Source organism: Euphorbia lathyris, chromosome 1 (assembly GCF_963576675.1).
Source record: "Euphorbia lathyris chromosome 1, ddEupLath1.1, whole genome shotgun sequence".
In the NCBI taxonomy this organism is placed as follows: domain Eukaryota; kingdom Viridiplantae; phylum Streptophyta; class Magnoliopsida; order Malpighiales; family Euphorbiaceae; genus Euphorbia; species Euphorbia lathyris.
Genome location: NC_088910.1, coordinates 126,117,409 through 126,189,497, shown reverse-complemented (window position 1 = coordinate 126,189,497; position 72,089 = coordinate 126,117,409). Strand labels below are relative to the sequence as shown.

General features: G+C 35.7%; 2 protein-coding genes, 1 non-coding gene and 1 pseudogene across 3 annotated transcripts; 2 read left to right on the top strand and 2 right to left on the bottom strand.

Moving 5' to 3' along the window:
- The first annotated feature begins 1,598 nt into the window (after positions 1-1,598).
- Positions 1,599-3,313, top strand: LOC136210930 (protein CANDIDATE G-PROTEIN COUPLED RECEPTOR 7). The gene has a single exon (XM_066002400.1). The coding sequence runs from the start codon at positions 1,732-1,734 to the stop codon at positions 3,034-3,036; it is 1,305 nt and encodes a 434-aa protein (XP_065858472.1). The 5' UTR covers positions 1,599-1,731; the 3' UTR covers positions 3,037-3,313.
- A 10,461-nt stretch (positions 3,314-13,774) lies between these two features.
- On the top strand, positions 13,775-15,002 carry LOC136210929 (protein BRANCHLESS TRICHOME). The gene is given in 2 exon segments (XM_066002399.1): positions 13,775-14,714; positions 14,716-15,002. Coding segments are annotated over 2 exon segments (813 nt in total). The 5' UTR covers positions 13,775-13,934; the 3' UTR covers positions 14,749-15,002.
- A 17,244-nt stretch (positions 15,003-32,246) lies between these two features.
- Positions 32,247-32,353, bottom strand: LOC136216040 (small nucleolar RNA R71). The gene has a single exon (XR_010683036.1). It is a non-coding gene; the product is annotated as a small nucleolar RNA R71 (small nucleolar RNA).
- Positions 32,354-62,468: 30,115 nt separating this feature from the next.
- LOC136214931 (exosome complex component RRP4 homolog) lies at positions 62,469-63,478 on the bottom strand (annotated as a pseudogene).
- Between the last annotated feature and the right edge of the window lie 8,611 nt (positions 63,479-72,089).

Here is a 72,089-nt window from a genome sequence, read left to right as displayed (position 1 = left end):
CAACCAACTAACTGGACCTCTTTAACCGGGGAGGGGTGAACCAGGGGCTCTCCTTCAAAACTCTTTGTAATAACAGAGAGTTTTTTCGAGAAGTAAAACTGGAGGTCAGGAATAAAGACAGTCTTCTCAGCAAATAACTCTTCATTCCTCCATTTCCACATTTGGTGACAAATAATAGCGAAGAGAATAGTCCCGTGCTCCATACTGGCCAACAAATTCCCATTAACGCCTTCAGAGAACCAGTCAATATCAGAGAACCCCATAAAGGAAGGAAGGATGTGGTGAGGAAGGACCCCTTCTCAAACCTTTCTACTATTCGGGCAATCCCTCAAAGCATGGCACAATGTTTCCACATGGCCGCTGCATCTGCTACAGGCATACTAATATTTAATTATCAATTTATAATTTATTGTAGTTTGTAAAAATATATATAAAAAACATTGATTTTCGTTATAATTGATTAGAAAAATAAAGAAAATAGTGTCATGTAAAGAAAGAGGAAAGAGGCAAACCCGCACCTTCTTCTCAATTTCCAATCCGGTCTTCGTTATCTCAGCCATATTTCAAGGGTAAATTACATCCATGGCCATTGAACTTTACTCATTTTCACATTATGGCCACTGAACTTCATTTCTTCCCGGTATGGCCATTGAACTTCACATTTTTTAACACCGGTGGCCACTTAACGTCTCAAAATGACCATTGACGGCTAAAAATAAAAAATTCAAAGCATTAATGATATTCTAAAGAACTTTAATTCTTGAAAAAATTCGTTTTGAGGTCATTTAGGTATTGTTTGGTTAGGAGAGATAAAGTGAATTTTTAGAGAGAGAAAGCTCCAAAAAATGTGATTTTCGAAAATAAAAAATATAGTTTCATAGTAAATGTCGTTCTGAACAACTTTAATTCTTGAATATTTTCATTTTGAGCTCGTTAACGATCGTTAAAGGTCATTTTGAGAAGTTAGTTAAAATTGAGTGGCCACTCATGTTAAAAAGTGTAAAGTTGAGTGGCCATACTGGGAAGAAATGAAGTTGAGTGGCTATAATGTGAAAATGGATAGTGTTTAGTGGCCATGGGTGTAATTTACCCCATATTTCAACAATAAATTTGTCTACATGCTTTCCTAGAAAACAAATAAGTAAAACAAAATTAAATCCAAAATCTATTTTCTAACCCATTCCCTACCTATTGTAGCCTGAAAATTTAATTTAAACTTTTATTTATAATTATAAAAGCTATTATTGGTAAATATTAAAAAAAATTAAGTAATAGTTATATTTTATCATTTATATATTTAACAAGATTATATATAATAATAGTAACAAACGAGTCAAATATATTATAATTATTTTTTAGATGAAAATATTATTGGATTTAGACTATATTTATTTTGTTTTTATAAAGTAATTATTGTATTAGAATTTTTTTTTATGGAATTATTGTATTAGAAATTTAAAGTGCGTAAAATAATATATTTTAGAAATTTCATTTATAATTTGACTAATTCATATTTAGTTTAGAAATTTCAAAATATGATTATAAAAAGAAAAAAAGAAATTTCAAAATATTGTTTTTTTTTTTCCTTCGTCGTCTCCAATATTGCTGAATAGTGAATTTGGTATGGTGTTAACATCTTATATTGTTTTAACCGACAAAACAAACAAGGCATAAGGAGAAAGGAAGGAACCTCTCAGATCTGAGAATTCTTTCTCTCCGTCCCTCACACCCATGGCTCGCTTCTTTCTCTTCCCCATCTTCGCCTCTCTTTTCTTCTCTATCTGTTTGGCTGAGATCCGATTCTCCGATATCCGTAACGATGACCGACCGATTATCCCCTTCGACGAGTTCGGTTTCACCCCTAAAGGTCTACTTGAACTCACCGTCTCTAAAATCCACCTCTCTAATAACAATCCGGATCTCGACCTCTCACGGATCGGATTCTTCCTCTGTACCCGAGACTCTTGGCTCCACGTACTCCAGCAGCTCGAGGATGGTGATATCTCCTGCGCTCTCCAGTCCGATCTCATCAAGCACGTTTACACCTTCAATAAGCTCCAAAAAGGTCAGTCCAACTTCTCCGTTGTCTACTCTGAAACCGACGCTGATCAGTTCACTCTTGTTTTCGCCAATTGTTTGAGCTCGGTGAAGGTATCTATGGATATTCATTCTGCGATGTATAATCTAGAGAAGGGAGGAAAGCGTGATTATCTTTCTGCAGGAAAGACTATTCTCCCTAGGGTTTATTTCTTGTTCTCGATCATTTATGTTATTCTCGTCGGGTTGTGGATTCATGTTTTGTACAAGAAACGCTTAACAGTTTACGGAATTCATTTCTTCATGTTGGCGGTGGTTGTTTTAAAGACTATGAATCTATTATGTGAAGCAGAGGATAAGTCTTATATTAAGAAGACTGGTACAGCTCATGGATGGGATGTGTTGTTTTATATATTTAGCTTTTTGAAAGGTATCACTTTGTTTACCTTGATTGTGTTGATTGGAACTGGATGGTCGTTTTTGAAGCCATACTTGCAGGATAAGGAGAAGAAGGTTTTGATCATTGTGATTCCACTTCAAGTTGTGGCAAATATAGCTCAGGTTGTCATAGATGAAACTGGACCATATGGCCAGGATTGGATCACCTGGAAGCAAATCTTTTTACTGGTTGATGTTATTTGCTGCTGTGCGGTTTTGTTCCCCATTGTTTGGTCGATTAAGAACTTGCGTGAGGCTGCTAGAACGGACGGGAAAGCAGCTGTGAATTTGATGAAATTGACTCTATTTAGGCAGTATTATGTCGTCGTGATATGCTATATCTATTTCACCAGAGTGGTCGTTTACGCATTGGAGACAATTACTTCATATAGATATTTGTGGACCAGTGTTGTGGCTGCAGAGCTGGCTACATTAGCGTTTTATGTGTTTACTGGTTATAAATTCAAACCAGAGGCACATAATCCTTATTTTGTAGTTGATGATGAGGAAGAAGAGGCTGCAGCAGAGCAATTGAAATTGGAAGATGAATTTGAACTATAAGCTGTTTAGATAGAGATTGAAGAATATTGCTTGCAAGGAAATTGTGACAATTGAGGTAGAAACCTGATCATTGCTTTGATTATCAGGTCTCTTTATCATTTTGAATGTCCAGAAGGGTGTATGTGACTGTTCATTGTAAGTTACCTTTATTTTCGTTTCTTGATACCAAATGTTTTTGAACTTAGTATAGGTTCATAAATTCCCTTTGTGTCTATGATACTTTTATATTGGGTAGAATACAAGTTTCCAAATTAAGTCTTTTTCGACTATTGCTTTAGCAATTGGCTTCTCTTTGTACTGGTTACTTAGTAATATTGTTTTGATTAGCAGAGTCTGTTAATCAACTAAGTTCTCTTATTTGCATCGGCTTTGAGTCGGACTGAATATTTAAAAATATCTGGTTTCCATGCAGAAAGTTTGTGTGACTATCAAGTTCTGTGATCATGAAATGGCTTTGATACATAAGATGATTCTATCTTTTGAAATTCCTTCTTTAATGGTTCATACTTCTATTAAAATTATGATGTCATTCATGGGTTAGTTTACTCCTGTCCGAATGTTTCATTATGCAACCGATGGTGCAACAACAACAACAACAACAACAAAGCCTTAGTCCCGAAATGATTCGGGGTCGGCTAACATGAACCATCATATAAAACCGTGAAATCAAGTCGTGTCAGCGACACAAATTCGCTCCCTCCACTCCGTCCTATCCACTACCATATTTTTCTCAATTCCCAGTAAACTCATATCACTCTCGATCACCCTCCTCCAAGTTTGCTTAGGTCTTCCCCTACCCCTCACCACTACATCCCTTTGCCACTCTTCGGTTCTCCTAACCGGCGCATCAAGCGCTCTACGTCTCACATGGCCAAACCACCTTAGTCGGTTTTCTCTCATTTTATTCTCAATAGATGTGACCCCTACTTTTGTCCTAATTATTTCATGACTCACCCGATCCTTTCTCAACCGATGGTGCAGATCATAATAAATTTCTTTCCGTAAGTTTTTTCTGCTTAGTTTTAGTTTGGTAGTTTGCTTTAAGGCCCTCTAGTTGTTAAGCTCACCGCGAAGAATTGAAATTCTTATTTCTTAACTTAGTATACATAAATTTTGATCCGTATTCTTGTATCATGGTCATGTTAAACATCGGTTATAGTTGAGATGAAATGCGCATTTTTGGATAGGAAAAATAATCACTAGGTAGAAGTAAGCTTAAATTACTTTGCATCATTGAGTTTCATGTGATTAGCTGTTTAATACATAAGTTTAGAGTTTAAATGAGTGCTGGTTGTGTTGCTTGGACTGTTGAGATGCTGGCTGAAGGCTATGAATTCTGAAATCTTTGTCATATGATGCATGTGCATATTGCAACGTATTCACACCTCTGATGTTTTGCCCAGATGTTTTTGGTAAATCACATATTGGGTTCTCTAATCTAACAGTTCCGAAAAGGATTAAAATTTCAACGAACCAGGAATCCAGTATGAAGTCGTGAAAGCATATTTATGGACTGTGCTTAACCTTTTTTGGCTCGATATATTAGTGTGTTTGTTTTTGCTTTTTGGAGTAGGTTTTAGCTGTTTTGCTCTAAACTGTAGAAGCATTGTGTTTGGTTAGGTTTATGAGGTATATAAACATTAGTCGTTTCCTGCTTTGAAGGAAACAACAATCAGTCTTGTGTGCTTTTATTTGGTGGCGTAAATTGATATTTAATTGGTTGTAGAACACATTTAAATATGTTTTCTGATTATGTTCTAACCCATGTTACTCTAGAGTACTTTTGATTTTGTACTGGGGTTTTTCTGGGTTGTTTGATGCAAGGCAACTTTGATAGGTTTGTAGTTTTGACTTAGAATTTCAAGAGAAAGAGATGTAGAGCACTAGGAAAGAAAAATTAGCACTTGGTCAATCTGTTTTTCTCTCGAGCAGCGGAGGGCCTCTTGGCTCGTCGGTGATAAACCTAAGGTTATGTTCAAGAAGGGGGCTACTATAACACCCTTAGAATGGATTTTTTTTTCGGTACCTTCGGAAATTTTCCCCCGCTTTTGTCGAGCAGATTGCGACCAACTGATCTAACAACTGTCGATTTTAGGCATTACCAAAATGGCTCTACGCATTAGTTTTTAGATTGTGCAACATGATGCGAAGTTTCATTCACAAAAACATGATTTCTTTTATCTTTACTCTTCCATATGCCAGCAGAATGTGCTGTAAATTAAGTATCAATAAGACATGAAACACGTATAGGGGATTCATAATACCCTCCTCCACACAAATTCGAGGAACTTAAAGTCTCTAAATCAAGAGTTATGAATGCCTCCATACATGTTTCATGTCTCATCGATGCTTAATTTACAGCACATTCTGCTGGCACATGCAAGAGTAAAGATAAAAGAAATCATCCTTTTTGTGAATGAAACTTCGCATCTCGTTGCATAATCTAAGAACCACTCATTTGAAATGAGTAGAGCTATTTTGGTAATGCCTAAAATCGATAGTTGGTCGCAATCGGATAGGCTTGCACCATTATTGCTCGGCAGAGTCGGGAAAAATTCCCGAAAAGGCTCCATGCTAAGGGTGTTATACTAGTCCCCTTCTTGAACATAACCCTAGGTTTATCACCGACCAGCCGAGAGGCCCTCTGCTACTTGAGAGAAAAACAGATTAACCAAATGCTAATTTTTCTTTCCTAGTGCTCTAAATCTCTCTCTTGAAATTCTAAGTCGAAACTCCAAACCTATCAAAGTTACATCAAACAACCCAGAAAAACACCAATACAAAATCAGAAGTACTCTAGGAAAACAAGTGTTAGAACATAATGAGAAAACATATTTAAATGTGTTCTACAACCAATTAAATATCAATTTATGCCACTAAATAAAAGCACAAAACTGATTGTTGTTTCCTCCAAAGCAGGAAACAACAAATGTTTATAAATAAAACCGTTTAAACCTACTTCAAAACACACTAATGTGAGTGCAAAAGGCAGTTTTTTGGATATCCTCTTGTTTCATCCTAATTTGAAAGTACCCAGCCCTTAGATCAATCTTAGAAAAGATTCTAGCTCCTTTTAACTCATCAATCAATTCGTATATAATTGGTATAGGAAATTTATTTTTGATAGTTGCCTTATTGAGTTCCCTGTGGTCTACACAAAACCGCCAGGTGCTCTCTTTTTTCTTCACTAACAAAACCGGTGAGGCATAAGGACTGTGGCTGGGTTGGATGACACCATTAGTTAGCATCTCCTTAACTAATCGCTCAATTTCGTTTTTTTGGTAATGGGAGTATCTGTAGGGTCTCACATTAACAGGGTCTCTGGAATTTTTGAGAGAAATGGCATGATCATGTGATCTTTTTGGTGGTAGGGTGGTTGGGGGTAAGAAAAGGTGTTTGTACTTGTGAATGGTATGCTTATAGTAAGTAGGAACAATGGGAATGTGGTCTATATTGAGTGAGGGCTTGGTAATTTCAGTAAGAGACATCAAGAACAGTCTAGAAGTGACACCCTTCCACCCTTTAGAGACTAAGTGATTGATGTTCTTGAGGGACATTATTTTGAGTCTTGACTCTTCTGCCATGCCCTGTAACTCTAAGGGTTTATGATCCTTATGGATTATAAGTTTGTTGAATTCAAAGTCGAATGTGACAGGGGTATGACTTCGCATCCAATCTGACCCTAAAATTAGATCATAGTCTCCTAATTCTAGTACCCTTACAGGAAATTGAAATTTAGAGTGGTTCATAGGCCAGTTAAAGTCTTCACACTTGGTGGTACTTACAATGAGTTGCCTTCCATCTGCCACTGCAACAGCTGCTGGTTTGACTTGTAACAATGGCAATTTGGCTTCCATGGCTATCTTTTGATCCACAAAACTGTGGGTACTACCACTGTCAATCAGGATCATGATGATCTTCTTGTTCAGGATGCCTTTCAAGAAGGAAATAGAATGAAGCTGGTCTGCTCGGAGTTGGTTTTGGTCTTGAATGGGATCTTCAATGCGTTGATTCTGTGCTGAGTGCACATCCTGGTAATGAGTCTTCAATGGATCAAAATGCATAGCTGTGGATTTTGCTTGCTCTTTAAGTTGAACTTGAAGAGCCTTAAGCTGGTTTTCAAGGTTTTCCATGATTTTCCTAGTGGCTGCTCTAGTTCGCTTTTCGGCGTTACTGACCATACACCTCAGCACTGGCCTCGGGAAGGATTATCTCTGATACCAATGTCAGAACCTAGAAGATTTTAAGAGAGAGAGAGAGAGAGAATATAGGAAGAAGATGATCATTTCATTCAAAATAGGATAACGATCCCAGAACAATGCAGACCCTCTAAATAGAATGAGGACAAAAACTGTTACAGGGATAATTAATTCACTAGAATCCAAAATAGTAAAACATACTAGCAATTAAGTACACTCACTTTTAGGGAATAAAACACAGGAATTCTAATAACAGAATAACAAATATCAGTAAAGGACTAAATCACACATTCAGTCCTCCTAGTTTCTTCCTTCTTTGATACGTGACAAAACAACAAATGTTTATAAATAAAACCGTTTAAACCTACTCCAAAACACACTAATGTATCGAGCCAAACAAGGCTAAGCACAGTCTATAAGGAGAAATTATACTATGTGCCAAGTATACATCGACAACCTCACTAGCACTGCCTTCACAATAGGATTGAATTTGGATTTAAATCGATGATTAATTATTGACTGAAAGAATTAAATAAATTATTGCAATGTGGGGAGTCATTAGCAAAATAACAAAGTATGATGCAATTAGGATCTTATTAACAAAGACAAATTTTTAAATCATGAAAACACAACAGAGCTTTATAATAGCAATTTCCAAATAACAATTTTGATTAATAGTTATCTAGGATGCTTCATTTTAGCATGGATTATTCTTTCTCATACAGTAAATAATGTGATGATAACAAAGTTTAAGATGACATTTGGTAAACAGCCGATTTAGAGGAATTAAGACTAATCATTAAGGCAAAGACCAACACAGTATGCACTGCAGAGGTAGATGGGGGAGGTGTATATAGTGACTGATCCGGAATTCACATCTCATATCGATGGTTTTTGGCGACCAATGGATGCTCAAATCCTATTGCCCAATTTTGGGGGTTTTCCGCGACAAGTGGATGCTCAAGCCCTATTATCCCCTTGAATCCATCCTTGGGTATAAGAAAAGTTTGTTCTTGTACCCCAGTCGTCAGAATCCTCTCCCTCTAGAAGTAATTTTGCCAGTATTATAATTGAATACTTAAATTTAGAATTATGACCCCGTTACTAGTTTAATATAAAACCTTTGTTAATCGATTCTTGTTATCAAAATACTATGTATAATTCTCTAGGAGTAATTTTGCCAGTATTATAATTGAATACTTAAATTTAGAATTATGACCCTGTTACTAGTTTAATATAAAACATTTGTTAATCGATTCTTGTTATCAAAGTACTATGTATAATTCGGTTAATGAGTTGAAAATTTTAAGAGAATTGTCCGTTCCAACTAGACATTCTGCTGCTCTTTTTATTATTGGGGTTAGATGGCAGCCGTTTCCTTTGAATTGGATTAAAGTTAACATATGTAGTTGTATAATTGGTTTTGTAACAACTTGACTCAATATTATATAAATACTGTCCGTTTTGGTTCAAATTTAACATATTGATCCTCATGGTTTTAAAACATATTTACATGTATTAGAAATCAATCTTATCAATAAGTTTTAGTTAATCTTTTTCATTAAATGTGAGATTAAGTTAATTCATGTTCCCATCACTATCTTTTAGGACTGCTCATTTCTCAGACTTTCTACTTTGACGTCATCCGCTCTTAGACCGGATCGTTACCGGTCCACTAGCTTTCATATGGTTCGTACCGAATCCATGCATCATGTCTACTCAATTATCAATTGTAACAGTTTGATCCAATACCATGCACATGTTGTCCATTTTGACCCACATCCAACATATTGGGCCTCACGATTTTAAAGCGTGTCTACTGTATTAGAATTCTATCTTACTAATAAGTCACACAATCTCTCTCAATTTTCGATGTAAGATTTTATTCATTTCTATCCTCATCGTCATCCCTTAAGGTCATTACTTGCTCAAACCTTCTATTCTGAGATCACCCGTTCCAGACGGAGTCGTTATAATACAAGTTCTCTTAGGGATGCAGGCACTAGTGGCATATTTAGGAATGATAGGGTTTTCTGGAAGGTGCCCTTTATTTTCCTATACTTTCTTCTTTTACGTAGGGATGCAAGCACTGGTGGCATTAGTGCTTCAGATGCTCAATGGTCTCAAGCTCAGTTTTGCAAACAATACATTATAAAAAATCTGGTCATGTCAGATTGATTGGACTATTTGTAACGAGCAAATCTTAGCACATTTCAAATAATAGTTTTTATAACGGGCTTAGTTAACGTATGTTACCAACAGCTCGGTCAATACACGTTCATCACGCAATTGCAATAATGGTTTGCTCTTTAGATCTATTACAAAAAGTTAAATTTATCACACAGTAAATGAATGTTTTGAACAATTAAGACTTTTTTTTTTTAATTTTCTATTTATTATGCACTTCCATTCATTTATTAAAATTCCGCAATTTTTTCTTTCTATAAGGCGTAACCTTCCAATAACTACGGTTATACCTTTCAACTTCTCCTATATATGTATATTTGTTGATTATTTTTTGTTAGGATATAAGGATCCATTTATGTGAATTTTTCCTTTCTATGAGGTGCAACGTTGACTTCATGTTGACATGTCATAATTACCGGCTAAATACTTTAGTGAGAGGTCACAAAAAGGTTGTACAATTTTATGTACAAAATTGAAGATTGTACATCACAATGTGAAAAAGAACAAAGATTGTACATCAGGTATATAATTTACCCAACAAATAACATAAAAAAAAGTTAGGTCTTTGAGTATTTAGCTAAAAATTAGGTTTTGATGAGGAACAAAATACATTAAACTTTAATATATATTTCATTGTTTGAATTTTTTTTTCAAGTTTGTGTTTTCCGAACATAAGTATCATCTACTATTCTTGAATCTAGACAATAACAAATTATTTTCTTTATAAATATTTTAAACTCATATGGAGTATATTATAAGGGTTTTTTGTTTTCTACCCTACTTATTCTATACATGTATGATGAATTTGGTTAAAACTCGTTAGCAGCTCGGTCAAAACTTAGCTCGGTTAAAGCTCATCAAATCTCGGTTCGAGAGTGCTATGCTCGAGATATTAACGAGCCAATACCGAATTTATCTAAACATTGAAACATTGAAATAATACTACATAGAGTCAATATAATTTTTTCCAAAATATTATCAGACACAATTACTAAAAATTTTTTTTATCAATTTTCCGGTGGCCTGCCGGGGCTCGAGCCCACCCCAACCCTCCTAGTTCCGCCCCTGAACAAAATTGAGGTATAAGGTTCAAAAATACCTCTAACGTTTACCGCTGTGAGCAATTTTATCTCTAACGTCTAAAACAGAACTTACGCGGTCTAGACGGCTTTATTCTTCAACATGGCCTAATATAGCAAACTTTAATTGAAAAATCTCCATCTAAAAAGCATCAAATCAAATTAACTATGAAGAAAACATTATTAGTAAGAGAATTTTTAAAAATTAATTGAAATGTAATACTAGTACTAAAGAGGAGTTATTAAATTAAAATTCAATTTAAGAAAATGTAAACTAGAGAAAGAACAAAAACAGATGGTGTATCATTTATTGTTGTTATTCAATTTTGCTGAACCGTACTGAGGAATTTATTAGTGAAATTAATAGACAGACTGTTGATGGGGATATATCCTCTGCTTGTTCCTCACTCTACCAAAATGGAATAGTAGGTGTGATTTTGGGAAACTCAATTTTTATATATATAATATTTACAATCAATCATTTTACTATATTACACGTTTTAATTATTGATTTTTTTTTTATTTGTCGAAAAAAAAATATTGATTTTTGAGAGACTCTTTTAGATTCATGTCGTTTAGATGTAATTAAAACGAAGTTGGGCTATGATGGTAGATTGTGTGTGGACTATGTTGGTAGAAGTGGAGGCCTAACCCTTATTTGGCTTGAAGAGGGGATGGTGGATATTAGAGATTTCAACTGCGATTTTATTAATGCAGAGATACACCTTTGTGTGAGTCAAACATGGAGATTTACATGCTATTATGGGTTCCCTGAAAGATCAAAGCGGGTTGATTCTTGGAATCTTCTAAGGAGGTTGTATTCGTCTTCTGACCTCATTTGGTGATGTATGGACGACTGTCTTGTTGAATCCGATACAGATGTAATAGTTTTAGATCTTAATCAATCTGCCTTCAGGTCTTATTACAGCATTGTTCTTGATGGTTGTAATAGGTTAATTTATTCGTTTAATGATGTTAGTATCATTTTTTCCAGTCGTTCTGTGAATAATGTTGCCCTAAATTTGCAAGAGCATCCTATTCTATATCGGAACTGTTGGAGTGACATACTAGTCCTTCAGATTGTCTTTTTTTTTATTGATTTTTCAATATTGATACCGTTTTTTTTTGCTAAAATTTTTGTCGTAATTGTGAGACATTCCACACAAATAATATTCTAGACGGTTGATTTGGATTTTTTTTTTAAAAATTTGCACGCAATACGTTTACATATTAAAGAAAAAATCTCCACCATATTCTCATGTGATTCAACCTCATAATCTCCATAGTCATAGATGTGCTCTCAACCATTAGGCTAAGAGCTTCACCAGAAACTGTTGATTTCGATTATTTATTGTTTAAAGTAAATAATTTATTAATCTCTGAGTTTGTGCATATTATGTTATGAAATCTATGGTTTTTGAAAAATTTAACTACATAGTTTATTCATTCATAAATTTTATATAAAATAATAAATTTACTCTTATATCACTAATTAATTTTTTATATATATTTAATTAAATTTTATATAATTTTTCTTAACATATTAATACAAGTAGGCCAATAATATTAGTAATAAAATTATATTATTATTTAATGTATTTTAATTGAAAGTACGATTAATTAGAAAAACTCATGTGGTTTCTCGCTTTTGTAGATCAGGATCTGTGGTTTTTTTTTTTGCCCCAAAACAAACCATGTAATTTGCGCCATTAGAAGAATCAAGGTAAATTTTTAACTCTATTAAAATGCTGATGTGGTAAGGGGTATTTTAGAAAAAAAATTAACTTTTAAAAGTCAACTTCTTCTCTCTTTTTTTTTTTTTTAAATCTCAGATTTTTTTAATTCTAAAATTTTCTAGAATTTTAGCATTCTAGAATTCAAAAATGGAATTCCATTCCGTTTATGGAATTAAAAAAATGAAAAGAAATAAGATGAAAAAAAAGAAGAGAAGAAATTAGTATTTTAATTGGAAATAATAAATATATCTTTCGTATATAATATTTATTATTGCATTTTAAATTCAAAATTTTAAATTTATTAACTAATGATTAATTAATTATATATAAATTAAATAGTCATAATTTTTACAATTTAATGAATAAAATTAAAATTTTTATAAAATAATTAATAATTAAAATACATATTATTTTGATAAAAGATATTTGTTTATAATTTATCTGATTGTTTAGTCGAAGGCTCGTGAGACACATTATATGAATTATCCGTCCGCACTAATTTGGATTCAAGTGGATTACACATTAGGGAGTTTATATAATTATGCCGTCTAAATTCATCTCAATCGTGTTGCCCGTGTGATCTCGTAGTGAAGTGAATTCATCTCAAACGTGTCGTCCTTGTGATCTAGTAGTGAAGTGATGGGCCAAAAATGAGTAAATTATAGGATAGGCATAATAGTGTTTGGCTTTTTAGGGTGTCTTATAGGTCCGTAAAAGCGCCTAATCTGGAGCGTCCTATTTTGGATTGACTAAAAATTAATAAGGATGGTTCAACTATTGGATCTTCCGAATGAAAGGTAACGAGCTAGTGTAATTTTCAAGAATGACAAAGGCTTTAGTAACGGTGTGTTTTCTTTTCCTATAATTTTCGCTTTTGCTTATATGGCTGAGTTATAAGCGCTACTCATCCAATTTACGTCATATGGGAAAAGGGCTAGCATAAGATTTGGTTAGAGTGCGACTCGATTTACGTAGTGGATTTATTTCAAAATCGTTCGACTGAGGTTTTTTAGGAGATTGGGTAGGATTAGCCTTGTTGTCTCAGTTTCCTTGGATTGATAAGTTTTTATAAGAACTCTTTATTTTAATTTTTGCTTAATAAACAATTGGGTCTAATTGTTGGGAGACTATCCGGAGATGCCAACCTAGTTAAGATCTCAATGGTCTCACTTACTTCTATCATATCTTTCGGCGTTTATTCAAAATATGACATCATGCGAGTCTTATCTTGTCCACATACTTATCATGTGTTAGAAAACATAAGACCCTTATTTTCTAAACGGTATAAGTATTGTCAGATCTTAATATAGGATTTATTATTGGACATTAATGCTTGAGCTTTTAGTTCTTCATGACATGATATGAGAATTTCTTGGACCAAACGGTCCACGGTTCGAGTCCTGACAATCTCATATGTTGTACACGCTGTAAGCCGTGTGCCAAAGATTAGCTTTTAGCCCTAGTATTAATAGATGAAGCGTGATGAAAAGCATGATTAAAAGCCATGGACACCTCTACTATTACCAAATAGTTATAATGAAGAAGAAGGAGAAGAAGAGGTGCCATCCTATCCCATGTGAATATTGACATATCTTTTTCCCTTTTAAAAGCAAGAATTCATTCAAGGATAAATGGCCCTACACATACCCCTTTTTTAGTTGGCAAATCCCAATTCCAAATAAAGCAAAGAAAAAGAGATGATATCAAAATCAATACAACACGATATGGATCATGAATTGAAGATGATGATGATGATGACTACTACTTGCTCTTCCTCAAAAGATCCCATTTTCCCTACCTGGAAATTGTACGATAATCCTTTTTATAATCACCAATTTCCCCCTACAAATCACCCAATTTCTGCTCGGAAGATCGCAGCTTGTTTCTGGGATCTCACCTTCTTCAGGCCAATAATGGAGACCGAGTTAGAACTAGCTCAGGCCCAAATCACCGAGTTACAAGCCGAGTTACTCTACGAAAGAAAGGCGAGAAAGAGAGGAGAAGCAATGAATAAAAGATTGGCTAAAGAACTCGCCGGGGAAAGAAGAGGAAGAGAAGCTGTTGAGAGAGTCTGTGAAGAACTTGCACGAGGAATTTCATTTGATAAAGCTGAAATTGATCGTTTAAAACGAGAGATTGAAGAAGAAAGAAAGATGTTAAGAATGGCTGAAGTTTTTAGAGAAGAAAGAGTTCAGATGAAGCTCGCCGAAGCTAAGTTTTTCTTCGAGGAAAAGCTGTTAGAATTGGAAGGAAACAAGAAGGAAGAACCATCATCATCATCTGCTAATTTATCAGGGAAGTTTAGCAGATTATTCATAGGTGAAACTGATAAATCATTGTCTTCCTCGTCGAGTAATGAGAATTTTGGCCGGAGAGTGTCGCCGGAGAGTGAGAATCATCATATAAAGAGAGGGATTAAAGGGTTTGTTGAATTTCCTCGAGTTGTTCGAACAATTGGATCGAAGAATAGACATTGGGGGACGAAATTGGAGTGTCAGAAAGCTCAATTGAGGATTCTGTTGAGACAAAGGAGTCCGATTAGATCTAGTAATTTTATTATTAGTTGAAAGTTTTAGTTTGATCTTTGAGATGTGAGTGATTGTATTTTTTGGTGTTGATTTGTTTTTGTGTTTTGTTTAATTCAAGAACTTGTTTTTGGGTTTGCAAAATGTTGTATTGGATGTGTTTTAAAAATGTACATTAGTTTGTGTTCATCTAATAAGTATGTTTTAACACTTAATCAATACGAAGTCTTATTTGCGAGACGAACTATGTAAATTAGTTTCACGACATAAATATTTCTATTATTTTCAAGTAAAACTTCACATAAGAGAACAACATACTCGTCTTTATGTTTTTTTCTTTTAGAAAGAAATAATGTATCTTTTTACATGAAATGATGAAATTTTAGAAAGAATGAAAAATTTCTTATTTCATTCGATTTCTATTTTATTTATAATATAATAAATTGGTGAAATCTAATCGGATTGGTTCTATATAAAGTGACCTGTTCGAAATATCCAACAAATATTTAGAGGTAGAGGGAGGATGTATGAGAGTTTTTTTTACACTTCTAATTACTGCAATTTATTCGAGGAGAAATGGTTTTACGTGTATCTTCTTTTGAAAAGAGAGATCTGTAGATCTATGTTTGCAACCTAAATTTAGGGAGAACTGAGTGGTTGTCGAAACTGAATGAGAAATTATATTATGTTATCATAGTTTTAAACGTGCATTCTAGTTGGAACTAATAACCAATCATGATAACTAATTAAGATTGACTTAAGTAGTTGAGTGTCTCAAGTCATAAGCTAGGTCTCGAGTTCGAGATCGAGTTCTACCGCACGCTGAAAGCTTTAATTGTCAAATGATCCACTTAAAAAGTGTTTGACGAGTCTGAAACTGAAAAATCAGACAAACTATATATAAAAAAAATCAATCATGATGTTTCATTTGAGTTTGCAACACAATAAAATAAGTAGAGTCACACATTATTTTTAAAATGTGTTGCAGGTCCATTCAAATGAAACATCCTCGTTGATTGTTAATTTCAAGTAGAATGTTCACTTAGAACTATGATAGACGAATCTAACATTAAGAGGATGCTTCGATGTCTATGAGTGTTTGATTTTTATTTTATTTTTATTTTTTTTTGCGGACTTTAACTCTAAAAAAAGGTTTATACAAAAATTTAATAGTCTTCCAACGATCTGTTGGTGCTCGAGCTTCAATCCACTTGAATCCATCCTTTTAGAAAGGGTTGCCTTTGGCTAGAAGCTAATTGGCCCAAACATTAGTATAACTCTCTCTAGGAAGTGTTAGAAAGTGTTGAATGGAACATATTAATAGTTATTTTGGTACAAAAACTGATACAAGTAAAAAAGTTGTGCTCAACATAGATTTTTGTCAATCCTAAACTAGTAAATAAATATTTAGCTTAGATGATTCATCTTAGTCCATTACGGACTAGACATATTGTCTAGAAAAAGAGATACAAGTTGATTTTATAGAAGATAAGTCCTATAGATACTATGAATTGTCGGTCCATAAATGGACGCTCGGAATTTGAATTGATATACAAAGATAACGATCGGAATTGATAACGAGTATTGGATGTCTTCTATGCTTACTTTGTTAAAAACAAAGTAAGTCTTACTTTGTGTGTTTTCATCAAATGGTGAAAACACACAAAGTAAGACTTACTTTGGTAAAAACAAAATAAGCATAGTTAAACCCACGAGTATTGAGTTAGCTTTGACTATATTCTCAGAAATATGATTTTTTTCTTTCTTTGATCTCTTAAAAGCTAAGATCTTTTAGATGATGAAGCCATATTTTTTCACATGATTGACTTTGAATTAAATTGAAACGGTGGAGTTTAGGTAGATAAAAAATTTATGAAGAAGAGTGTGAAATAAATTAAAAGGCATCACATCACGTTCTTAACATATAGAGTTAGTTTGATCTAAATATTTTGACCATATATTATACAGTAGTCTATCGTAATTTTTGGTCAATTTGTCTCCATACGATGAGACAATTCAATTACAAATATTGGATGCTTAACTCAAAAAATATTCATTATATAGGAATATGTCAGTCAAACCTATAATCTAATCATAAACTTATACATCAATCATGTATAACAAATTAATCATCCATGTTCGAGAATAGGTACAAGAATCTAGACCTCTATGTGAATAATCCTTATATAATTTTTTTTTTAAATGGAAATGTCTACGTTTTCATTAGATACGAAAAGAACAAGTACAATAAGAAACAAAAAAAATAAAAAACCTTACAAAATCCACAATGGGACGAAAACGACTACAAAGAGCAATAAAATCCATAAAAGGTAGAAAACATACAAAAAAAACAATAACACATATACTTCATTGAAATCCTAATCCGTAGAAAAGCAACCGCAATCGAATCTTCATCATTTAGGCCCTTCCGAACATTCGGATCTGAGTTCTTTCTTTTGTTGCAACCACGCAGATATATTGATCCACGTATAAAATAAATCGTTTCCGTTCTTGCTAAATCCGAAAAAAGGTATAAATAGCAGAATAATAGAGAGTAGATACAATTCAAACGGATAAAGAGATCTAACAAAATATATAAACAGACTAAAAAAATATAATAAAAAACAATACAGTAAACCTAACCCGGCGAGAGGATGAAGAAGGAACTTCATTCTTCCTCCTTAAGATAGATCCACAAAAAAGAAGGCTTGAAGACTCCCATAAAATAGTAAGAGAAAAAAGGAAGGAGACTGTTTTTGTTTTCGTTCCTTAACATCCTTAAGTGCTGATAATCCTTATACAATTAAGTACTGAAGTTCTCTTAATTTGTGTGGTTGGATTACTTATTTATCTCAAAAACAAAATTTAAACCCTTTTATGGATTGAGTTGAATCGGGCTTCACAGACACACACTTAATCGGATTCAAACTTGAAAATAACATTTGGAGCCTATTCCAAGCATCAATCTTCTTATATATCTATTTTTTATTTTCAAAATCATCATATCATTATAAATTTTAAATCCAGTATAAAAGCAGAGAGATTTAAATGGACTTGGACAGGAATGAATTAATATTTTATTATTTAGCTTTTAAAATAAAAATTATAATTAGTTATAGAATTACAACTAAACATATTAAAAATAATGATATTTTTTTAATAAAATAATGATTTAAAACTGAATTTTCATGTAAATTTCCCAATTTTTTTTGATTTTTCTTTGTTAAAGCCCCATTCTTAGAACGTAAACTTAGACGGGCTGTATGACTAGCAAGCCCACAAATAAATCTAGCCTAACCTATGGAAATAAATGAGCAATTTATCTGGGCCACTCTATTTTACTACTTCACGGAACTAGGTATCCACCCGATTCGTCTAGACCCGTATCTTTGGTCTAATTTTGGATAAGAAAAGTGAATTTCGGTCAAGACCCGCTAAAATCTGTCTATTTTTTGAGCAGGTTTGGAACTGATAAAAATAGCACGGGTCAGCACAATCCGGTCCATTTTATTAATATTAATTAGGAAATTTATGTATTTATAATTAAATATTTATTTTTAAGTGTCAATCTTATTTTTTAAAATTAAAATTATGTATATTTTTAAATTAATTTATATGGACTGGGTTTGAGATTTGATTTTTAAATTTAAATCCAATCTGGGCTAAACTTGAGATTAGTATGTCCCTAACCAGCCCATAATAGGTCTAAGAGGTGAAAATAAATGGGTTAGTTACAAGAAAGCCATAACTGACTTAAAATATTACCGTTGTTACATACTTGTCAAAAAAATTTTTTTTTATCAAATTTTAATATTTTATTAAATTTAAAAATAATTAATTATTGAAATGCATTTTCTTTTTCTTCTTTACATATTACACTTTTCTAAATTGTAGACCTAGAATTTTAACTCCAACCTACATTTCAATCAAAAGACATGAGATAAATAAAAAATTCATACAATTCATATCAAAACCCCTTTCAAAAAGTATGGATTTCTACGGAGAATAAGAATTACAAGTTTCTCTTCTTTCTTCTATGTTTTCATCAATTTCTTCACTATCCTTTCATATTCTCATTTTCACATCCTATTGATAAAATTATAACTACAAACAGATTTATCATTAGCTCGTACTTCTTTTGTAACTTTATGAATTGTCGATGCAATGGTAGAAGCATTGTTTATGTTTCAAGTAGAAACAGAATTTTCTAATCAATTATTTGTTATTCTCAAATTTTATTTGGTGATACGTATTTCAGTGGTGATTACAAAAAGTATATAAGTTTTATTCACATGTAGTATGCATTTTACTTAGTATTTCTAAAATTATACATGCCTTAATTCTTGCATTGTATTTAGAAACTAGCTATTCCTTTTTTTTCCTTTTGGTGATTTTGTTGTCGCCCACTACCCATGAGATTTTTTTTTGGGAAATATATATAAATTACTTTGCTGCATTATAAGCTTACGAAGCGTTTGGTATTCTATTGGGATAGAGATAAAGATAAAAGTTGTGATAGAGATAAAGATAAATATGGTTGGGACAAGGATAAAATATGATAGTCGATAATGTTTGGTATGTGGGATAGAGATAGAGACAAAATAATACATTTTACTATTTTAACTTTATTCAAACTACATAACATTAATTTAAGGGATAAGATGAACTTTTCCATCCTATTAAAATCGCAGGAGCTTATCTCACCTCCTTATACTCCCCCCCTCTTGGGTATAGGATTTGAAGGATAAGGAGCTCATCCCTCATATGTCCCACTCTTCTATCTCCCAAACAAACACGAGATAACTTATCTCGTGTTTTTTATTCTTATCATACCTCCTATATCCCTTCTAACAAACACCCCGTTAATGCTTTTGGGTTCTGCTTCTGGGTCTTATGCTTGTGCCTATAATTTGTTCTAATGTTTTTTATCAATGCAAACAAAATCATACACTTTTTTGCTGTTGAAATACCTGGCTAAATAAGAAATGCTTCGAGCATTTAAACAAGAATAGACTTACAAAAAGAACCCAAAACATATTCGAAGAAGACAATTGTTTCTTAAATTCATAAACAGCAAAAGTAAAAAAAAGAACACAAAAAAACATAAAAACAAAACGGAAAATGATAATAGAATAGTGGCTACATGAATATATGTTTGAATAATTAATTAAAATAATTAATTAAAAATTTAATATATAATTTAATGTTTTCTATTTAATAAATAATTTAATATTAGATATCGGTAAATTTGTGAAAATTGAATCATAATCTGATATTACAAAATTAATGACATGACAATATTCAAAGTAAATAGTTAATTGCAAAATAAATTCCTAAAAATGACTTGCTCTGTAATTTCCTCTATTAAAAATCCGATTTTATTGTAGGGTCAAATAGCCCATTATCAGCTAATAGCCCAGATTTGAACATTGGGCCTCTTATATTCCCTTTGTTATTTCAATTCGTTTAATATTCTAATGAAAATAATTAAGATGAAAGATTGAAGATCATAGGGGGAAAAAATGAAGGGAAATTTACATAGAAATTCACTTTGAAAAACTAATTTTCAATTATGTCAAACTAATAAAATTATTATTTTTAAAGATTCAATTTTATAAATTATGGATCTAGAATATATTGTCAAGAGTTTGGAATTTAAACTTTTTAAATTAAGTGTAAAAATATATTTTATTTGGTATATATAGAAAAAAATGACATATTGAAAAATTAAGTTTGATAATATAATTTAGTTATAATTTTATAGTCAATTATGTTATTCATATAAAAAGCCGAACAATTGATGGATGGACATATAGAAAATGTAAATACAATTTGACTATTTTCTTCATTATTTTCCTTTTCGGTTATGCTATTTAATCCTCGATACTTTTTTATATGAATTATATAGAATAATACATCCAGCCAATCAAAATAAGAATACGTATCTTTATCTTAAAAATGATTATTATTAAAAAATAGATGTATACACATGATATCAATTGAATGAAAATATATATTACTCTAAAAGTATAATATAATATCAGGTGTTCGATATTAAATATAATTGTTTCTTTTAAGAAAAACCGACTATTATTAAGAAATGGAAACATTGTCAATACAAAGAGCATCATCTAAAGAACTAGGAGCAACAATATCAACAAAGAAATTAGCATTGGAATGAGAATGACGAGCCATTATGTGGGCCTCATTTTTTGCTAATCTAGGCACAAAAGGCACAGAACATTTTGGATGGATAAGTAACAAATCTCAAATTTCTTCTGTAACAGTCCTGAACTCGGTAGTATCACAAACCTTTTGTTGAAATGTGATCCACAATTCTTTTGGCATCCGTTTTTAACTGAACATTGTGAAAGTGGAGTGAAACTACCTAGATCATCACGTCATGGAGAGCCAACGGCTCAGCCAGCGAAACTTGAATATTGCCTGCTGTAGAAAAGCTGCAACACGCAATAAAATTGCTGGTACAATGCCGAAGAACCACTCATGTACCGAAACAATTCTTTGATTGAAACACGGTTACATCAACATTACACTTAACATAACCATTAATCGGTTTCTGTCAATTAACCACCGAATATCCCAGTTCACACTGAATCTTCCGAACTCGATCAGCCCCCTCCTTCTGATAGGTTTTTCTTTAATATATTTTTTAGACGGGTTTGAATTTTTTGAAGTTGGGTTTTGATTTGAGAAGTGATTTTTAATACATTTTAATCATTAAATATAAAAATAAAGGTTGCATCCCTCATACTAAAAGAATAATTATTTTCTAAAATTTAGAAATTAAGGTTCAACCATTAATTTTATAACTTTTTTAAGAAATTAATTTTATGATTAATAATTGAGATTATAAGGTTCAAAACATTTGGGTGCTTTTCTGTTTTGTCAAACAGCTAATTTTCAATTATTTTCTCTAAATAGAAACTAATGTTTTTGTTTTACTAAAAAATGAGGATATTTTAATTTAATACTACAAAAATAACCGTTAATAACCTTAACATATCCAAAGAATAGCACTACATCAAATTTTGTCAATTACATACCTTAGTACTCAAACTAGATGTCCAATTTAAACGATTTCAAGTATAAACCACTCAAACAAACTTTAATTAATATGTGAAATTAGATTAGCTCTTCCTTTCAAATTATTAATATCAAATTGAAAATGCAATTATACATGGATATATCAATGATTGTGCAATGTGCAATTTGGTTGAAAATCATCTGATTGATAGGGGAAAAAAGTAAGAAATGAAATTGATTTAAAGAGTTGATATACTAATAAACCAGCTGAAAGTAACACACTATCGATTTTCAACATCAGCAGACATATCAAAGGGACCATCAAAATTAATTTGGTTACAGATTATATCCTAATTGGATAAAATTATACAACTTGTACCTGCTGAAACTTCTATTCCAATTAAAATTCTAATTAACATTATATATAATGGTTATACGGGACCCGTTACATCCCCGTCCACCAAAATTCATCTTAAAAGGACGGTTTCAGGTGACATTTTATCTGAAAAAGAGTCTGAAATAAAAGGACGGTTTCAGGTAATTGCAGCGTGTACAACACAGACTCATTCCGTCATGTGTTTTTAATTCAACAAATTAATGAGATTTTCAGCACTTGAATTCTCAACGGTTTGATCCAAGAGGTTCTGATACCATGTCATGAAGCCGATTGAACTAAAAGCTCGAGCTGATAGTTAAGGCTCAATCATAGATTTTATACTAATCTCTGACAGTTTGGGAACTCATTATGTTGAATGAGCCTTGCAAAATAAAAAAAACATTTGGCTAGATAGTCTGATGCTTAAGTCAGCTCTAATCTAGATGGAGAAAAAAAAGAAAAGAAAAAAAAGCTTACAGAGAAGTCATTGGATGTGATTTAAAATTTCCTTTTTTTTGCAAAAGAGTTGGACACCTTTATATACGAGCAAGGATTACTATTCTAAATAGGAGTAGCATCAGGAATTTTCACATGCACCTTAATGAGCAAGTGAATTTGCTCATTCACCGTTAGATATATGCTTATTAAATCTAAGCCTCAGGATGCTTTGAATCTCCACTTTAGAATTCTGATAAGCCTAGATCTAACGGTGAATGAGCAAATTCTACATGCTCATTAAGATGCATGTGATCAAGATTGGGAGTAGCATTGACTATGTATTTGATTATAAAAGGGACCTGAGAATGTCAAATTTCCTAATCAGTGTGGCGATAACTAGGCACTTAAGGATTTCTATTCAGAGAATGACTCCTTAAACCGATCTAACATGGAAGAAACTTATGGAAGCGCGGTTTACGACATTACAAGTATGAGGAGAGGATCCAGATCTTCTCAAAATCAAATATTCACTTATGTTATCATCTAGCAAAGTCTGAAATAGTGTAATGCGCAATATGGAGAAAATATCAGATTTTTCACTCTCTTTTGTCCTTTTGTGGTTGTGTTGTTTTTCTTTTCTCTCTTAAAATGTAACATCCCGATCCAATACTATGTAGATATTGTCCACTTTGACCCAAATCCAACACATTAGGCCTCACTGTTTTAAAGCGCGTCTACATGTATTGGATTCTCACTTTACTAATAAGTCTCGATCACTCTCTATCCATTTCTGACGTGGGATTCAATTCATTCATGTCTCCATCGTCATCCCTTAAGTTCGCTCCTTGGTCAAATCTTCTACCTGGCGCCACCCATTCTGGATTGGGTCGTTATAGACCCACTAGCTTCTGTCTGGTTCGTCCCCAAACAACACATTATACATGGAGAATCGACTCTTATACCAATTGTAACATCCCGATCCAATATTCATTTTACACTGCATCGTTACGTAAAACTTATCCTTATATACTCTAAAGATTGTAATTGCATTGGTGTGGTTTACTAATAAATTCTCTTATGTAATAATCTATAAAAAAAAATTAGTTTAAAGTTAAAAGCTCCATTAATTCTTTCACTCATTTGTATGATAAAATTACATGAATTAATGTATGTAGGAATATATTTCTCTATCTCATTTAGCTTTTAATTTATATCATAAAACTAGATGAATTAATGTAGGAATATATGGAGACCTTATAAAACCCACATAAATGATTAAAAAATTATTGGCCCTATGATATGGCACTTTTATAAAGAAGCTTTATTAAGATTCTAATGAGAAATGTAACTCAATAATCAGAGAAGAAGCTTCATGAAATCTGGAGGTGGTTGTTGTTGTTAAATCATCTTTAATTTTGGCTGGCAAAATGGGGCCTTTTCCACCCCTTTGCCCGCAACTCTTATCTTATGATAATATTATTGATTATATAATATATGCTTTATTTATTAATTAATCTTGTTTTCTTTCTGTAATGTCAAAGGAGAGATATATATAAATTAATATGTTTTCATTTGCTTTATTGATTTGTTTGCAGAGTTAACATCTGCTTTATAGACACATTCATATGTATATGCTTTATCTGCATTTTGATTAGATCTATTTATGAGCCCGTTGGTTCGCCCGATCGGTCTAAATCCAACCTTTATAGGTTAGGTTAAGTTGGTCTAACCCGCATGCAGTGGTGGCTCTAAGAGGAGCCAATCTAGGCGTCCGCCTATGGCGGATTGATCCGTTGGGTGGGACAATTTTATATGTGCGTGTGTAAATTTTTTTTTTGTTAAATCGAACTTGTTCAATATATATATATATATATTATCATCTGAGTAGTCCAGAACGAATTTTTAAGCACCAATTTATAACTTCTCAAAATTAAGCTAGATTTGTATTATAAGATTGAGTCGTTTTGAACAAACTTAGAGAAATTTATCGTCTATCGTATATTAATCAAGTTATATTTTGTAATTAAAACAAAAAATGAGTTAATTAACCACTCCTAATCTTAATTTGTCGGAACATGAGCCAAAACCATGCATGATAGAGTGGTTCCGGCGGAGCCCCTATTAGAGATAATGTTCCTATTATCCTGTAATTCCTATCTAGATAAAGTCTCAATTTGTCTATATCACTAGCTAGGTAGAGTTTCAATACTCTTATACTTATGTATTGTATTCCTATACAAACTACAATTGTCTCATTATAAATATAAGGCCTCAGAGCCATAATCATTAAGGTGATTCAAAACATTATTGTGCCTATTACTTATCTCTCTCTATCTCCATATTATTCCTGTATATCAAACTATACATTCAACATGGTATCAGTAGTCTCAACTTCCACCTCTTCCGAATCCTCTGAAAATCCGCAATCCACCTCCTACACCGCATACCATGCTACTGCCACTGCCGTCACTGTCGCAGCACCATCTGCTGAGTCTGATCATAATATGCACGACGCCTCTAGCGCTTCAATCAACGCAACCTCCGGCTGGTGTTTCACATCGCCTTTCGTCACCGGTGATTCCGCGTTCCTTGCTATGACGGCAGCGCCAACTACATCGGCCATTCTGTAACCCCAGCCGACAGTGGCCGACTCCCTTCCACAGGCAGTCCACGATGCCCTAGCCGCGTACCAGACGGCCAGCCTTCAGGTTCCGCCGCACCATGTCCCATCATACCCAAACACGTCGTCGTCCACTACTGCCGCTCAGCGCAACCCGCATCCGGTTCTGCCGACTCTGAATAATTCAACTGCCAATGCCGCAGTGTTAGCTGCTCTTGCAGCGTATCAGGCAGCAATGCCGCCTCCACTACACCTTCAGCAGATCCCCGTTCAGCAGCCATTGATTCAATCTCAACAACCATCTGTCACCACAGCCACTCAAACCCTATTTTCTCCATCCGTTCTTGCTGCCCTAGCCGCCTATTAAGTAGCTGAAGCCAGTAATAAACATCAGGTTATTTCTGAATCCAATACTTCACTGTTTGTTTACAATTCTCAAGCAGCCCGTGATCCATCTCCATCCTTTTTCTCAAATTCTTTTCACAATACCTTAGATGCACCTTCAAATAATTTTTGACCTAATTTTATTCCTCCCTCAAATCCTCCTCCTTCAACCAATCCTGTCTATACAGAACCTGTTTCTGCCTCTGTCAACCAACCAAGACAACCTCCCAAAAATATCACTATTAACATCAAATTAACCCCTCACAACTACAAAGCCTGGAGAATGTCTATGGAATCTACCCTCAAAACCTATCATCTCTTTTCTCATATTATCAGTTCAACACCTCCTCCACCTCAATTTATTTATAGAACGAGTTTTATGACATCTGCTGCGGATTTAATCATAAATCCATCTTTTTCCCAATGGGATGATCTAGAGAATATGGTTAGGACTTTGCTCCTAAATTCAATCACGGAAGAAGTTTTTTCGGATATAGCATATCTCAAATATTCACATGACATTTGGCTAGCTTTGGAAGATGCCTATGGGCTTATCACAGGAACCAAATAGTTTCAGCTAGGTGTTGAACTACATGAGCTTGAACAAGGGGGGATGTCAGTTACTGCTTACATGCAAAAAGTGAAGTCTATCCTTGATGATCTGGCTGCTTCAAGGAACCCTTATCCTCGAAATTTACTACCGTCAGTGCTCTACAAGGGTTTGGGAGAAGTGTATCTCTCCACAGTTCAGAATCTTGTCACTCAGCACGGCACAAACATCAATTATTAGGACCTTCTGAACAGTTTAAAGACCGTTGAAGGCGTAATTTAATCAACAAGAAAGACAACTCTGCTTCACTCTGATGGTATACATGCGCACCGAGAAGCCAACGTCTCCACCATAGAATCAACACAATCAAAGAAGCAGAATCCAAAGAAAAGAAGAAGTGGAAAGTGCTACAACTGTGGCGATCCGAGTCACTGGGCTGATAAGTGCAAAAGATCGAAGAACGCTTCACATTCAAACTATAATTCTGGACCACAAGCACACATGGCGTGGCAACAACCACCAAATCCGTTCATGGGTCCTCATCAGCCATGGTATCCCGACACTGGAGCAACAAATCATATGACAGCAAATCCAGCCCAACTTCAACAGATGCAGCCATATCCAGGATATGACACAGTTCAATTTGGCAATGGTCAAGGTCTGCAAATTTCTCACTTTGGAAACTCACATATAAATAATCTAAAAATTAATGATGCCTTACTAGTTCTTAAGCTCACTAAATCCCTACTATCTATTCAAAAAAATTCTCGTGACAATTCATGTTTCTTTGAATTTTGGCCTAACCATTTTCTTGTGAAAGACCAAACAACTAGGGAAATCCTGTTACGAGGCCCGAGTAAAGATGGGCTATATGTGCTTACACCCACCCTGAAGGAGGCGCTTGTAGGAGAGAAGGTGTCTTTTGAAAGGTGGCATGCACGGCTTGTACATTGTCAGAATCAGACAGTCAGTACAGTTCTCAAAGGAAACAATCTATCCTCTTCAAAGTCAGTCAGCAATTGTTCTTTTTGTCCATTAGGCAAACTTGCTAGAAGCTCTTTACCCTCTATTAGTCGCTCTAGCACATTTATTTTTGAAAACTTACATCTGGATGTTTGGGGACGAGCTCCAGTTGTTTCTTGTCTTGGTCACCGCTATTTTTTAATTATCATTGATGAATTCAATAGATTTGGATGGGTTTTTTATTTACAGAACAAAAGTGATGTTTTTTCAACCTTTTGTGACTTTTATACCATGATCTCTAATCAGTATAGTGCAAGGGTTAAGAATATTTATTCAGATCTTGGGGGAGAATTTCAAAAACTACAACCTTTTTTCAAAAGATATGGCATTATACACAAAATTTCATGCCCCCACACTCATGTACAAAATGGTATAGCTGAGAGAAAAATTAGACATGTTGTTGACACTTGCCTTACTCTGTTAGCCAATGCATCTCTGCCCCTCAAATTCTGGAACTATGCCATGATCCACAGCATTAGGCTAATCAACTACCTACCCACCAAAATCCTAAAAAACAAATCACCCTATTTTATGTTTTACAAGAAACAGACCGCCTATAAGGCATTGCGCATTTTTGGAAGTGGTATCTATCCTCTCCTTCGTCCATACAATCAGCATAAATTTGATTTTCATTCTAAGTTATGTGTCTACCTTGGTCCATCGAAAAATCACTCTGGGGATATCTGTCTTGAGTATGCCACTGGACGCATCTACATCTGTAAATTTGTGCAGCACAATGAAGGTGTGTTTCCTGCCTCAACAAACACTGCATCACCACCTTCATTTAGCAACTTAGGAGTAAGCACATCTTGTCAACTACCATCTCTACTCGGCCCGTATCTAGGTAATTTCTCTACTCCCAATCCTATATTATCTCCTTCCAATTTGGTTCCTTATTCCTAACCAACCACACCTGTTCACTCTGGGCCCCATCCTGGTACTCCAATTAATCCCTCTGACTCTGAAGCAACAAACACTGTTCCACTAGCTCCACGCCAATGTTTGTCACCAATCATCACAACTGCATCAACACCAGTTCCTCAGCACAATTCTGCTACACATGTTGACTCTGTAGACATTGACCCACCTGATATACCAAATGTAGCACCTCATGAAGAGCACATGATACCACAGACACAGTCTCCTCCTAATGAAGCTGCACCACCTGCACCTGTTCCTATTGCAAGACTTCGATCTCGCACTGTATCCATGATTGGTCCACGTCAACATTATATGCAACTCCGACACTCATCTCTTCATTCAAGGGGACGTTTTGAGGGACTTGTAGTTACACATCCAAATGGCACAGTGGACCCACGTGTTTCAGCAAAGCCAACAAACAACCCGAATGGCGCACGACAATGTCTGACGAGATTCAAGCTCTTCTTGACAATGGCACCTGGCAACTTATGCCAAGACCACACGATGAGCATGTCATCGCCTCTATGTGGCTCTTTCGCACAAAGAAGAAGTCAGATGGAACCATTGATCGATACAAAGCTCGCCTAGTAGCACGGGGATTCACTCAAAAAGCTGGGATTGACTACAAAGAGACATTCAGTCCAGTAAGCAAGGCTATAACCATTCGGTCTGTCTTTGCCATTGCAGCAGCAAACAGCTGGTTCACTAATCAACTGGACGTCTCTAATACATTTCTCCATGGAAACTTATCTGAGACAATCTATATAGAATAACCACAGGGGTTTCGGGACAGTTGTTGAGCGATTTCCGCAAGTGCACGGTTTCGCTTGTAGTAATAAAAAGATATCGATCCCACAGGGAACACTTTTTAACGAAAACTTATTTTAATTCAGTTTAATTCACGTTTTAGGTTTATAATATAGAAAATCATTTAATTGGATTTGGTTTTGAGATTGATTTAATAAGAATCAGATTAGAATATATGTAGAATGTTAGAAATCAATTCTGTTTTGAATATGAATTACAAAACAGAAACGTTTAGTGTTTAAAATAAGAGATTAATTGTATTCGTTTGCATTAAGCAAAGAAAACAACTTTAAACTTTGTATAAATTATAGGGAAAAGTACAAAAATAAACCTTGTGGTTTGGCCCATTTTCGAACTGCACCCATGTGGTTTAAAAGTTTGCAAAGTGGTACCATGTACTTCATTCCGTTAGCAAACATATACAAAATTGACTAACGGTGTTAAAAGTCAAAGGGAAAAGAGTTAATTTGATCCTTATATTTATTTATTTTATTAATTAAACCCCCTTATTATCTAATTATCACAAACAAACCCCAAAATAAAAAAATAAAAATCAAATATACCCTCTTCTCCATCTCCCTTTAATTTCTTATTTTTCTTCTTCTCTTCTCTCTCTAAAATCTCTCTTATTCCCATCATCTTCCTCTTCTCCATTGTCCCTTTCTTTTTCTCCTACCTTTTTTTTCTACTGCCATAGCTTCTATCTTCATCTCCTGGTCCTTACATTTCCATCCTTAATTTGTTGTTATGAAACAGGAACAACCTATCTTTCGGAACCCAAAAGGTTTCCCGACATGGCAGATCCCTGACTAGGCAAGTCATTTCCCGAAAAGGATTTGAATCAGGCAGTTGCAATAGCAGCAATGTGCCTGCAGGAGGAACCAGATACCTGGCCACTAATTAGCGACGTTGTAACTGCTTTAATTTTCCTCTCGACTTCTGCGACGGACGATATGGTTTCGCCTCCATGTCCATCTACTCCGCCTTCAGCCAGCAGCAGCAGCAGAGGAGAACAGTTCAGCCAGCAGATGAAGTAACAACTAACCTCAACAAACAGAACAGTTCAGCCAGCAGTGTTAAGCCCAAAATATACCTAAAATATCATACATAAATACGTTAAATTTACATTGAAATCGTGCTAATTATATTCATTTAGAATACTTTTACGTCTTTATTTACTTCTTTGATGCAAGGTACTTAATTATTTGGTTAAATCCAAATAGGAGCGAAAACGGAGCAAAAACGGAGCTAAAATGGAGGAAAAACCTAAAAAACGTACCGAGAATGCATATCAGTCAGAAGAACGCTCAAGGAGGACGAAAAGCAGTCAAGAGACAGGGAAAATTCTCTCTATCGCAACTGAGATTTTCATAATCTCAGTCGCGACTTACGGAAGCCAGCTCGGGAGAAAGACGAAGTCTTCAACTCGCCCCTGTATCCCCTATCGCGACTGAGATTTTCGGAATCTCAGTCGCGACAGCGAACTGTTCTGCACACAAAACACATGTTTTAAATCGGAAAAACGCGTCTGTTCGTTCGGATAAAAGCGACCCTTCACCAGCGGACACGACCCATCATTTACAACCTTTCAACAACTATAAATAAGTGATCCATTTCAGAATTGAAAAGGTTGGAAAAAGTTAGAGAAATTAGAGAAGAAAGTTATTATGTTGAGTTTCTGATTCAGAAAAGAATCAGAAAGTTAGATTACATTTCTGTAAACAAACTTGCTATACACAAGTTGTTATTAGATTAGTTATAAACACAGTATTAGTTTAGTTTCTAAGGTTGATCAGAGACAAGTTTTCATTCTGGTAGTGGACCTAGCAGTCTCTATTCCGAAGATCCAGCGAGAAGAATTGACGGCTGAAGCGCATGAGGTTTGACGCACCTACGGAGTTTGAGAGAAAGATTGTCAACCCGGATCTCAAAGTTTTCGTTACAATGCTATCCAAGTTTCTACTTCTCTGTTAACTTGTGAAAATTCACATTTCATTAATGATATACTTATTTATTCAATTATATTCTTACTGTTGATTATTTTGATATTGTTCTGACAAAATGATTTTCAAAATGATAAATTGGTGTTTTTATTAAAACGTTTTATTCCATCTTATTCATATAAGAACTTTGTTGAACACTTGACAGATTTAGTTTTTATGGATGACATGATCGCTGATCGCGGCTTATCAGACATAAAATACTAGTTTGATTAAGGTAGGAATCACCTCAACATCAGGGGGATTTCTACGGTTCAAAGCCATTTAATTGAATAAATCGCTATATTGTTACATGTCCATAATCTTTACAAAGTTAAAGTTGTTTTCTTTGCTTTATGAAAATAAGTTTTACACCTTCTATTTATTCCAATTACGGAAGTATCTGTCTTGTAATCAAAATCCCAAGACAGAACTGTTCTCTAAACTCGATATAATACTTCTATCTAATCCTAATTTACCAAAACCAATTCCATCAATTAAACGTATTTCTTTTATTAAACCTAAACACGTGATTAAAACCGAGTTAAATAAAGTTTTAGTTAAAAAGCGTTCCCTGTGGGTTCGATATCTTTTATTACTACAAGCGTATACCGTGCACTTGCGGAAATCGCTCAACAAGTTTTTGGCGCCATTGCCGGGGAACGCCAAAAATTTTGACAAAATTTTAAATTTTTCGTGTTTTATTTCGAATCTAGGTTTAAACATACTTATTTTAACTTTTATAATTTAATAATTTTCATTTACTAAATTATCTATTTTTCAAATTCTGTTTTGTAGGTAGTTTCGGTTCGTGCAAGATTTCAGGTTCATGCGCAGTTCTCGAAGTTCAGGCATTGTACCAGACCCTATAGACCCAGAAATTGAGAAAACCATTAGGAAGAACAAGAAAAACAAGAAAAACAAAAATAAGACCCCAGTAAAAACATATACCGAGCCAGAAAAAATGGCAGACCCACCAACACTTATGGATTACGCTAGGCCAGGTGTGGCCGGTGTGACCAATAGTATCGTTAGACCCAGAGTCACCGCAAATCAATTTGAAATTAAGCCAGCTTTGCTTAATATGTTGCAAAATAATATAACATTTTACGGGTTACCTAACGAAAATCCTAACACCCACTTAACAAATTTCCTTGAAATTTGTGATACTTTTAAAATCCCAGATGTGACTGCAGAAGCAATCAAACTTCGCCTCTTTCCTTTCACTTTGAAGGATCGAGCCAAAGAATGGTTAACTTCTATGCCAGCCGCAACTTTTGTCACTTGGGAACAATTAGCCCAAGCATTTTTATCTAAATATTTCCCTTTAGCAAAAACCGCAAGAGTCATAAAAGAGTTAACATCTTTTTCTCAAAATGATAATGAGACTCTTTATGAAACTTGGGAACGTTTTAAAGAACTTCAACGTTTATGCCCACACCACCAATTACCCGCTGAACTTTTAATGCAAACATTTTACAATGGACTAAATCCTACAACTAGGGGTTCATTAGATGCTATGTCGGGAGGGCTATTTATGAAGAAAACATCAGCCCAAGCGAGAGAACTTTTGGAGGAAATGGCAATCAACAGCAGTATGTGGCCCGCGGAACATGGACATATACCGGTGGCAAAACCATCATCCTCAACCACATCATCAGTTAAAGGTATAGTTGAACTTGATCCAGTCGCGATGCTACAAGCCCAATTTTCTGCGTTATCGCACAAAATTGACAAATTTATGGCACCACGTGATACCAATGGTAATCCAATCCAAACGGATGTGGATTACGAAAATATGAGTGAGATCGAACAGGTAAATTTTGTCCAAGGGCAAAACCAAACTAATAATCCTTATTCTAATACCTATAATGCTGGATGGAGGAATCATCCTAACTTTAACTGGAAAGATAACAATAACAATAATACAAGTGCTAATCAAAATCGTACCACTAATTATCAAAATCAGTCAAGAGATACGATTAGCACTTTATCTTCTAAAATCGACAAATTTATAGATGCTATCAGTGGAAAAATAAGTAATCACGACGATGGTTTTAAACGGATCGAAAGTAAATTCGATCAGCTTATTAAAAACCACTCATCTAGCATCCATAATTTGGAGGTTCAAATTGGTCAACTTGCTAAATTAATTCCATCCCGAAAAGAGGGAAGTCTTCCCAGCCATACGGAAGAAAATCCGAAAGAGCAGGTGAAAGCTATTACTCTTCGTTCAGGAAAAAATTATCAAGGGCCTGAAATGCCCAAAGATGCAACATTACCAGGAACTGATTTACCAAAGTCCAAAGAAGATATCTTAAACACAAATAGTTCACCATTTGACACAAGTACCAAAACTTTTGTACCCAAGCTACCTTTTCCGCACAAAGTCCGAAATAAGGACTATGATAAACAACTTCTAACGTTTTTGGATAAACTTAAAAATTTGCACATCAATTTGACATTTATGGATGCAATCACACAAATTCCTAACTATGGTAAGTTTTTAAAGGATTTGATTTTGAAGAAAATCAGTTGGGAAGGAATTTCATCCATTTCGTTAACTGAAGACTGTAGTTCAATAGTATCAAGTAATTTGCCCACTAAACTCAAAGATCCCGGATGTTTTACTATTCCGTGTAAATTGGGAGATATTGAATTCCCAAGTTGTCTTTGTGATTTAGGAGCAAGTATAAACTTAATGCCATTGTCTATTTTTAACAAGTTAGGTTTAGAAGAAGATATCAAACGTACCAATATGGTTTTGCAATTAGCGGATCAAACCACTAAGAGGCCATATGGTATAATTGAAGATGTTTTAGTCAAAGTCGATAAATTTATTTTTCCTACCGATTTTGTTATATTAGACTTTGCATATGATATAAATTGCCCTTTAATTTTTAGTAGACCGTTTATGAACACGGGACGCGCTCTAGTAGATGTGTCGGAAGGGAAGGTAGTTTTAAGGATAGGAGAAGATAAGGTCGAGTTTAATATGAACAAAGCGATGAAATACCCTATGGAGGAATTCGCTTGTATGAAACTTGATTTAGTCGAGGGATGTGTCAATGATGTTATTCAGAGTGAAGAAATAATTGAACCTATAATAGGTGAGGAATTAGAAGATAAGGACCCAGAGCCTTTGATTCGAGAAGATGGACCAGTTCCTCCTTCAATTGTAACACCCCCTAAATTAGAACTTAAAGAGTTACCCAGTCATTTGAGGTACGCTTTCTTAGGCGAAGCCGATTCTCTACCTATAATTATTTCTAACAAATTAACAAACGATCAAGAAGAAAATTTGAAAGAAGTTGTTAGAAATAGGATAGGAAGTATGGGATGGCAAATTTCAGACTTAAAAGGAATAAATCCTAGTACAGTAATGCATAGAATTCACTTAGAAGAGGATAAGCCACCTAAAGCGGATAGGCAAAGACGCTTAAATCCGAACATGAAAGAAGTAGTCAAAAATGAGATTACTAAACTTTTAGACAATGGAATCATTTATCCGATCTCGGATAGTGAATGGGTTAGTCCAATCCATTGTGTACCCAAAAAAGGAGGCATATCTGTTGTAAGAAATGATGAAGGTGAACTGATACCTACACGAACCACTACCGGTTGGAGGGTTTGTATAGGCTATAGGAACCTAAACAAAGCAACTAGGAAAGATCATTTTCCTCTACCTTTCATTGATCAAATGATCGAAAGGATAGCCGGTCATGCATTTTATTGTTTCCTAGACGGTTATTCCGGATTCTTTCAAATTTACATTTACCCGGATGACCAAGACAAAACAACCTTCACGTGTCCTTACGGAACATTTGCATATAGGAGAATGCCTTTTGGTCTATGTAATGCACCAGCAACATTTCAACGATGTATGACAGCAATATTTAATGACTTCATTGAAGACATAATGGAAGTTTTCATGGATGATTTTTCAGTTTATGGAGATTCTTTCGATGCATGTTTACAGAACTTAGATAAAGTATTGTCTAGATGTGAGGAAACGAATTTAGTATTAAATTGGGAAAAATGTCATTTCATGGTAGACGAAGGAATTGTTCTAGGTCATAAGATATCTGAAAAAGTTTTAGAAGTGGATAGAGCAAAGACTTCAGTTATAGAAAAATTACCCCCACCAACCACTGTTAAGGGAGTAAGATCATTTTTAGGTCATGCAGGTTTTTACAGAAGGTTTATAAAGAACTTTTCTGTAATCTCCAAACCACTTACTAATTTGCTTATGAAAGATTCAACTTTTGATTTTAATAAAGATTGTTTACAAGCTTTCAATACTCTGAAAACAGCTTTAGTCAGTACACCTATAATATCGAAACCCGATTGGAATCTACCTTTCGAAATTATGTGTGATGCGAGTGACTTAGCTGTAGGATGTGTATTAGGTCAAAGGAAGGATAAGAAACTTCATGTTATATATTATGCGAGTCACACATTGTCCGGTGCACAGTTAAATTACACCACAACTGAAAAAGAAATGTTAGCAGTAGTTTTTGCATGTGATAAGTTCCGATCTTATTTGTTAGGTTCTAAAGTCATCATTTATACAGATCATGCAGCTTTACGATATTTATTTGCTAAGAAAGATGCAAAACCACGTCTTATTAGATGGGTTTTACTATTGCAAGAATTTGACATTGAGATTAAAGACAAAAAAGGAATAGAAAACCTGGTCACCGATCATCTATCAAGACTTGAGGATGAAAACGGTCCCATCGGTGAAACATCAGGCATTCGAGATGATTTCCCCGATGAACATCTCATGCAAGTACAAAGTGTCATAGCTCCATGGCACGCGGACATTGCCAATTACTTAGCTGCATATGTTGTGCCAGATGGATTGACTTCTCAGCAAAAGAAGAAATTCTTTTCAGAAGCTAAGAAATATTTTTGGGAAGATCCATTCTTGTTCAAAACATGCGGCGATGGAATACTTAGGAGATGTGTTAGTGAGTTTGAATATGACTCTATAATGTTAGAATGTCATGCTAGCGCTTACGGAGGTCATAATAGCGTAAGCAAAACAGCAGCTAGAATACTTGAATGCAGATTCTTTTGGCCTACTCTGTTTAAAGATGTCCGTTCATTTATTACCCGCTGTGATAAATGTCAAGAGACAGGGAAAATTCTCTCTGTCGCAACTGAGATTTTCATAATCTCAGTCGCGACTTACGGAAGCCAGCTCGGGAGAAAGACGAAGTCTTCAACTCGCCCCTGTATCCCCTATCGCGACTGAGATTTTCGGAATCTCAGTCGCGACAGCGAACTGTTCTGCACACAAAACACATGTTTTAAATCGGAAAAACGCGTCTGTTCGTTCGGATAAAAGTGACCCTTCACCAGCGGACACGACCCATCATTTACAACCTTTCAACAACTATAAATAAGTGATCCATTTCAGAATTGAAAAGGTTGGAAAAAGTTAGAGAAATTAGAGAAGAAAGTTATTATGTTGAGTTTCTGATTCAGAAAAGAATCAGAAAGTTAGATTACATTTCTGTAAACAAACTTGCTATACACAAGTTGTTATTAGATTAGTTATAAACACAGTATTAGTTTAGTTTCTAAGGTTGATCAGAGACAAGTTTTCATTCTGGTAGTGGACCTAGCAGTCTCTATTCCGAAGATCCAGCGAGAAGAATTGACGGCTGAAGCGCATGAGGTTTGACGCACCTACGGAGTTTGAGAGAAAGATTGTCAACCCGGATCTCAAAGTTTTCGTTACAATGCTATCCAAGTTTCTACTTCTCTGTTAACTTGTGAAAATTCACATTTCATTAATGATATACTTATTTATTCAATTATATTCTTACTGTTGATTATTTTGATATTGTTCTGACAAAATGATTTTCAAAATGATAAATTGGTGTTTTTATTAAAACGTTTTATTCCATCTTATTCATATAAGAACTTTGTTGAACACTTGACAGATTTAGTTTTTATGGATGACATGATCGCTGATCGCGGCTTATCAGACATAAAATACTAGTTTGATTAAGGTAGGAATCACCTCAACATCAGGGGGATTTCTACGGTTCAAAGCCATTTAATTGAATAAATCGCTATATTGTTACATGTCCATAATCTTTACAAAGTTAAAGTTGTTTTCTTTGCTTTATGAAAATAAGTTTTACACCTTCTATTTATTCCAATTACGGAAGTATCTGTCTTGTAATCAAAATCCCAAGACAGAACTGTTCTCTAAACTCGATATAATACTTCTATCTAATCCTAATTTACCAAAACCAATTCCATCAATTAAACGTATTTCTTTTATTAAACCTAAACACGTGATTAAAACCGAGTTAAATAAAGTTTTAGTTAAAAAGCGTTCCCTGTGGGTTCGATATCTTTTATTACTACAAGCGTATACCGTGCACTTGCGGAAATCGCTCAACAAGTTTTTGGCGCCGTTGCCGGGGAATATAGGAAGGAAAGATGAGATGCCTCTTACGAACATATTGGAAGTTGAAATCTTCGACGTATGGGGAATTTATTTCATGGGTCCTTTTCCTCCTTCTTTTGGCAAAAATTATATATTAGTAGCCGTAGATTATGTTTCAAAGTGGGTTGAATCAATTGCAACCCCGACAAATGATTCTAAAGTAGTTGTTAAGTTTTTAAATTCAATATTCTGTCGATTTGGAGTTCCTAGAGTTATGGTAAGTGACGGTGGTACTCATTTCGTAAATAGAGCTTTTGAGTCACTTATGAAAAAATACGGAGTACACCACCGTATCTCTACACCGTACCATCCTCAAACGAATGGTCAGGCAGAAATTTCAAATAGAGAACTCAAATGGATACTTGAGAAAACAGTTTCGTCTTCTAGAAGAGACTGGGCACATAAACTTAACGATGCATTATGGGCATACCGTACTGCATTTAAAACACCTATCGGAATGACACCTTATAGATTAGTCTATGGTAAAGCTTGTCATTTGCCAGTTGAATTAGAACATAAAGCATATTAGGCTATAAGAACCCTTAATTATGATTTGCAAAGCGCAGGAAAAAAGCGTTTGTTCGACTTAAACGAGTTGGATGAATTACGCTATTTGTCCTACGAGAATGCAAGAATTTATAAGGAAGAAATTAAAAAGTGGCATGATGCCAAAATCAAAATTAAAAACTTTAATGTTGGGGATAAAGTCTTACTTTTTAATTCGAGATTAAAGTTATTTCTAGGTAAGCTAAAATCTAGATGGGCTGGACCATTTTTGGTTGTTAAAACATTTGATTACGGAACTTTGGAGCTAGAAAAGTCTAATGGCGATCGATTTAAGGTTAATGGTAATCGTTGCAAGATTTATTTCGACGGAGCTCCAATTCAAGCAATTGAATCCGTGGATAAATTCTATGAAAATTAATTTATTTAGTTTTCATGTTTTTAATTTATAGTTTTATTTAGTTTTCATGTTTTTAATTTATAGTTTTTCTTATTTTATGTTCATCATTCTTATTCTTTTTCTTTTTAATTTATTTATTTTTATTTTTAATTTATTTACTTTAATTTTTATTTTTATTTTTATATTTATTTTTGTGTACAAATGAGTTTTAGGATTTAAGTGTTATTGAGAAATTAAATATGCAGAAATCTCAGTTGAGATTTTCCATGTTTTAGGATTTGGAAATCTCAGTTGAGATTCCGAAAATCTCAGTTGAGATTTTCTGTTTTTTTGCATTTGAAATAACTGTAAGGGATTACAGTCTTCTTTCTTGCAATTTCTGTCAGTTGAATCAAAGAGGTATCACTTTGGCACCTTTTTCTTTTTAACAGACACAACCTTTCACTTATAGGTCTTATATATTCCTGTAGGATCAGACTTCAATCATTTCATTTTATCTTTCTGACTTTCTTTCTAAAATTCTCAAATCCTACAGACTTCATTTTCTTTTCTCTCACAGACATGACTAAGTCTTTGAAAAATGTTCAAAAGCACACTTCTGCTCAAAGCGGGAAAGTTGATATCTCTGATCGTTATGGTGCATGGTTTCCCATTTATAACCATGACGAGGGGAAACGCTTTCTGCAATTCAGATATGCTCAATTCTTTGGCATGATGTATCTGGACGAGTTTCTGAACGAGGAACTCGGGATAAGCGAAGACATTGATCGCTATTTGACTAATTTGGGTTGGACAAAATTTGTTTCTATGAAATTTCCTATTATTGGAAATTGGGTTCTGGAATTTTTCTCCACCGTTAGGTTCGTCAACAAGAGACGTGTTCGTCTCAGTTTTCATTGTGAGGGGGAGGTATTCACTTTTGGATATCCAGAACTACATAATTGGTTTGGATTTCCACCCCGAGACACAACTCGGCACCATCCTGGAAGGAATATGACTTCTAGGGATATATGGAGGATGTTAACAGGATTTTGGCGATTCAATCCACGTCTTGCCTTCAACAAATCCATTAATTCTAATTCCATGCTGTATCTGCATAAATTCCTCTGTCACAGCCTTTTTGGTCGAGTCAGTAGCAATATTGTGAAAGATACTGATCTTTATGTGTTGGGCGACATTTTCCAAGGCAACTCAGTGAATTCCTCGAAGATTCTAATGGAGGGGTTAGTTGCTGCTTCCCGTTCGAAAAAACGGAAGATTGGGTTCGCCAACATCATTTGTGGAATAATTTTAGGAGCCAAGGGAACCATTTCTGTCCTTTGGATTGATACAGAACCATTCCCTATTCTAGACTACGAGTTCTTGGAGAACGAGGGGCTTGTCAAACGAGTTTTCCGTTCTAGTCCAACATTCCTTTCTGCACCAGAGAGGCAAGTCTTCATTCAAACGAAGATTAACCAGGCCACTGCACGTCGTCTGTCATCTACTTAGGGATATATTATGCGTTTCTGTTTATTGTTTTATTATATGAGTGTTTTGTTTTTATGAATAAGATGTTTTTTATGTAATATATATTAAGGTATTGTTTATATTTTAGATTATAATAAATAAAAGTGCATTAATTCCTTAGTTTATTTCTTTTATTTAAGGAACAACCCTTGGTTTTCCTTTAATTTAATGTTTCAGTTTTGTTTATCTCAGTTTCAGGGATTAATATTCACATTAATGTCACTTAATTATAAGAGGAATTGGTTTAGAAGTGTTAAAATCATAAAAAAACAGTCCCAATTTTACCCAGATTTTCCAAAATCTCAGTTGAGATTACGAATTCTCAGTTGAGACAGCAGAGGACAAAATTCAGCAAAAATTCGTCCCCCTACCTACTTGCTGTCGCGACTGAGATTTTGAAAATCTCAGTCGCGACTTGCGACCTACAGGGACGGGATTGGGGGCGAATTTTGGTTCTTTTCCTATTCCTACTCTATTTACTTACCTATTCAACTATCCTAATCAATACCTATTACTTACACCTATTTAAATCACCTCTTTTTACACCAATCAATCATCTTTTCTCCTCCTAATACCAAGATTCACTCATCTTCCCCATAAATCTTTACCCTATTCATCTTCTTCTTCCCCGATTCACCACCATTATCTTTTACTCTTACTTTTATCCTTTCATATTTTCTTCATCCCATTCACCAACTTTCACTTCAAAAAATGCCTAGACAAAAGACCGTTGCTAACAAAGCTAAGGCCACCGAAGTCAATCGATTACGGGTTCAATATGGAGCATCGTTCGATATTACGACGGAAGCCGAAGGACGCAAATATCGTCGATTTTCTAATAGCCAAATAGAGTTCGTCGACATGCTTTTTCTTGACACCGACACGGTAAATACACTTTCTTTTACCGAGCGCATTGATGAATTTCTTTCCGTTCTTGGTTGGAAACGATTTGCTAGTATGCGTTTTCCAAGTCTTAAATCACATATTATTGAGTTTTTGGTTACTCTAACCTATGACAAGAAGAAAGGAGTTATCTCTTTTCGGAGTGATGGAGTTCGTTATGACGTTGGGTATGCGGCCATGAACCGTTGGTTTGGTTTTCCTACTCGGAATTTTTATTCCAAGCCAAAGCCTTTTAATTCACACACGGTTTGGCAATCTTTAACCGGTTTAGATGTTTTTAGTCCAAAGAATACATCAAGTAAGCTACTTAAGGATGATTGTATCTTCTTCTTTCACAAGTTTTTATCATTCTCCTTATTTGGTCGGGTTGAAAGTTCCAAAGTGCAAGTTCGTGATTTGGTTGTGTTAGATGCTATTTTTAAAGGTTTGACCATTGATAATATTGATATGATATTTACTAATTTAGTTCGAGCTTCCAAGTCCCGCAATAAGCAAGTACCTATGGGTAATTTAATTACCGGCATTGTTTTGGGCGCTCGAGGTGAATTAGCGGATTATCAAAATATGCCTTATGTTGGTTTACCTTCCTTGGATCTCACGGCACTTCAAAGGGCCAATTTATTGAAGAAAATGGGACCACCCGCTTTTATCTCTTATGCGGATCGCACAAGACGAGTTTTTGCTACCATGGGTAGTGAAGCCTCGGGTTCTCAAGGTTTAGGTGCCCAAGATGATGATGAGGACGATGAAGAGGAGTTTGATGACGAGGAAGCGGAGGAGGAGCATGTTGATGTTAATGCCAACGAGCAAGCAAATGTAGAACCGAATGTTGATGACCAAGTTGGATGGCAACGTGTTTTGACACAAATGAACGAGCATAACCGTCACATGAATTTGCGGTTAGATGAAGTTGTTGCTACCAATTCCGAAATGAGTTCAAGGATAACCACGGTGGATGCCAATATCACTACATTGAGACGTGAGCACAAATCTACTCGTCGCCGGTTGCTATCTTTCTTCCGACGCCAAGGAGTTGAGACTACGCCTTCTCCACCACCTTCACCTTGATAGGTTTTATCCTTTCTATCTTTAACTCATTTTCGTTATTATTATTATGTCTTGTTAAATTTAGTACAATATTTACAATTATGTTTGGTACAATTCTCTTTATTATTATGTTTGAATGTTATCGTATTATTATTTTCAATTCTAATTCGTATGGTTTATTTCGTACTATTTTTCGTGTTTTATCAATTTTTGCACCAATGAGGATATGGTCCAAATTAAGTGTGGGAGGAGATATTTCATATTCATTTTAATTTTAAGTACGAATGAATGCCACGAATGAGAATGAATGCTATTTATTTAAAGTATAAATGCATATTGTTATTCAATTGTTATTCAAGTTTAAGTCAAGTATAATATGCAACATTTTTCAAAAACAAATGCAACAATTTTTTTTTTATAAAGTGCAACACTTTTCATAAATAATAGCTATTTTTCATAAACGTAAATTTTTGCAAAATATATTTTGCATATGTTTTCAAACACTTTAACTTTTAAAAATAATGTTAAGCATATTTTAAGGTTATCTTTATTGATAGAAATAATATTTCTATACGGGCTATATTTTTACAAATATTTTTACAAATCTCCGATACGATTTTAACAAAAACGTCTCGAGTGAATGTATATAAGTAAATTTCTTTAGTTTCTTTTTTTTTAAAAAAAAAAAATTTGCGCAATGCGCTTACATTAAAGAAGAAAGAAAAATCTCCACCAGATCCGAATGTGATTCGAACTCATGACCTCCCAAGGCATAGGTAAGCTCTCAACCACTAGGCTAAGAGCTTCACCACAGTAAATTTCTTTAGTTTCAGATCTCTATTTTATATCATGAATTCATATAAATATAAATCTTATTTTCAATTTTCAATTAGGTTTATAGGCATAAATCAAACTAACAACTTTAGCTTTTTAGCTCGATATGATTTTTCGTCTTACATTAAAAACCAATTGAAGTTTTTAAGGAAACTTTAGCCATAATACATGTTGAATTTCAAATCAAAATCGGATGAATGTGCTATTTTTCTTTTCCCAATTTATCATTTTCATTTTTATAACTCATGTTAATTTAATCAAGTAGTTGTATTCTTAACTTTTGGCCACGATTGAGACCAACCTTATCACAATCGAGGTATGAAAGGGAAGAACATTAAGTACCGTTTACTTTTGGCCACGATTGCGACCACCTTTATCACGGTCGAGGTATGAAAGGAACGTTAAAAATTAAAGAAAAATTATAAGTGTTTAAAGTTTTAAGTAACGATTGCGTCCACCCATGGCATGGTCGGTACCTCTTAAACGAACACAAAAGCAAATAAAATGCGTATAAAGTTACGATCGAGACCACCCTTATCACGGGCGTAACTAAGCAACTATATTAAACCTAAGTCCTTAATAAATCCATATTTGTAATAGTTTAGGTTTGGGAAAGGAAATTTTGTGCTTAGAAATGCCTTGAGACGAAAGATTCAAAAACATGCGTGCTTACACCGTCCCGAATACTTCAATATAAAAATTGAAATACAATACGAATGATATATCTCTTTTACACTAGCTAGTTTGATACTTTGCGTATAAATTTACCATGAAGAGTTTATCTTTCGGTTTAACTAATTTAAAGAGGAATATATGGATATATGTTCTATTTATAAAGAGATTGATTAAAGGATAAATTCAGTGAAATTTTGCTCGGGACTAGCAAAAGCTTAAGTGTGGGAGTTTGTTAAGCCCAAAATATACCTAAAATATCATACATAAATACGTTAAATTTACATTGAAATCGTGCTAATTATATTGATTTAGAATACTTTTACGTCTTTATTTACTTCTTTGATGCAAGGTACTTAATTATTTGGTTAAATCCAAATAGGAGCGAAAACGGAGCAAAAACGGAGCTAAAATGGAGGAAAAACCTAAAAAACGTATCGAGAATGCATATCAGTCAAAAGAACGCTCAAGGAGGACGAAAAGCAGCCAAGAGACAGGGAAAATTCTCTCTGTCGCGACTAAGATTTTCATAATCTCAGTCGCGACTTACGGAAGCCAGCTCGGGAGAAAGATGAAGTCTTCAACTCACCCATGTATCCCCTATCGCGACTGAGATTTTCGGAATCTCAGTCGCGACAGCGAACTGTTCTGCACACAAAACACATGTTTTAAATCGGAAAAACGCGTCTGTTCGTTCGGATAAAAGCGACCCTTCACCAGCGGACACGACCCATCATTTACAACCTTTCAACAACTATAAATAAGTGATCCATTTCAGAATTGAAAAGGTTGGAAAAAGTTAGAGAAATTAGAGAAGAAAGTTATTATGTTGAGTTTCTGATTCAGAAAAGAATCAGAAAGTTAGATTACATTTCTGTAAACAAACTTGCTATACACAAGTTGTTATTAGATTAGTTATAAACACAGTATTAGTTTAGTTTCTAAGGTTGATCAGAGACAAGTTTTCATTCTGGTAGTGGACCTAGCAGTCTCTATTCCGAAGATCCAGCGAGAAGAATTGACGGCTGAAGCGCATGAGGTTTGACGCACCTACGGAGTTTGAGAGAAAGATTGTCAACCCGGATCTCAAAGTTTTCGTTACAATGCTATCCAAGTTTCTACTTCTCTGTTAACTTGTGAAAATTCACATTTCATTAATGATATACTTATTTATTCAATATATTCTTACTGTTGATTATTTTGATATTGTTCTGACAAAATGATTTTCAAAATGATAAATTGGTGTTTTTATTAAAACGTTCTATTCCATCTTATTCATATAAGAACTTTGTTGAACACTTGACAGATTTAGTTTTTATGGATGACATGATCGCTGATCGCGGCTTATCAGACATAAAATACTAGTTTGATTAAGGTAGGAATCACCTCAACATCAGGGGGATTTCTACGGTTCAAAGCCATTTAATTGAATAAATCGCTATATTGTTACATGTCCATAATCTTTACAAAGTTAAAGTTGTTTTCTTTGCTTTATGAAAATAAGTTTTACACCTTCTATTTATTCCAATTACGGAAGTATCTGTCTTGTAATCAAAATCCCAAGACAGAACTGTTCTCTAAACTCGATATAATACTTCTATCTAATCCTAATTTACCAAAACCAATTCCATCAATTAAACGTATTTCTTTTATTAAACCTAAACACGTGATTAAAACCGAGTTAAATAAAGTTTTAGTTAAAAAGCGTTCCCTGTGGGTTCGATATCTTTTATTACTACAAGCGTATACCGTGCACTTGCGGAAATCGCTCAACAAGCAGCAGCAGCGTCAGCGAATTCGGATACGAGAGTAACAACAGCTGACACCAGAGTGTCTCTACAAGGAGTCGAAAACCCAACAATATAATGCAAAATCGCGACCAATGCCAGCACCGATGGCTCAAACCGCGATGGGGATTCATTAGATTATCATAAACCATCTAAAAACATCAAGGAAAGTAGCAATTAAAACTGTTATAGTGGAAGGAAATATTAATTCTGATGATGATCTTTAATTTTTATATATATGAAGATAGAAGCTATGGCAATAGGAAAAAGGTAGGAGAAGAAGAAAGGGACAATGGAGAAGGGGAATATGATGGAAAGAAGAGAGATTTTAGAGAGAGAAATTAAGAGAGAGAAGAGAAGAACAAAAATAAAAAATTAAAGGGAGATGGAGAAGAGGGTATATTTGATTTTTATTTTCTATTTTGGGGTTTGTTTGTGATAATTAGATAATAAGAGGGTTTAATAAATAAAATAAATAAATATAAGCACCAAATTAACTCTTTTCCCTTTGACTTTTAACACCGTTAGTCAATTTTGTATGTGTTTGCTAACGGAATGAAGTACATGGTACCACTTTGCAAACTTTTAAACCACATGGGTGCAGTTCGAAAATGGGCCAAACCACAAGGTTTATTTTTGTACTTTTCCCTAAATTATAAATATGTAATAACGTAAACTCCTTCAATTAAAAGGTTTTGAACCGCAGACAATCCTCCTACGGTCGGGTTAGATTGATACCTTAACCAAATTAATTCTTAAAGAATGAATTTGCCTCAGTGTTCAACAAAGTTTCCTTGTAAAGATATTGAATTTAACTACGTTTTAATGAAAACACCAGAACTCACTTCGGATCATTTACAGAAGTGCTACATAAAATTATATTGAATTGCATGAACTTTATTAGATGAAGTGTGAATTTGATACAAGTTTACAGAGAATAAAAAGCATGGAAGCATTCAAAACGACATGAGAGTTCCGGGTCGTCAATCCTTTCCTCAAACCTCGTTAGAGTTTGTCAGGCTCCGGGGTCGAATCCGCTACTTAATCTTCTCGCTGAATCTTCGGAATAGAGATGGTTCTTCTACTACCAAAATGTAAACTAGTTTGAACTGATCTTAATCTAAATCTAAATGCTACTGTGTTTGTAATTAATGAGTAAACAATGTGTGTACATCATATCGTTTTTACAAAATCGAACTTCTAACTCTGAATCGTTTTTGACTCAGAATTTCTGCATAAATTCTGTACTAAATCTTAACTCTCAATTAATCTCTTCAACTGTGAATCAACTCTTTATTTATAAATGTTGAAGAGTCGTGTCTAGGGGACGTGTCTGCTGTGAAGAGACGTTTCTATCCAATCAAACGGACGCGTTTCTTTGAAAACGAACATGTGTATATTGTGCTGACAGAAAATCTGATGTTACCGAGATTAGGGAAGTAAAATTTCAGTCTTCGGACGCAAGAGGAGAAGTGACTAGGCGATGCGTGTCGCGACCGAGAATAGGGAATCTCGGTCGCGACACGGATGATTATTCCCCGTCTTTGACTTCGTTTCTCGTCTTCGTTTCGGTGCGTTTGATTTTCTTCGTCTTTGACTCTTTTCGTAGGGTTTTTCCTTCGTTTCTGATCTCTTTTCGTTCCTATTTGGATTTTACCAAATATTTAGGTACCTTGCATGAAAGAAACATATTCGGACGTAAAAGTACTCTAAATAGATATAAACAACACAAATTCATAGTAAAACTGATGTAAATATAGATGGTATTTTAGGTATATTTTGGGCTTAACAACAGTGACCGACTGGATCATGTCTGTCTTCTCAAAAAGAGTCTTTATGGGTTAAAGCAAGCACCATGAGAATGGTTCACACGGCTTCGAACATTCCTCTTCTCACTTAGGTACAAGATGTCACAAGTTGACAACTCTCTTTTCATCAGATGCACCGACACTGAAAAGACCTACATTTTGTGCTATGTTGATGATATCCTCATAACAGGTAACCACCCTGCACATATCACTAACACAATTGCAGCCATTGAATAGGAGTTTCCCATTCGTAACCTTGGCAAGGCAGAATACTTTCTGGGAATTGAGATAAGATATGAGAAAGATGGCATTCACCTGTGTCAGGCCAAGTATGTGGCTGACATCCTAGACAGAGTGAAGATGATTGACTCCAAACCTACATTGACTCCAATGGCCACCACACCAACGCTTTTCAAAGAGCTCGGCATCAGTTTACCCTCTGAAGATGAATACCGAAGCATTGTGGGAGCACTTCAATATTTAACATTCACTCGTCCTGACATTGCATTTGCAGTTAACAAACTATGCCAGTTCCAACACTGTCCAACTGATGAACATTGGAAAGGAGTCAAGAGAGTCTTACGCTACATTCAAGGCACATCCGATTTTGGGATAGTCATGTCTATCAAACCACTAGATCACATTTATTGTTACTCAGATAGCGATTAGGGAGGGTGTCCTGATGATAGAAGATCTATGGGTGCCTTCTGTGTCTACCTTGGATCTAGCATTGTATCATGGCAGACTCGCAAGCAACCAATAATAGTCAGATCCTCCACTGAGAGTGAATACAAGGCAGTGGCAAATGCCACGGTAGAGCTGCTATGGTTCAAATCACTTCTCTCGAATCTGGTCTTCCCTTTATCCACCCCGGTTCAATTATGGTGTGACAATGTTGGGGCAATCTATCTTACTTCAAATCCAGTATTCCATGCTCGTATGAAGCACATCGAGCTTGATTATCATTTTGTTTGAGAACAAGTACAAAATGGATTTCTCAGCGTCCGATTCATTCCAACTGATGATCAAGTTGCAGACATACTCACCAAGCCACTAGCTCCTGCTCGCTTCACGATTCTCCGCTCTCGACTCTTTTTTCGTACCCGCCATCGGCTTGAGGGGGGGTGTTAGAGATAATGTTACTATTATCCTGTAAATAGATTCCTATCTAGTTAGAGTCTCAATTTGTCTATATCACTAGCTAGGTAGAGTTTCAATACTCTTATACTTATGTATTGTATTCCTATACAAACTACAATTGTCTCATTATAAATACAAGGCCTCAGATCCATAATCATTAAGGTGATTCAAAACATTATTGTGGCTATTACTTATCTCTCTCTATCTCCATATTATTCCTGTATATCAAATTATACATTCAACAACCCCTACATAGCCCTCATTATTTCCGTCTCTACCGCCCCAGACCTCCATTTATTCGATCAATTTTTTTATTTTTATAAAACTCAAAACTTATTTTACTTATAGTACATTAATTATTGAAATATCAATTGTTAAAAATTATCCCAAAAAATAATTATTAAATTATATCTAAATTCAATAGTAATCATTAAAATTAAGAATAGAGTCTCCTAAATGAATTCAAAAGTCAATAACAATAACACATATTCTGATATTCTCTTTACGTCTTTTCCAATCATGAGTTGTTAACAAAAATAGCACAACTTGAGGCCCCTAACATTTATTTCACAACCTCTCTCTTAGCAATAATAGAAATAAGTTATTCACTATGTTCTACAATAAATTGGGGACCAAAAGAAACACCACACGGGCTACTACCCCTCCTCGAAACGTCATGCCCCCTGAGTCTTGAGGTATGTAATGTTGAAACACCTTTCCACATGATTTTGATTTGACAAAATTATTTAAAGTTAATCCATGATTAAGGGGCAATTAAATTTAAGTTCTTTGATTTAATTGTACTAATGTGTTTGTTCAATGTTGAGTATAATTTTAAGTGAACAGAAATAAAAAAGTACGACAGAATGAAGTCAGCATGAGCCACAGAAGCTGAGTATAACTCGACTCAGCATAATAGAAGAAAATTCTTCTTTAGAACAAATGATTAAAGATGAAGCTGGCCAAGGAAGCTGAGTAGAACACAACTCAGTATCAAAGAAGAGAAATCTTCCTCTAAACTAAAGCTTGCAGACAAAGCTGACCACGGAAGCTGAGTAGAATGCAAGTCAGTGTCGTCAGAGACTAAGTTCAAAGACAACGGCTATTAAAGTCAAGCTGAGTGTTCTTCAGGACAGCGCGAATCATCCGTTTGCTAAAAGACAAGATCCGACAACTGTCTGCACCAATAACAGAAGCGTTGGAATTATGCACAGATTCAATTTCGAGACGCATGGGTCAACTGGCATTTGGCTAAAAGACGAAACTGGCACTAGAAGACAAACCTGTAGGAAGAAGACAAGCCTGGCGCCTGCTAATTTCAGACGACATGATTGGCCTGCACATTCTGAATGCTGACCAAGCATGTGACGTAAGAGAGCCGTTTGAATCCAACGGATACTTCCAGATTCAAATGCTTAGAGCTTCAGAATCAACTATAAAAGGACAAGACCATCTCTTAGATCCTTTGCCGAAATACAAAGAGAAAAAGAATATACATACAAAGCACATTCAAACAAGAAAGAAGATCTTACACCAAATTTCTATCTCTGTGTAAAAGCTAGATTGAATTTGTATTCATCTAAAGTGTTCTTCATCTAGAAAGAACAGATTTGTATCAATTGTAAAAGATTGAGAGAGTGGTGTTGAGTACTCGGTTTTAGTACTCAGCGGTAGAAAAAAATCTGAGTGTTCGGTTATAGCGCTCAGTAGGAGTTAAGTAGACGAATAGAGGAAGGTACTCTTGCATATTCAACTGCCTTGTAAACGGTTTGTGCTCTACCTTTAAAGAGCTCAGTATTGGATTGAAAAAGCCCGGAAGGACTCTGGGGACTGGACGTAGGCGGTGAGGCCGAACCAGGATAAATCTTGCTTAGTAATTTCTAATCCTTTCTCTCAATATATATGTATGTGCTGTTTGCTTAAAATTACTCAGGATATAAATTGTATAAGCTGACACTGAGTAATCAGAGTGCTGAGTTGGAAGCTGACCTTAAGGGTTAATTCCCAACTCACAAGTAAAACGGTTCTAGTCAGCCTCTGACTAAAGCTGTCTTACATCTCTCGGTCGTGCTGACTAAAATTTGAGCTAAGTAATTTAAAGAATTGATTAAGTCAGCATTATTAAACGAAAAAGTTATATTAGTTTCTAACCCCCCCCCATGGAACTAATCACACGGGACCAACAAGTGGTATCAGAGCGCAGTAGCTCATTACTCAAAGATATAACTATCTTGAGCTGATCCCTAAATGGCTGAGAACAGCACTCGTTTCCTTCCAGGAAATCAAACAACACAGATTCTCCCTGAGGGATTATCAATTAGTCGGCCTCCCTTGTTTTTCGGATCAAACTATACATTTTGGAAAAATATGATGAAAAACTTTATTCAAGCTACAAACATGAGTGCATGGCTTGCAATAGTTCAAGGCCCATATGTGCCTTACAAAACTGTAGACAACGAAAAAGTTGTTAAGAGTGAAACTGAGTGGTCAGAGGATGACCTTAGAAAATTGCAAAATAATGCTTCGGCTATCAATATGCTTCACTGTGCGTTAGATGCTGTAGAGTACAACAAAATTTCAGGTTGTGAGTCAGCACAGGAAATATGGAAGAAGCTGGAAGTGACCTATGAAGGTACAAGCAAGGTCAAGGAATCAAAGGTGAACCAACACATTAGACTATACGAGCTATTCGAGATGAATGACAATGAGGACATCTCTGAAATGAACGCTAGATTCACCAACATCATAAATGAGCTGAAAAGACTCGGCAAGAACTTCACAGAAGAAGAACAGGTGAAGAAAATATTGAGAAGTCTACCCAAGAGCTGGAAAGCTAAAAAGATAGATGTGGAAGAAGCTCAGGACTTGACCACATACAAATATGATGAGTTGATCGGATCTCTGCTGACCCATGAGATCTCCATGAAAAACTTTGAAGCTAAAGAGAAGTTAGAAGACAAGAAACAAAAATCACTTGTCATGAAAGCTGACTCAACAGAAGCTGACTCATCAGATGATGAGGAGATGGCCATGTTCACAAGAAAGATGAAGAAGCTGTTCAGAAAGAACGACAAGAATAGCAAGAGGTCTTTCAGAAGAAACGACAAATACAAAGCTGAGCCCAGCGACAGCAAATACAAGAAGGACAGCTCGAAGCCTGTCACATGCTTTGAATGTCATCAAACTGGGCATATTAAATCAAGCTGCCCCACACTGAAGAAAGATAAGGAAGGTAGCAGAAAAGCTATGGTGGCAACGTGGAGCGATAGTGATGAGTCAACCTCATCAGAAGCTGATGCCACTGAGTCGACGAACATATGTTTCATGGCTGACGAAGCTGCTGACCTATGCCAATCTAAGCAAGCTGACCTCTCAGATGACACTGACCAAGAAGACCACTCCAATGAGGTAACATCTCTTCTTTTTGCTTAGAAATGAAATGGTAAATGCCTTGAGTGATTTATATACACTGACCAAAAAGTGTAATAAGAAAATAAAGGCACTCAGCAGGCGATGTGATGAGATTGAGGAGGTCAAACTGAGTGATCTCCGATATCTACTTCAGGACAACACCAAACAGGATGAAAATTTGAAAATAATGCATAAATTTGTCTCTAAAGTCCAATCAGACTCTAAGAAGCTGAGAAAGGACATCACAACCATACAGAACCAGCTGAGTACATTGGCTAAGAAAAGGTTCTATCCCAATGCTGAGTTTCAAGGTACTGGTCAGCACAGACAGTACACTCAGCAGAACAGTCAGTGTGACTGTTGTGGGAAAAGAGGGCACACCATTGATGTGTGTTGGTATACTCAGCGGAATGTCCAATGCGACTTCTGCGGAAAGAAAGGCCATACTACTAAGGTATGTTGGCATGCTCAGCACAATGGTGCTGACCAGAAACAAAATTACCCTCAAAGGGTAACCTATTGTGACTTCTGTAGTAAAGCTGGCCACACCATAAACATATGTCGTCACAAATTAAAATATGACGCTTCACCTGTTCATGCTAACAAACGAGGACCCAAAAAGAATTGGGTACCTAAAGATGAATAGTTCAAAATGCAGGTGAGCCTGAGGTGCGTGGAGAAGTCAAAGCTTTAGTATATTAACAGCGCATGCTCGAGGCATATGACCGGTGATGAAACTCAATTCATCACACTTTAGCGTAAACGAGGTGGAAGTGTAAGCTTTGGAGATAATAAGAAGGGTAAGATAGTAGGTTCAGGTACTATCGGAGGTAATCCTACTATTGAGTCAGTCTCCTTAGCCAGCGGCCTCAAATATAACCTATTGAGCGTGGCTCAGCCGTGTGACAGCTGTAGAAAGGTTGTATTTAATGCCATTGAGTGTCGGATACTCGAGAGAAAAACGAACGATTTGATTTTAACTGCCCCTCGTGTTGACAATGTGTACATGTTGAGTTTAGAAAAGAATTTTTCGAAAAAGATATGCTTAGTGTCAAAGGAGGACAACTCTTGGCTATGACATAGGAGACTTGGTCATGTAAGCATGGACCTCCTTACCAAATTAGCAAGAAAACAATTAGTTGAGGGTTTGCCCAAACTTAGATTTGAGAAAGATCAATTATGTAATGCTTGTCAGCAAGGTAAACAAACTAAAAAGTCTTTTCAAAGTAAAAATATTGTCTCAACCAAACGTCCATTGGAATTACTACATTTGGATCTTTTCGGACATGTCCAGCCACTCAGCTTGGGCGGTAAGAAATTTTCCTTAGTCATTATAGATGATTTCTCTCGGTATACATGGGTTCTCTTGCTGAGTAGCAAGGATGAAGCCTTTGAGATGTTTTCAACATTGATAAGAAAACTTGAAAATGACAGAGATTTAAAACTAGCTCACATCCGCAGTGATAATGGCGGAGAATTCAAAAACCAACAGTTTGATGAATTCTGTGAAGTCAACGGCATTGACCATAGTTTTTCTGCTCCTAGAACTCCTCAACAAAATGGGGTAGTTGAGAGGAAGAACAGAACTCTAGTTGAAATAGCTAGGACAATGCTGAGTGAGAATAGGCTTCCAAAGTATTTATGGGGTGAAGCTGTCAACACAGCATGCTATATACTCAATAGGGCTTTAGTTAGACCTATTCTTAAGAAAACCCCCTACGAACTTTGGAAAGGACGAAAGCCCAACATTGGATACTTTCGTGCCTTTGGTTGTAAATGCTTTATACTCAATACGAAAGACGACCTAGCCAAATTTGATTCTAAAGCTGATGAAGCGATCTTTCTAGGGTACTCAACTAACAGTAAAGCATATAGGATGTTCAATAAACGAACTCAAGTTGTAGAAGAGTCTGTCCATATAGAGTTCGATGAAACTCACCCTGCAGGAAAATCAAGTTAGTCTGCCGAAGATGACCCAAGCTCAGCTTCCGCTGACCAAAATGGAGCCACTGAGTCATTACCGCATGGGCTGACCAAAGGTAAAAGCGAACCCAAAATTTCCTTTACTGACCAATCTAAAACTGCAGAGATTGTTGAAACACCAGCTACTGACAACTCAACATTACCCAAAGAAATCAAAATTCCAAGAGGACATTCGGAGAAGTCCATTCTTGATGCTGCTGAGAACAACCTGATGACAAGAAATCAATGTTGCGTTCGTCTGAGTCCATGAACCAAAGAATTTCACCGATGCTGAGCATGATGAATTCTGGATCAATGCTATGCAAGAAGAGCTTGATCAATTCAAGAGAAATGAGGTATGGCATTTAGTACCAAAACCTAGGAATCAAAAGACCATAGGAACTAAGTGGGTCTTTAGAAACAAACTAGATGAGCAAGGCAATGTAGTCAGGAACAAAGCCCAATTCGTAGCCCAAGGCTATAGTCAGCAAGAAGGCATTGACTATGGTGAGACCTTTGCTCCCGTTGCTAGGTTAGAGGCTATACGAATATTGTGTGCATATGCTAGTTTCATGAACTTCAAACTATATCAAATGGATGTCAAAAGTGCTTTTTTTAATGGATTTATAAACAAAGAGGTATATGTTAGTCAGCCTCCCGGGTTTGAAGATCCAAAATTTCCAACCCACGTTTATAAACTCAAGAAGACCCTGTACGGCCTGAAACAAGCACCACGTGCTTGGTACGAGAGGTTGACCAGTTTCCCACTGACCAGGAACTATGTCAGAGGCAACGCTGACACAACTCTGCTCATTAAGAAAAAGGGTAAAAATACACTGCTGGCACAAATTTACGTAGATGATATAATCTTTAGTGCTACTGATGAATCTATGTGCAAAGAATTTAGTAAACAGATGCAAACTGAGTTCGACATGTCAATGATGGGGGAACTCAACTTCTTCCTTGGTCTACAAATCAAGCAAGGAAAGAACGGCATCTTCATCAGTCGGTCTAAGTATGCCAAAGAAATGTTGAAGAAATTCGATATGGAAGAATGTAAGCCCATATCTACCCCAATGGGTACTGACACTGTCCTTTATGCTGACGAGAAAGGTAAGTCAGTAGACAGTAAGTTATATCGAGGTATGATTGGCTCTCTACTTTATCTTACTGCTAGTAGGCCTGACATTCAGTACTCAGTATGTTACTGTGCAAGATATCAAGCTGACCCCAGAGAATCTCACCTTATAGCTGTAAAAAGAATTTTTAGATATTTACAGAGCTCAGTTAATGCAGGTTTATGGTATCCAAATACAAATGACTTCACACTCATTGGATACACTGACGCTGACTATGGACGAGATAAGCTAGAGCATAAGAGTACTTCAGGAGGGTGTCACTTCCTTGGAAGCTGTCTAGTATCTTGGTTCAGCTAGAAGCAATCGTCAGTGGCCCTATCAACAACTGAAGCTGAGTACATTGCTGTTGGAAGCTATGTGGCCCAGGTCCTATGGATTAAGCAATAGCTGGAGGATTATGGAGTACAAACTGACATAATCGAAGTCAAATGCGACAACAAGAGTGCTATTGACTTGTCCAAAAATCCAATCCAACACAGCAGGATGAAGCATGTCAGCATTCGACATCACTTCATTAGAGATCATGTACTCAAAGGGGAGATCAAGCTGACCTACGTACCAACAGATGAATAACTTGCGGATATCTTTACGAAGCCTTTGGCTCGTGAGCAATTTAACATACTAAGGGAAGCTATCGGTATGTCTAATCCTCTTCAATAAAATTCTATGCTTAAATTGAATGTTGAGTGATTACCATGCTGAGTGATTTGTGCTAAATTAGTAACTATTGCATGCTGAGCTAAATATGAATTATATCACCCTATGCTGAGCAGACATACATACTGAGTGATTATCTTAAGCTGAGTTACTAAGCACATGAATATTTCCTCTACGTAAAACTGAGCACTTAGAAAGACAAAAATGCTTGAGATTCTAGATATTGAGTAAAAGCCAGTGAAAAACAATAAATGCTAGCATGCACATTAAATAGCCACCTAGGATGACGTAAGAGCAATAATTAGAAATCACATGCGCCGAATGTGTCATAAATGCCAGGATTCCAGTCGATTGATCATCTCGATGCCAAACCGCCATTCCGACCTATCAGATCAACTCAGCATTCCTATAAATAGTGGACGAATTCCCACTCATACCTCTTTACATTCAAAATTCCTGGCATTCAATCTCCCTCTCTCTTAAATCCCAAAACCTCTCAAAATTTCTCAAGGAATCATGTTTGACGATTCACAAAATATCTCCGGTGCCGGTTACGACGACAACCGCTCCGATGAAAATCCTCCTTCCCCTGCTCAGCAGGACTATGAAGAGACCTCAACTGAGTCTCAAGGAGATGGTCAGCATGACCAATCTAAAGCTACCACTCCGAGCAAAAACCAAGCTGACCAGGCCACTCCGTCGAAGAAACAGAAGAAGAAGCAACCTAAGGTATTTCTTCAGGTTTACAACAGTGTAAAGAATTGTGAAGTACTCCGTTGCCGGTGGTTCTCTCCCAGCTTTGTACCAGTTGAAAAACCGTTATGTGAGTGGATTTCCAAAAATGGCTGGTCAGAACTCTTCTCTCTCCCCGGTAAAACTTACCCCCGGTTAGTAAAGGAATTCTATTCGAATCTCAGAGTGGATGAGGACAACGCTGACCATCTTGTCACCAAGGTCAAAGGCAAGGACATCACGATTACTCCATCCTATCTAGCAACTCTGCTAAAGCTGTCGGCCAAAGGTACAGAATTCAGGACCACAAACGCCAAACTTGACTATCCTGTTGAGTTCTGTAAGCCAAAAACCCACATAGGTGAAATAGCCAGCACGTGTATGGGTCAGAATCAAAAAATGGCTCATTACATCCTGACCAACTTCATATTCCCTAAAGTCAACTCCACCTCATCAGCCTCCAACTTCGAGCAGTGCTTCATCTGGCACATGCTGACCTACAAACCGCTCAACATGCCCGTATTTCTTGTCGGTGCATTTCAACGGAGCACAGGGAAACTCAGGTTGGGCTCCCTTATCACAAGAATTCTTGAGGACCATCAGGTGAGCACGGTCGAAGAAGTTGAGACTTGGGGTACGGAAATCACAGCGGCACTGCTGTTCGGATTAGCATACAACCAACCCATCAAGTCTAAGAAAGGAAAGGGGGCTGTGGTTGAAGAAGAACCCGAAGAAGGGGATAATATGGTTGAAGCGGCATAGGATGCGCTAACCACAAAGGGAAAAAAAGTTGCTAAAGAGCCCGCTGACCGAACAAGGCAAGGCAAGAAGCGAAAAGTTGACCTGTCCGCAAAGGATGTCAACACAGCTCCGAAAAAGCTGAGAATAATATCCAGTGCGAAGAAAGCTGATGCTGAGCAAGAAAAAGGGGAACCTAAGTCAGCGGAGAAAAGGCAAGTTGAGCCTGAGGAAAAAAGTGAGGAAACCCCTGAGCAACCTTTGAAAAAGAAGAAGAAGACTTCTGGGTTAAAGCCAATTGATGCACCTCCTCTTGACTTCGTAATCTCTGAAGACTCACACTTTGTGAGAAGTCAAGAAATTGATCTTGAGAAAACTCCTACTAACCAAGGAGAAGAACTTGGTGATATTGGAGGATGGTTTCATGCTGATAAGACAGGCTCTGCTGAGCAAAGTGAGACAGTTGCTGCTGAGAAAAATAAAACAGTTGATGTTGAGCCGAATGTGAATATTGCTGCTGAGCAAAGTGAACAAGTTGAAACTGACCAAGCTGAGCATAATGCAAAGTCACCAGTGAAGGACAAGGTGGTAAAGGCCTTGATGCCGACCTTGGTATTAACTCAGCCTCTGAGTCCCTTGACTCCATTGCTGCTGATCCCTCTCCTCCAACAAATAAGAACAGCACAGGCAAACGGCTCAAACGAAAGACTCAAAAATCTCCAGTCATTGACCTTCTGGATGATTCTCCTCTAAGGGAACCAATAACTGACCTCACCAAACTCCAGTTTCCATTCTTCTCCACCGTCATTGAGCCAACCCCAGATCAACTTAAGGAAAAGCAAGCCTCTATTTCTCAAGCTGAGGAACAAGCCGACCCCAAAGCTCCTCAAGGTCCTGTTTCTGCCGAGCACGTGCTCGAAGTTCCTGCTACTCAAGACAAAGAGTTAGCAAAGGAAAATCCTTCTCAGGTCAGCACTGAACTACCTCAACCTTCTGAAACTAATCAGCTTCAGACTGACTCCGAGCAGGTCAATATCTCTGCCGATCCACCTCTTTCTACTCCTTTATCGCAGAATGATAACTTTTCAGTTCCTTCTGGTGATCTGAATAAAATCCCCACTGCTGACCAAGCTGGAACATTTGCTTCTGGACAACACCAAACTCCTTCTCCATTCGGTGATATTCCAATTCCGGCCTCTGAACCACAAAATGATGAATCCTATGCTTACTTGCATGCTACTGAGTCTGGACGATGAATCATTGACTCAGCTCAAGCCTTACTTCAGGATATTCATCAAACCAATGCCGATGCTGCTGGGTCTGCCCATGTTGAGCCAACACAACTTTCCTCTGTCACTCAACTTTTAACTGAAATCAAGGGTCTCAAGGACTTACTGAGTGTCATGACATCCTTTCAATCTCAACAACCCAAGCAAGAATCAATAGTGAAGCTGGCTGAACTCCAGCTGACAATGGTCCATCATATGAATTCTATCCAGGGCCAACTCAATACTTTATCAGCTGCAAACTCAATCTATGCAACCTCTACTGAGGTTAATCAACTTTTTACCCAGCTAACTTTTGAGCTGACCGGAGCTCGTGAACTGATCTCCTCCTCCTCCCAGTGTTCCATCGAGCAAATTAGTGAAGCCGTTCGTCTACTCAATTTGAGTAAAGAGGAAATGGACACTGACCAAGTGAAGACTAATGAGATTCTGAAGTACAGTCAGTCTACATTTGTGCAAGTTCGGCATACCAACGCTCAACGTCAGTTCTATGATGCTGCGTTGCTCAAAATGTACCATCAATCTTATGCTAAGCTGACAGACTCTATCACTTGGATCGGGAAATCACAGGAGTATCTCTTAAGGATGCTCAGTGCCACTATTAGGATCCCCGCTTCCACTCTGGATGATGGCATGGAAGTCTTCGATGGTCTTCAGGAGAGTACGAGTTAACTCCAAATGTACTCATCAAAACTGACTCGTGCTGTTCTTCACGGGACATTTACTCCTCCTTCATCGGATCTTAGCAAAACGGGGGAGAAAGAACGCGCTGATGGGACTCAGCAGAAGTATGGTTTAACTTCTGCTGACCCAAGAAATCCAAGTCAGCAACCAAGAACTGCCAAAGGCAAAGGCAAACTTCAAGTCAACATACGAAGATAGATTAGGAATAGTCCTAGACTTGTAACCTTTGACATGTTCTATTTTTGTTGTTGCTGACTATCTATATAAGCATTGTCTCTTTTCAAACTGACTTATTTATATGCGATGCTTACCTAATATAATTCTATGCTGATCTGTCATACTTAATCTAAACATTGAACAAAGCAAAAATCTTGTGAACATAAGGAAAATACAAGTAAAATATACTCAGCACATATAAATCTGATACCCATACAATAACTCTAATACATATGTGTCACACTGAGTAACGACAATATGTTCCAAGCATTAAAACGCTTCTGAAAACTGACCTAGGCTCATCTGAATTAGATCTTGGAAGGTCTAGAATTGAACTAAGTCAGTATAAGCATGTCTTATTTTTTTTACTCGATTAAATCTTAGAAAGTTTAGAGTCAATTTAAGTCAACAGATGCAACCCTTACGGGGGAGAAATTTCAGAAGTATGAAAGGTGATTCAATCATTGGGAATCTCGATGCTGAGTTCCATAATTAAATATTTTTGCCAACATCAAAACGGGGGAGTTTGTTGAAACACCTTTCCACATGATTTTTTATTTGACAAAATTATTTAAAGTTAATCCATGATTAAGGGGCAATTAAATTTAAGTGCTTTGATTTAATTGTACTAATGTGTTTGTTCAATGTTGAGTATAATTTTAAGTGAACAGAAATAAAAAGTACGACAGAATGAAGTCAGCATGAGCCACAGAAGCTGAGTATAACTCGACTCAGCATAATAGAAGAAAAGTCTTCTTCAGAACAAATGATTAAAGACGAAGCTGGACATAGAAGCTGAGTAGAACACAACTCAGTATCAAAGAAGAGAAGTCTTCCTCTAAACTAAAGCTTGCAGACAAAGCTGACCACGGAAGCTGAGTAGAATGCAAGTCAGTGTCGTCAGAGACTAAGTTCAAAGACAACGACTATTAAAGTCAAGCTGAGTGTTCTTCAGGACAGTGCGAATGATCCGTTTGCTAAAAGACAAGATCCGACAACTGTCTGCACCAATAACAGAAGCGTTGGAATTATGCACAGGGTCAACTGGCATTTGGCTAAAAGACGAAACTGGCACTAGAAGACAAACCTGTAAGAAGAAGACAAGCTTGGCGCCTGCTAATTTCAGACGACAGGATTGGCCTGCACATTCTGAATGCTGACCAAGCGTGTGACACAAGAGAGCCGTTTGAATCCAACGGATACTTCCAGATTCAAATGATTAGAGCTTCAGAATCAACTATAAAAGGACAAAACCATCTCTTGGATCCTTTGCCGAAATACAAAGAGAAAAAGAATATACATACAAAACACATTCAAACAAGAAAGAAGATCTTACACCAAATTTCTATCTCTGTGTAAAAGCTAGATTGAATTTGTATTCATCTAAAGTGTTCTTCATCTAGAAAGAACAGATTTGTATCAATTGTAAAAGATTGAGAGAGTGGTGCTGAGTACTCGGTTTTAGTACTCAGCGGTAGAAAAAAATATGAGTGTTCGGTTATAGCGCTCAGTAGGAGTTGAGTAGACGAATAGAGGAAGGTACTCTTGCATATTCAACTGCCTTGTAAACGGTTTGTGCTCTACCTTTAAAGAGCTCAGTATTGGATTGAAAAAGCCCGGAAGGACTCTAGGGACTGGACGTAGGCGGTGAGGCCGAACCAGGATAAATCTTGCTGAGTAGTTTCTAATCCTTTCTCTCAATATATATGTATGTGTTGTTTGCTTAAAATTACTCAGGATATAAATTGTATAAGCTGACACTGAGTAATTAGAGTGCTGAGTTGGAAGCTGACCTTAAGGGTTAATTCCCAACTCACAAGTAAAATGGTTCTAGTCAGCCTCTGACTAAAGTTGTCTTACATCTCTCGGCCGTGCTGACTAAAATTTGAGTTAAGTAATTTAAAGAATTGATTAAGTCAGCATTATTAAACGAAAAAGTTATATTCGTTCCTAACCCCCCCCCCCCTTGGAACTAATCACATGGGACCAACATGTAATCCTCACGGTTGTAAAACTAGGGTCCAGTTTGTACATTAGTATGAGCCTGGAGATGAACAACTGGTGTAACAGGTTGATTAACTCTAGCTTCGGCAGGATTTTTACCTCCACTACTTGTACCTTTCTGGCTACAATCTTCTCTCAGTGGTGGTATTTGATATTTCTCAGGTTACCCCTTAGCTTCTTCCAGGATCATTACGTCCTCTTTCCCCTTAGCAGGAGAAAGGAACTTTGTTTGTCTCGACGTGAGCCCTCCTGGTTCCTACTGGGGTTTCTACAGTCTTCTACTGTGAAAAAACCCTCGATCATCAGTTTGGTCATGTTTTCTATTGACTTCTGCAAATTATGCAAAGCGTTGGCAATGGTAAAGGAAGATCCCACCTCAGGGATCTGCACAGTGCTTTCCCTCGTTATGTTTGGGCGAACATACCCCACTTCTTCCAATTCTGGGAATGTTCTCATAACTCATATAAAGAGAGAAGAAGAAGACACAAATATTTGTTCGAAAAAATGATAATTTAATTTGTTATTCTTTGTTAACTTGAAGCTTAAACATTTAATGGATAAATGAAGCTTTAAATAAAGAGTGAATTGTTTGTTTACTCCATGAGGTCCTTCTAAACGTATGTTATAAATTGAAAACAGATAAATAATAAATGAGAAATTAAAGCTCAAAGTTATCAATTTTTAAAACAAACAGCTCAAAGTGATTAATAACTTTAAATAGTGGTTACTAGAGAATTAAATCGCAGTATTGGAATTAAATGGAATTAATGTTCATTGTTAATTCTTTAAAACATTCTAATGGTTACATTGGTCTTAATTGTGATTGACGCAAATAACTTCATTATGATTAATTTTTCATCAAGTGAAATAAAATTTGAATTAATTAAGCAAAAAACGTTTCATCAAGTACTTTCTCATTTTTCACATGAAAATATCATTGACTATTATATATGAAAGATTGAGATATTGTTTGTTAACTTGTGCACGAATCATGCGAAGGGAATTCAAAATTCGTGGCACATTTCCATTTAGCCACGGGAATAATATATTCTACAACAAATTATGGCTACATGATATAATTATGATACAAGTACTTTTCTTTCGTGAAAAACATACACCTATTCCATGAATTAATTCGTTATTCTTTGTTAACTTGAAGTCTAAACATTTAATGGATAGATGAAACTTTAAATAAAGAGTGAAGTGTTTCTTTACTCCATGAGGTCAGTATATTATAAATTCAAAAAAGATAAATAAAAAATAAAAAATTAATGTTCAAAGTGATCAATTTTTAAAACAAACAACTCAAAGTGAACAACTTTAAATAGTGATTTCTAGAGAATTAAATCGCATTATTAAAATTAAATGGAATTAATATTCATTGTTAATTCTTTAAAACATTCTAGTGGTTAAACTGATCTTAATTGTGATTGACTCCAATAACTTTTGTAAGATTAATTTTTCATCAAGTGAAATAAAATATGAATATGAAAATCTTCACTCACCGAAACAAAATAACAAATGAATGGAGATACGCAATTATAGTCCTACACCAGATGCTCAAACAAACAACAAAGAAAAAAGGGAAAAAATGCAACTGTTGACTATTCTAAGCTTTTTTTTCCAACAAAAGCATAACACTTTCAGCGTCAACAATTACGAAACCCTGAAACTATTGGTCCGCAAAAAGCAATCAACATCATCGCTTCTTCTTTGTCAATGAACTGCGTCGTTCAGCTTCTTTCTCTGCAACCAAAACATGGAACTCTGGCCCAAGCATCTTATTTATACTAAGAGCCATCGTGCTACTCAAGTTGACGATTTCCAATATGAGTTCTAAAGTTAAATTGAAACCTAAGGTTGATAAAACACGAACTGCATTTGCAATCCAGCATATTTGATGCCTTTTCTCCAGAGGTATGTTCATGGGAGCTCTGTCGGATTTGCTATTTTGTTTTAATTGATCCCCCACCATATTTTCTCTGACATCGACATGCTCACCAACCCATATAAATCCATTGCATCCAAGTATCAATTCCACATCATACTCTACTAGATGATTGAAATGTTGTTTTTGTCTTTTCACTAGATAAGGAGGGACTGTCAGCAGTTGACCCTTTTCAAGCTTTCCATACTTCTGACTTCTTGCTTGTAGTTGTAAACTGCCATCATTCTGAAAGTTACGAACTTCAGCACATATAACAGCATTCTCCTCAAAAACATTACGCATGTTGAGTTCATCTACAGCAGTTCGCCGCCTCTGAATACCATCAGGCAAATTCGTTGAAGAAAGCATTAAAACAACATCCTGTCTGAAATTTATTTCCAATTTCCAACGCTTCTCAGCAACCTCAACGACACGCTCAATAATGATATCTCCGATCTCTGGCTTGTACATAGAGCGCAGTGAGCGGACATAGACTAGCATGTTCACACGCTCCACCACTCCACAAAATGATGCCACCACTTCACCGTTGTGTACCATCGTTCCATATCCTTTGAGAATGTTGTCCTCGAGGCTAATTGGGGATAGTATCAGCGACGGTGACTGAAGCATCGGAATGGACTTTAGAATACAAAGACTCGAGTTGTTGCAGAGCTCTTTGCAGTCTTGTCTTTTGTGTTTGATTCAACGGTAATTGTATTTCTCTCATCTTTTGCTCTTCTTCTTCAAAATAAAATATGAATTAATTAAGGGAAACCATTCCATCAAATACTTTCTCATTTTTCACATTAAAATATCATTAATTATTATATATAACAGATTGAGACATTGTTTGATATATTCTATCAAAGTTGTGGAATATTTCCATTTAACCACTAGAATAATATATTGTGCAACAAATTATGGTTACGTGACATAATTATGATACAAGTACTTTTTTTTGGTGGAAAACATACGCATATGCCATGAATTATGCCACGAGTATTATTTTTCGGGACAAACATACACTTATGCCACAAATTTTGCCACATAGGAGCGTAGTTTCTACGTACATTCTAAATACGATTATGCTTAAGAATTTCAGTAAATAAATAACATCGAGCCTATGTTCTACATACAATTTTGAATAAAGGAAACAAAAATTGATATGAAATTTTATTTCATATTTAATTGCCATTTTATAGAGGGCGAGCCTTGGCGCAACGGTAAAACGTTGTTGCCGTGTGACCAGAGGTCACGGGTTCGAGTCTTAGGAGCGGGCCTCTTGCCAATTAAATTGGCAAGGGAAGGCTTGCCCCCAATACACCCTTGTGGTGGGACCCCTCCCCGGACCCTCGCTCAGCGGGGACGCGTAATGCGACCGGGCCGCCCTTTAATTACCATTTTATACCATAATACATGTAAATAATTTTATAATAAAAATTCTTTTTATACTTTATCGCATATATGTCATATACGCAGATCCTAAAGCAAATTTAGTGAATAAAGAACATCACGTGCATGTAATATGAATGAAAAAATGATGAGATTTTTGATTTAATTACGATGATATTATCCAAGCGACACATAATGTATTAGAATTCTTTACTATCGCATCTCTAATTGATTTGATGATTAAGGCAATGATTCATACATCAATCCCTCTTTCATGGCTGAGGAGTTATTAGATGAAAACTATAGAAAAATTGTTATCATGAAAACGGTTGATGATGATCTATAGTTTTGAGCATTTGGATATGAGTACCGATTTTTCTAATGTTTTCATCTCACAATTCTTCAACCACGAAAGAGGGATTCCTGTAAAATCATCACCCCCATCATTTAATTAATTAGATTTTCATTTTTTTATCACCAATTTCATTCTAATGGATCATCATCTTTAAATCCTATGCTTAATGGGGTTCATTAAACTAAGTCAAAATTTTACCTTTATTATTCTTTTCCATATGGGTTATCAACAAATGTGAATTTTCATTCCTTAATCTGCAAGACACGAATGTAATGAGCTTGGTAGAGAATCAATATTCAAACTCAATCAACAAGTTAGTATAGACAAATATTCTCATAACTCATATAAAGAGAGAAGAAGAAAACAAAAATATTTGTTGGAAAAAATGATAATTTAATTTGTTATTCTTTATTAAGTTGAAGCTTAAACATTTAGTAGATAGATGAAGTTTAAATAAAGTGTGAATTATCTGATTGTAGTGAAGCTCTTAGCCTAGTGGTTGAGAGCTTACCTATGAGTATGGAGGTCATGAGTTCGAATCACATCTGGGTCTGGTGGGGATTTTTCTTTCTTCTAATGGTTACATTGGTCTTAATTGTGATTGACGCAAATAACTTCACTAAGATTAATTTTTCATCAAATAAAATAAAATTTGAATTAATTAAGCAAAAAAAAAAAACGTTCCATGAGGTACTTTCTCATTTTTCACATGAAAATATCATTGACTATTATGTATGAAAGATTGAGACATTGTTTGGTAACCCAAAAGATCACTTTGAAAAAATAAATATTTCACTATAAGAAATCATCACTTGTGTCACGAATCATGTGAAGGGAATTCAAAATTCGTGGCACATTTCCATTTAGCCACAGGAATAATATATTCTACAACAAATTAGGGTTACCTGATATAATTATGATACAAGTACTTTTCTTTCGTGGAAAACATACACCTATTCCATGAATTAATTTGTTATTCTATGTTAACTTGAAGGCTAAACATTTAATGGATAGATGAAACTTTAAATAAAGAGTGAAGTGTTTCTTTACTCCATGAGGTCAGTCTATTATAAATTCAAACAATATAAATAAGAAATAAGAAATTAATGCTCAATATGATCAATTTTTAAAACAAACAACTTAAAATGAACAACTTTAAATAGTGGTTTCCTTTCAAAAAAAACTTTAAATAGTGGTTCCTAGAGAATTAAATCGCATTATTGGAATTAAATTAAATTAATGTTCATTGTTAATTCTCTAAAGCATTCTACTGGTTAAACCTGATTTTAATTATGATTGATTCCAATAACTTCTGTATCCCCGTACTCTCTCGCTTTCTTCCATTGTGCTTCTTTTTCTTTTAATGTGGTAAGGTCTCGCTTAAATAAGCCTATGTGTTAGAATCCGATCACCACTAATCAAGATGTAGGCATGATTGGACGTCTTTTATATTTTATTTTAACTTTGCTTAGGGTAATTTAGATTTGAGTTCGTTACCCGATCCTACCATACCGATAAATTAATGGGTAGGATTCTAAAATGATATTTATTAGTATCTACAACCGTTAGAAAGACGACATATAGTTTTTGACAAAAAGAATTTTTCTCATGCAAACATAAACATCAGCTACCTAATTCGTATATTGTACAATTTATTTACTAATATTATATAGTCTATTATATCACCAAACATCAAATATTGTTGATCTTGGTCCTGTCCTGTTATTTTCTGTTCCAGATTTTTAACATTGTCGTCACAACCCACGTCATCATAACAGACGAAGTTTAAGGAATCCAAATATATATATATATATATATATATTTTTATTATTTACAAACAAATAAGTTATGGCTCTCATATAAAACGTTTTAATTATGTTTTCATGGTATAATAAAATTATAAATACTAGCTAAATTTTAGGCTTAATGCATATAAATACCTAAATTTGGCAAGTTTTGCCTAATAGCACCCTGAACTTTTAAAATAACCTATCACATATCTATAGTTGGTTTTAAAAACCTATCTAACACATATAGTTGGCTTTAAAAACCCATCACACACCTATAGTTGGCCCATTCGGACATTCTACACACAAAATCATTGATTTTTCATCTTTGACGGATGAGGTGACATACAGTGGCGGAGCCAGCACCGAATGTTCGGAGGGGCTTTAGTGTAGGTAGGAAAAAAATCGCTGAAAATGCTGTTTATTGTATGAGTAGGACAAAAAAAATCAAAAATTTTAAAAATATAATGTCTATTATACGAGTTTGACAAAAAAATTCAAAATATTTCTCCGAACTTATAGATATTAATCTTCAACTCAATTATTAAATCATAGAAAATATGAATTTTTTTTTAAACAAAGTGATATGCAATTTGTGCAGAATAAGGAATAAAATATCTATATTTTATAATAATGTTTAAAATTGACCCAAATTACTAATATTAGAGGTAAAATTGCTATTGACTGCCAATGTTAGGGACAAAATTACATCATTTTAAACGTTGGGGGTAAAATTGCTCGTGACAGTTAACATTAAAAGTATTTTTACACTTTATTCCAAAATATATTAAAAAGAATAATTGATTTAATTTGATATAATTTAAATTACAATTAGGTAGATATAATTTTTAAATCTCAATTTTTATATAAATTTTCTTTAATTTTCTTTTAGTATTGAAAACTCATTTTTTTAAGTGTTATTTATTTTTAAACAAGTTAAATTAAAAGATAAAAAAGAAAAACAATAAATTTTAACTTATTGGGAATTGTATTTCGCCTTTAAAAAGTAAATTCCAAGGAAAGTACAACAGAGAATTAATTAAAAAAATATGGAATCCTTCTTTTCTTCTTCTTCCATATTCTTTTCTTCTCCATCATTTTTCTACCTCTCAAACTTACTCTCTATTGAAGCCATAGTTTTCCTCTTATCGATTTCCCTTACCCAAAAATTGCAGTATATCTTCTGGGATTGAAGCAGCCGCCATGGCCGGAGGGGCTCCAGCCATGGTGGCTCCTGGCGGAGCCAGAGAGGAAAACCCTCTCTGGGGTTTTCCGGCGGGGCCGGAGGGTCGGCCGACCCTCCCCGCCCCCTCTGGCTCCGCCCCTGGTGACATACTGAACGAACTCCCGCGCTTTTCTTTTTTTTTGTAACACGCATACCACCTCGTTTTTTAAAGACGAAAGATCAACGATTTTGTATGTAGGAGGTCCGAATGAGCCAACTATAGGTGTGTAATAGATTTTTAAAGCCAATTATAGGTGTGCAATAGGTTTTTAAAGCCAACTATATATGTGTGATAGGTTATTTTAAAAGTTCAGGGTGCCAATAGGCAAAACATGCCAAGTTCAAGGGTGTATATATGCATTAAACCTAAATTTTATTTCTTTTGATGAAATTTGTTGACTAATTTTTGTCAGTTTTTAAAAATCCATAAAATTAAACTTGATTTTTAATGAAGAAACTACGTAGAAAAGCATATACTATAGAATTTATAGTTATGACAAATCTTATTTTGAATTTTGTTCTGTGATTGAAGTAATATTATGCTATTCTGTACTATAACTATTAAGCTTCCAATTTTAGGTGTAAATTCAAGGTTTCCTCTATCAATATTATAATTAACTATAAAAATTACAACTAAATCAGATTATTAAATTTAATTCTAAATATGTCATTATTTTCTACATATAACAATAAGGTATATTTTACATTGTAATTTAAAAATTCTAAACTCCAATTCATAAATCCTAAATCTAGACAATATATTCTAGAACCTTAATTTATAAACTAATTCTTAAAATAAATTAAAAATAATAATTTTATTAGTTTGATATAATTTAAAATTATGACTAGACACAATTGTAGATAATTTTTTAAAAGTGAATTTATATGAAAAATTTTCAACCCTTTCCAATACAAAAATATAGAGCAAAAGCATAAAAATAAATTTGAGTTTATAAATACAAAGACAACTTTTCACACAAATTTACAAATTTACATGTGTTTGACAAACAATCAAATGCCCTGTTTGGGAATTAGCTGTTAAGCTGATTACATTAGCTGTTAGCTGTTAGCTGATTACATTAGCTGATTTGACTAGCTGTTTGTGTAGACCTGTTTGGTAAAAATTAGCTGATTGATAATAACGGTTTGTGCAAAAAGATGAATAAGGGCATTAATTTTGGCGCAGGAAAAGAGGGAGTCTATCTATTAGGGTTAAAGAAGAGTTATTTGCACGGGGCTATTCTCTTCGCTATTATTTGTCACCAAATGTGGAAATGGAGGAATGAAGAGTTATTTGCTGAGAAGACTGTCTTTATTCCTGACCTCCGGTTTTACTTCTCGAAAAAACTCTCTGTTATTACAAAGAGTTTTGAAGGAGAGCCCCTGGTTCACCCCTCCCCGGTTAAAGAGGTCCAGTTAGTTGGTTGGAGGAAGCCCAGGGAAGGGGTTGTCAAGTTGAATACGGATGGCTCCTGCCTTAGTAATGGCAGAATTGCTGCTGGTGGAGTTCTTCGGGATGCTGGTGGCGCCTGGCTGGCTGGGTTTACCCATAACTTAGGTACGGGCTCCTCCTTTATTACGGAGCTCTGGGGGATCTTGTCTGGCATTAAACTCGCCATTCGCATGGGTGTTAAAAGACTTTCGGTGGAGTCTGACAATTTGGAGGCTATCAACAGGATTTCGGATAGACAGATTGTTTGTCTTAAGAGTCAGAATCTCATTAAAGCCATCTTGAGGCTTCGTCCTGCCTTCGATTCTCTTACCTTCTCCCATATTTATAGGGAGCAAAACCGCGTGGCGGATCGCTTGGCAGCTGCTGGGCATGGGGGGATGTTAGGTGTTTCTACCCTTTCCGTTCCTCCTTCTTTTCTGTTACCTTCTCTTCTTGAGGATAGGATTGGGGTCAGTCTTCCTAGACTGATCCCGGGTTAGGTTTTTGTTTGTTTGTTTTTTTTCTTCCCTTCTTACAAAAAAAAAAGGGTTAAAGAAGTCCATTAATTTTAATATTCCAAAACGCTAATTGAAAAAACTCCTTTTAAGAGCTTTTTCTAAATTAGCGTTTTCATCCCAAAACTCTCTCTCAAACCTCTCTCCACCAAACACTCCAATCAGCGATTTCAGTGGTCAAACCTCTAAAATTGGTCAAAACCGCTCTTTTTATCCTAAAATGCTCTTTACCAAACATGGCCAAAATATTATAGCTTTAGTCGACTCCTTATTTTATTTTTTATAAATAATTTATTGGTTTTTTATTTAATAATTTTTTTTTTTTTTGGTAGAAAAGGAAAAGAAAAACGAATAACAACAAACTACCCAGGAATTAGCCTAGGGAAGCTAACCCCAATCCTATCTTCTAAGAGAAGATGAGAGATGAAACTAGGGGAAACAGGAAGGGTAGTAACGCCTAACGTCCCTTCATGGCCCGCCGCCGCCAAGCGATCAGCAACACGATTCTGCTCTCTAAAAATGTGTCTGAACTCTACGAACTCAAAGGAGGAGCAAAGCCTTATAATAGCTTTGATGAGGTTGCGACTGTTAAGACCCATAGAATGATTCTCAGAAATCATTTTGATTGCTTCCAAATTATCAGACTCCACAGAGAGCCTCTTAACACCCAGCCTTTTAGCAAGATTGATTCCAGTAAGAATAGCCCAGAGCTCCGCAGAAAAGGAAGAACCCAACCCTAAATTCTGGGAGAACCCAGAAAGCCAGACGCCCCCTACATCTCTAAGCACACCTCCAGCCGCAATCTTACCGTTACTGAGGCAGGAACCATCAGTATTCAGCTTCACAACCCCCTCTCTTGACCTGCTCCATCCCACGAGATGGACCTCACAACACTGAGAGGCTCTGGCAAGGGACTCTCCTTTGAAACTATCGATAATAGAGAAAAGTTTTTTCGAGAAGAAATCAGCTAAGTTTGTCATAAAAACAGTTTTATCTCCAAAAATCTCCTCGTTTCTCCATTTCCAAACTTGGTGACAGATAATAGCAAAGAAAATGTCACCATGCTCCATGTATGGAAGCAACTTTCCTCTAACACCATCAGAGAACCAGTCGACCTCAGAATGTGCCATGAAGGAAGAGAAAATATGGTGTGGGAGAATTTTCCTCCAAACCTCTTTACTATTAGAGCAATCTCTAAGAGCATGGCACAAAGTCTCAATATGGCCTCTGCATCTACTGCAAGCTCCAGAATCAGCCAAGTGCCTTCTGTGCCTATCCGAATTAGTAAGAAGCATATCCTTAACGCCCAGCCACAAGAAACTCCTAATACGGAAAGGAACTTTAAGGGTCCAAATCGACTTCCACACATCCGAGGGAGGATCAGATCTAAAGAGAGAGAAAGCTTCAAAGGCCGATTTGCAAGAATAAACTCCATTGTTAGTCAGCGCCCAACAGTGCCTATCCAAGTCTTCCTCTTGATTACTCACCTTCACTCCCCGTATTCTAAGGAGAGTCTCAAGGCTAAAGAAAGTATCAAACTTTGACCAGATCCAGTCCCCTTCCGAGTCAACCACATCGGCAATCCTCCAGTTGCGTATATCACTAGGTGGGGGGGAAGAACACACCTCAATTAACGGTTTATCCCCAATCTAGTTATCAAACCAGAAACTAATGGACTTACCATTCCCCACCTCCAGGCCAACTCCCAAGCAGAACTCATCAAACACAGCACTAAGTCCTTTCCAGAGGAAGGAACAATTAGCAACTCTCTCTTTCGGGCCCCCGAAGATTTTGTCTTTCCGATACTTACCACAAAGGAGGCGAACCCAAAGAGAGGAGGGGTTTTGCCACATACGCCAAAGGAGTTTCATTAATAAAACTTTATTATTGTCCTTTGCTTTCCTAATACCCAGACCCCCAGAATCTTTAGGCTGGCAAACCTCACTCCAAGGCACAAGATGGATCTTCCTGCCCTCCGCAGCTTCCCCCCACAGGAACCTACGGTTAATCTTGTCAAGATCATTAAGCACAGGATCCGGAAGCTTACAAGCCTGCATGATGTGATTGGGAGCAGCACAATTAACAGATTGAATTAACGTGAGGCGGCCAGCGAGAGACAGAGTCTTGGCTTTCCAAGTGGCACACTTCGAATTAGCTTTATCCAAAGTCTCTTTGAAGGAGCCTTTAGACACACGCTCACTATAGAGGGGAACGCCCAGATACTTCCCAAGAGAATCAGTAAGAGGAATACCTGAGAGATCACTTAATCTCTTACAGACTCTCTGATTCATATTCTTAGAGCACATCATCCTAGATTTCTGGATATTAAGCTTCTGCCCAGAGGCCGAACAAAAACAATCCAGAATATCCATAATGACTCTCAACTGCTCCTCATTACCCTCAAGAAAGATAAGGACATCATCTGCAAAGAATAAGTGAGTCACCTGGGGACAGAAGCTGTTGATCGTCACAGGGTGGAAACTCCCATTATCAATCGCATCCTGAATCAGGTGAGAGAACCTCTCCATAGCAATAACAAAAAGGAAAGGGCTCATAGGATCCCCCTGACGGATTCCTCTGCCCGGGGAAAATTCCTCCGACATATCCCCATTGACCACAACTTGAAACACAGGAGAAGAAATACATACCT

Bases quoted from the DNA above. Each gene is read 5' to 3' on its own strand.
- LOC136210930 (XM_066002400.1), top strand. From the start codon at position 1,732: ATGGCTCGCTTCTTTCTCTTCCCCATCTTCGCCTCTCTTTTCTTCTCT.